Raw genomic sequence first — 72,089 nt, forward strand, 5'->3', positions numbered from 1 at the left:
TTCAAAATCAAAACGGTTTGAAATCATCCGCTGGACACTCATTCATTCTCTGAGGTTTACTTAGATTTGTTCACAAAATGGCCGATTCCTTTTTAATATCAGGTTTTTTGATTGGTCACCAAAAGTATGCAAACCTTGTATAAGTTATTTTTCAAACAAAAGTCTTTGATGATGATAAAAGTAATGAATTGTGAAATGAAAGAGCGAGTTAAAGCGTTATTGAATGGTGACAAGCACACAACCCCTTGGGTGCGATTTTCACTCCCACTGTGTCAACAGGAACCGTCACGTTTTATTCGATAACGCATAATGCTGCAGAGAAAAGAAGGAGCCTAGCTGGAAACAAATTAAAGTTATAAAATGAATTCTATAACCCGTGACAATTGCCAGAGGTCTTAAAGCTACACTCTCACAGATAGCACGTTTTGACAACTGTTTTTGTTTTTTTGTCTTGAAACGAGCCATTTTTTGCGAAAACCCATCGAAACCATCTAATAGATAAGATTGCTGAATTTTTTTAGATCGCATACTATTATTATTTAGGTTAAAAATTTGATGTTTTATGCATTTTGCTTTAACCGTTAGTAACGGTTTAAGCCATAAAACATTATTTTTAAATGGAAATATGAAAATCTACGAGCTGATTTTTTGTCAGCAATTTTATATCATTGGTTTGCGGATATTTACGCAAAGAAATCCGCTATCCAAGACAAAAAAATAAAAAAAAGGTTGTAAAAATGGTGAATCTGTGAGAGTGCAGCTTTAAGGACTGCCGTAAGGTATTTGGAGATCAATCTTGCCATGTTATTTATCAGGTGGTAAGTGGTCCTGAACGAAATGTTCGAACATAAAATTATACAACTTGGTATTAAGAATGTTTTTAAGGATTGTTTAATGAGTCTTTAAATATTAATGTAGACTGTGTATTATGTGTGTGTTTTGTCTATCTGTTTTGACCATTGACCCATTGCCATAGTAAGTATATTTGTTGGTGGGCTTGTTCCTGAAGGTTTTATTGATTTTTTTAAAATTAAATCAATAACATTAAACAACAAACCATATATCATTCCACAAAAAAATAATAATAGTATTCAATGATAGTTCCAGATTAATGCTGTTTGATTTTAGAAATACAGAAAACATTTACAGCCAACATCCTTGAAGTGTATGTTACAGTAAATGTTTTCTGTATTTCTATAATCAAACAGCATCACAAGTGGCGTAGCCACGAAGGAAATATTTACTTTTGGTGATAATAAGGTGAGATTTTACACCAATACAAACCTTTTTTCCTCTTTTTATCTTATACCTAAAATAGATATAAAATAAATATTAAATGTAGCTTTTCAGGAAAATGTGTATGCTTACGTAACGTTATTTCGGAAATGTTGTCGTTGAAATTGTTTCCAAGCCCTGTGTAGGATGACGTGAGATTTGCAAGTGCGGGCAGGCTAAAATTTTAAAACAGTGAAAACTATCAAAACAATTTTGTTCGAACCAGATGTAACAAATGACATACGAACTCGAAACCGACGGGACCAACAAGAGAACTCGGAGTTATAAAAAATATAGCCACGAAGAATCGCATACTCCCATGCCTTGGTACAATCAATTTACCTCCCTAAACTCAAATATTGTCGCATTTTATTTTCCTACCTTGTCTCCAGGAAAGAGGAATATTTATACAACATGTACTCTGTATCATTACGTACTTATCCCGTACAGATTCCGTAGTGCTTATATGAACACAACTGAGATGGGTATACTAAAAGACATCCCTAAGAAACATTTTTATTTTTTTGAAATATGAAAAACTGGCCTTTGATTGTGTTCACAATCATTGGAAATTTGTCACCACCGTCCATGTCTGCGCATACGACAGCAGTCGATTATTTTCCGCCATAGTGCTTGTTTAACTTAGCCCCGGTCAGTGAGAGCGCGGTGGTTGACAGATGACGACGTCCCGTGTCTCCTACGATGATAGAATCGCCTAATGGCACCTCTGCCATAACTGATATGCATCAATTGTTGTGATACCAGCATAAGCCACTCCGCTGACCATTTTCCACACAATGGCAACTTTGTTTTGCCGAGTTCTGCTGCATATGCAATAACCTTGCCCTTCAAGGTGTCCCCAAACAGAGTTTGTCGAATGTCCATTTGCTTTACGACGCCAACGGAAAATTCATCCATCGGCGATGGATGCATTGTGATTATTACACTTGTAAGGTTGTCGGCCGTAGTGCACAGTCAGGGTGTAACCCTGGTTAGAGCTTATCTTGTCCATTAACGCGCACCAATGTATAGTACTTTAACGTCCCTCCTGGAAACGATTATGTATGTTAGTGCCGAGGCTTGTGATTACTGAATTGACAAGTGTCTTACCATGAGACACTTAATTCGCCACACTTTAGCGTTTATCAGAGCAGAGCTAATCGATTATCGCATCGTGTTGGTTCGAGCCAACAAGCGAAGCAAGTTGTTAGAATTGAACTTGAAACCGCGAAAATCACTTCGAGCCAGGAAAAGAGACATGGAAAAAGTAGAAACTGACCAGATTGAGCCATGCGGAATCAATTTGTTTTTAACACATAGTACACTAAAAAACTATCCTCATTAAAAATTCATGAATATATAAATATATAGTCGAATTATTTTAGCGTTTTCTCGATCGGCTCGTTTTTCTCAATCATTCCTGATTGTTTTAATGATGTTCGTTTTTAGTGTACTATGTGTTAAAAACAATTTGAGATTGAAATAAAATATATATATACAGTGGTAGTTCTTAAGATCTATATTTTGTTCTATAAATCTCACCCTAAAACATTTCTCACAATGTCACAAATGCCTTCATATGATTTCGCAAAACTAACCATATGGATATTAGTATATCTATCTTCCCATTGATATTATGTTATGAAACACTTAAACAAAACGTTATATGCTAGATAAATTATATTCAGCATGATTTTATGACTAGACGGGTATTGCATTTATTACATCTTAAATAAGATATTTTCAAAATTTCAGACTGATATAGTTACGAGGACAAGCCGAATATTCAAAGCTTAATGACACGTTCACCATGATACAAGAAATAAAATGTGTGTACGTGAACAAAGGGATAGTATTGGTTTAGTGAATGTAGAGCGAAGACAGAATCCACACACTCAAATGTGCAAGTTATTTAAAATAAGTGTCATGCCTTTTTGAGTGCCTCGATTTGATGAAAGAAGATATATCCCATTTTGAGTGATACAGTCGGAGAAGACTATATATTTTAATAAGATAATAAATAACATTGATAAATGTATTGTTAAACAGGTTGTATATTTAATTTGGAAAATCTTCGCAGTGCTTTAACAGGTCCAAAGGTTTAACAAAAGCTGTTAGAAATCAATACATGATTTAATTTACAAAGAAGATCAAGTGCTATGAAAAAAAATAAACCTTAAAACAATACTTAATGTCAGTGGCGGATTTTGCAATACAATGCGTTTATCAGGTAGATAACTGACTATGATTTACGATACAACGCTGAAATCGAAAGAGGAAGCAAATTAAAACAAAAATTCCCATTTAAAACTACGAAAACATAGAGCGGCAAACGTGTATTGGCTCGATATAAACTTGACTATCAACTTTAAACAAGGGAAGCCCAGTGTTATTTGGGGGAAATATGATTACCCTACAATTTTGTTTTACAATGGATATTTTGGAATAAAGTTAAAGATGGGATTTTTCGGGGAAGCAGGTTGTCTGTTGAGCTCGAGACAGGTATTTTCATTGTTTTACGTGTAGTTTTGAGTTTATCTAATGATAATGGTTAACGAATCGTATTGTGGTTGAAACAGAAGTAAGAAAATTGTAGCCATTGCCTTACACTAATGCAATGATCAACAACAAGTTCGTAATCTTTATTGAAACTAGCCGACTTTAGCTTTCTTATGTACAATTACGTGAATTATGGATGTATATTATTTTGATATCATTTCATATCCGTATATAGTTAAAATATCGAAAAAAGAATTAATTAATCTGCAATCACTTTATCTTACATATAATTTACATATAAGTGATGAGCAAACAGTACCCTTTCAAAATCAATTGCATTGCCTCACCAGGCATCAAGATTTAACGTAATTGCAAATGTGATGACAATCTATTTGTATATTGGATACAATAAAGATAGTTGAAGCTTGTATGCCATTATACCCCTTTCATGGCACGGATCAATGAGAACGATTTGTTGACCAAACAGTACAAGACAGAGCTGCAAATTTCAGACGTTGTACAGCTCACTCATGTTCCATAGAATGCATGCGCGTATGTTCTAATTGCTCTTTCGAAAAACGATGTGTTTACAAAATAAACTCGTAAAAGTGATTATAGGCATTGTGTGCCAGTAATTACTTTTTAGAGATTAATTCATATTGATGAAAAATATCACCTGCTATTTACTTATACTTTACGACACAACTACGACGACGACGATTTTTATGATGGGTATGAATATGGTTAATAAAACTCTTAAGATCAAGTACCGATGATGTAAAACGATGATGATGGATTAACATACTCAGCTTGTTTGTGCTTGATCTTTGACTTTACATGTATCCGACCTAGTTACGAAAATGACTACAAGAAATAGTTTTGATCAAAATCGAAATAAGACATTCATCTGATTAGAATATAATCCTTTATTAGTTTGACAGACCATATGCTTCTGGAAATGGATATTATTTGAACAGCTTTATAGGGATTTTTATGTTGACGAACTAAGAAATATATATACATTATAAACTTATTTCTTATGTTTTCAATTGCAAAACCGACTGAACTGTTTACTCATTACAATTGTATGGTCATACCCGAATGCGGATCAGAATACCTTAAATGGCCAAATACACACTCGGTAATACAGTTTTATAGTGTGCAATTGAAGCACGATGAGTTGAGCTGTAAGGCAAGAGCGTTATGGTCCGACATCCAATATAATACAAGAACGTGACAAAGCGCGTGTTATGTAACCTCTTACGGTGCTATTCTGATAACGTGCTAAATTATCGAGCATGATATATACCGGGAAGCTGTAGCAGTCAATTATTTACGATACGACTGCTTACGTTATTAGGATTTAATTACAGCAAAATTTTGGCATGTTTTACACTAAATCAGTTGCTTATCAGTTTAAAAGCACATGCAATTTCTCTATCTCTATTCAATTCCATTTCATTCCATTTACTTTTACATGCCCATTCCGCACCCTCCCGAGTTCGCCGCTCAAATTAATTGCCCTTTTCCATACTCCACCCTGCCCTTTTTAAATCCTGGCTGGGGCACTGTGATCTGCAGTACAAGCTATTGCAGACGATTACTGATAAGATACAATATTGACTTAACAAATCATCAAAAAGTACAATTAGTGCTTCAGGGTAAATATCAACACAACTTACAGTGTTGAACAAACAATCTTCGTACATTAAAAGTCTCACTCGAACCGATATAGATATTTCTTTCTCTTCCAACGTAATTTATAACGAAATATATTATGTTTTGTTTTATCCTTTCTATGATTGCTTTTTTATATGAAGAGATACCAGATAAGCTCGTCAGATACTTTTGGGGAACGGTACAAAGATATATACATGTTTTAAACTAAACGGTTAAACCATGGACGATTTAAAGGATGAGTTGTATGATATGCAACCTGACAAAATTGCACTTCGAAAGGAAATATATAGACTACAACTGAATAATGAAAACTTATTACTTGAAAACGAAAGTCTCAAAGAACAACTTAATCTTATGCAACATGAAAACAGTTCAGTAAGCAGTGATGACGACAGCTTTGAACAAGAATATGACGGAGACGGTTTAGACGACCGAGATCACATGCAGTATGAAAACAGATTACTTTGCCGTAAAATTGACTTGCAACGAGAGAAACAGGATATTTTGCTGCAAAATCAGAATTTGGTTTCAGCTAATAAGCGACTGACAGTCAAACGAAGCAACAGCGATTTGAACCGTTTACTGGATGATGAAAGAGTGAAGAACAAACTTCTAGAAAGAGAAAATTCTAAATTAACAACAGTCCAACGACATGATACATGCGAACGTGAAGCAAGCATTCAGAGTAAAAAAGCTTCCATTGCAGAAGGAATTACTCAAACAGTACAGGAAGAGAACATCGATTTAAAGAAAAAAGTAGCCGGACTTCGCCGAGATCTGATTTATCTACAAACAAAATATGACCGACTGCATAAAAAGAAGACTTTGATCAAAAAAGACAATGTAACCAGACCTAAGGAAGTCACCTCACCAAAATTGTCAGGACGAAGCAGGTCCACTAGGTCAAAAAGATCGTTAACAACGACAATTGAAAACGATAGTGCTTCGAATTTCTGTTTTGATGATCGCCAACAAGAATGTGATGACTGTAAACACTTACATAGACAAAATGAAGAGTTAAAACGGATATTGACTGAGGAACTGGATAGTGAACGATCAGCAAAATCATTATTATTAAAAGAAAGAAACCATTACAAAGGGCAAGTTGAACAGATGAAAGCATTGCAGTTAGATCTCGAACATTGCAGAGCTCTCCTCAAACAAGAAAACAACAACTCGGAAGAACTACGAAATTCAACTGAGAAAAATCAGCAGTTGGAAGGACAACTTTCTGATCTCAACACGTCTGGAAAAGAATTGGTTGAGAAGAATAATTATCTTAACAATGAAGTCAAACAGTTATCAAATGTTCTCGAAGGTAAAGATGGAGAAATAAGTAAACTAAAAAATAAACTTTTGGTGAAAGATAAAGAGATTGAAGAAAGAGTGAATGAAATTGTCCTGTTAAAAGAAAGGCATGTAGAGAATCAAGAACTGGTATCTGATCTACAAACCGAAATCAACCAATATAAAAGTAATTTGAGAGCCGTTAATAGTTCAAACCTACAACGCGAACGGGAGAAATATCAACGGGAACTTAAAACAGCTAGTACAGAATTAGAAAACGCGGTTGAAAACAACAAACTGATGGATCGGATGAGTTCTGATCTTAACAAACAAATGAGAGAGTTAACAATGAGAAAGGATAGCGAAATAAACAACCTAAATTATGAATGTCAACGGAAAGGTAAAGGGATTGAAAATGCAATGACTGAACTCTTTTTAATAAAAGAACAAAATAAAACAAATAAACAACTGGTCACTGATTTACAAATTGAACTCGGTCAATATACAAGAAAATTGAAAGAAAAAGACTCTGACGCAGCAAATATGAGCAATACTATTTCAATTCTAAGACGTGAAGTGGAGACATATCAGATCGAACTAAATCAGGCACGCGACGAACTCAGACATGTGACTGAGAATACTGATGAAAAGTCTGAACAAGCCTTTATTGATGAAAGAGATTCCTTAAACAATAAAGTCAGAGAGTTAACAAATAAACTCAAAAGAAAAGACAGCGATGTACGGAAGATGGGAACGAAAATTGATGAATTTACCTCAAAAGAAGAGAAAAATATTAAACTTGAACGACAGGTCACAGATTTACAAATTGAAGTCAACCAATATAAAAGTGACTTGAACGAAAAAAGTATCGCCTCCACTAAATTGACTAATACTATTTCAAACTTAAGACGTGAAGTGGAGACGTATCAGAGCGAGCTCAATCAGGCACGGGATGAACTGGGAAATGCGACTGAGAACAATCAACAGATGGATCGACAGTTCTCCGATATAAAAAAGAGTAATCAAGCGTTCATTGATGAAACACGTTCTTTAAAGGATAAAGTCCGAGAGTTAACCAATGTTCTCAAAAGAAAAGACAGCGATGTACGGAAGATGGAAACGAAAATGGCTGAATGTTTCTCAATAGAAGAGAAAAATAGTAAACTTGAACTACAGGTCACAGATTTACAAGTTGAAGTCAGCCAATATAAAATTGAATTGAACGACAAAAGTTCTGCCTCTACTAAATTGACTAATACTATTTCAAACTTAAGACGTGAAGTGGAGACGTATCAGAGCGAGCTCAATCAGGCACGGGATGAACTGGGAAATGCGACTGAGAACAATCAACAGATGGATCGACAGTTCTCCGATATAAAAAAGAGTAATCAAGCGTTCATTGATGAAACACGTTCTTTAAAGGATAAAGTCCGAGAGTTAACCAATGTTCTCAAAAGAAAAGACAGCAATGTACGGAAGATGGAAACGAAAATGGCTGAATGTTTCTCAATAGAAGAGAAAAATAGTAAACTTGAACTACAGGTCACAGATTTACAAGTTGAAGTCAGCCAATATAAAATTGAATTGAACGACAAAAGTTCTGCCTCTACTAAATTGACTAATACTATTTTTAACTTAAGACGTAAAGTGGAGACGTATCAGAGCGAGCTCAATCAGGCACGGGATGAACTGGGAAATGCGACTGAGAACAATCAACAGATGGATCGACAGTTCTCCGCTATAAAAAAGAGTAATCAAGCGTTCATTGATGAAACACGTTCTTTAAAGGATAAAGTCCGAGAGTTAACCAATGTTCTCAAAAGAAAAGACAGCGATGTACGGAAGATGGAAACGAAAATGGCTGAATGTTTCTCAATAGAAGAGAAAAATAGTAAACTTGAACTACAGGTCACAGATTTACAAGTTGAAGTCAGCCAATATAAAATTGAATTGAACGACAAAAGTTCTGCCTCTACTAAATTGACTAATACTATTTCAAACTTAAGACGTGAAGTGGAGACGTATCAGAGCGAGCTCAATCAGGCACGGGATGAACTGGGAAATGCGACTGAGAACAATCAACAGATGGATCGACAGTTCTCCGATATAAAAAAGAGTAATCAAGCGTTCATTGATGAAACACGTTCTTTAAAGGATAAAGTCCGAGAGTTAACCAATGTTCTCAAAAGAAAAGACAGCGATGTACGGAAGATGGAAACGAAAATGGCTGAATGTTTCTCAATAGAAGAGAAAAATAGTAAACTTGAACTACAGGTCACAGATTTACAAGTTGAAGTCAGCCAATATAAAATTGAATTGAACGACAAAAGTTCTGCCTCTACTAAATTGACTAATACTATTTCAAACTTAAGACGTGAAGTGGAGACGTATCAGAGCGAGCTCAATCAGGCACGGGATGAACTGGGAAATGCGACTGAGAACAATCAACAGATGGATCGACAGTTCTCCGATATAAAAAAGAGTAATCAAGCGTTCATTGATGAAACACGTTCTTTAAAGGATAAAGTCCGAGAGTTAACCAATGTTCTCAAAAGAAACGACAGCGATGTACGGAAGATGGAAACGAAAATGGCTGAATGTTTCTCAATAGAAGAGAAAAATAGTAAACTTGAACTACAGGTCACAGATTTACAAGTTGAAGTCAGCCAATATAAAATTGAATTGAACGACAAAAGTTCTGCCTCTACTAAATTGACTAATACTATTTCAAACTTAAGACGTGAAGTGGAGACGTATCAGAGCGAGCTCAATCAGGCACGGGATGAACTGGGAAATGCGACTGAGAACAATCAACAGATGGATCGACAGTTCTCCGATATAAAAAAGAGTAATCAAGCGTTCATTGATGAAACACGTTCTTTAAAGGATAAAGTCCGAGAGTTAACCAATGTTCTCAAAAGAAAAGACAGCGATGTACGGAAGATGGAAACGAAAATGGCTGAATGTTTCTCAATAGAAGAGAAAAATAGTAAACTTGAACTACAGGTCACAGATTTACAAGTTGAAGTCAGCCAATATAAAATTGAATTGAACGACAAAAGTTCTGCCTCTACTAAATTGACTAATACTATTTCAAACTTAAGACGTGAAGTGGAGACGTATCAGAGCGAGCTCAATCAGGCACGGGATGAACTGGGAAATGCGACTGAGAACAATCAACAGATGGATCGACAGTTCTCCGATATAAAAAAGAGTAATCAAGCGTTCATTGATGAAACACGTTCTTTAAAGGATAAAGTCCGAGAGTTAACCAATGTTCTCAAAAGAAAAGACAGCGATGTACGGAAGATGGAAACGAAAATGGCTGAATGTTTCTCAATAGAAGAGAAAAATAGTAAACTTGAACTACAGGTCACAGATTTACAAGTTGAAGTCAGCCAATATAAAATTGAATTGAACGACAAAAGTTCTGCCTCTACTTAATTGACTAATACTATTTCAAACTTAAGACGTGAAGTGGAGACGTATCAGAGCGAGCTCAATCAGGCACGGGATGAACTGGGAAATGCGACTGAGAACAATCAACAGATGGATCGACAGTTCTCCGATATAAAAAAGAGTAATCAAGCGTTCATTGATGAAACACGTTCTTTAAAGGATAAAGTCCGAGAGTTAACCAATGTTCTCAAAAGAAAAGACAGCGATGTACGGAAGATGGAAACGAAAATGGCTGAATGTTTCTCAATAGAAGAGAAAAATAGTAAACTTGAACTACAGGTCACAGATTTACAAGTTGAAGTCAGCCAATATAAAATTGAATTGAACGACAAAAGTTCTGCCTCTACTAAATTGACTAATACTATTTCAAACTTAAGACGTGAAGTGGAGACGTATCAGAGCGAGCTCAATCAGGCACGGGATGAACTGGGAAATGCGACTGAGAACAATCAACAGATGGATCGACAGTTCTCCGATATAAAAAAGAGTAATCAAGCGTTCATTGATGAAACACGTTCTTTAAAGGATAAAGTCCGAGAGTTAACCAATGTTCTCAAAAGAAAAGACAGCGATGTACGGAAGATGGAAACGAAAATGGCTGAATGTTTCTCAATAGAAGAGAAAAATAGTAAACTTGAACTACAGGTCACAGATTTACAAGTTGAAGTCAGCCAATATAAAATTGAATTGAACGACAAAAGTTCTGCCTCTACTAAATTGACTAATACTATTTCAAACTTAAGACGTGAAGTGGAGACGTATCAGAGCGAGCTCAATCAGGCACGGGATGAACTGGGAAATGCGACTGAGAACAATCAACAGATGGATCGACAGTTCTCCGATATAAAAAAGAGTAATCAAGCGTTCATTGATGAAACACGTTCTTTAAAGGATAAAGTCCGAGAGTTAACCAATGTTCTCAAAAGAAAAGACAGCGATGTACGGAAGATGGAAACGAAAATGGCTGAATGTTTCTCAATAGAAGAGAAAAATAGTAAACTTGAACTACAGGTCACAGATTTACAAGTTGAAGTCAGCCAATATAAAATTGAATTGAACGACAAAAGTTCTGCATCTACTAAATTGACTAATACTATTACAAACTTAAGACGTGAAGTGGAGACGTATCGGAGCGATCTCAATCAGGCACGTGATGAACTGGGAAATGCGACTGAGAACAATCAACAGATGGATCGACAGTTCTCCGATATAGAAAAGAGTAATCAAGCGTTCATTGATGAAACACGTTCTTTAAAGGATAAAGTCCGAGAGTTAACCAATGTTCTCAAAAGAAAAGACAGCGATGTACGGAAGATGGAAACGAAAATGGCTGAATGTTTCTCAATAGAAGAGAAAAATAGTAAACTTGAACTACAGGTCACAGATTTACAAGTTGAAGTCAGCCAATATAAAATTGAATTGAACGACAAAAGTTCTGCCTCTACTAAATTGACTAATACTATTACAAACTTAAGACGTGAAGTTGAGACGTATCGGAGCGATCTCAATCAGGCACGTGATGAACTGAGAAGTACGACTGAAAAAACTCAACAGATGGATCGACAGATATCCGTTCTAAAACAGTCTGAACAAGCGTCTATTGATGAAAGAGGTTCTTTAAACGATATTGTCAGAGAGTTTACAAATATTCTCAAAGGGAAAGACAGTCATATACAGAAGATAGAAACAAAATTGGCTGAATTGTCCTTGATAAAAGAGGAAAATGTAAAAGCTGAACGACAGATTACAGACTTACACATTGAAATACAGAAATATAAAAGTGAATTGAAAGACAAAGGTGGCAATTTGACGAAACTGACAAATACAATCTCAAACTTAAGTCATGAATCGGAGAGATGTAAGAGTGAACTCAAAGAGGCCCATGAAAAAATAAGGAAGTTTGATCTACGATTGAAAACTGTTACTGACGAGCATGAAAATTGCAAACATCTCATTTCTTCTCTGCGTAAAGAGAATCAAAAGCTGTCTATGCACAAAGTTGATCAGCCAAGACGTTCAGAAGCAACGCTTAGTCAAAGAGAACACGAACTTAGTCTTGCTTTGGAAAAATCACGGCACGAGCTCCGTGAAGTTCAGCATGAACTAGATGATACAAAAACAAGGTAAATTCCACAGTTTTATTGTATATTTCATGATCATTCTGATTCTGATTCAGGTTTGTTCTCAATTTTTAAAGAATTACTTTTTACAAAAAACTAAAACGCATCGAATCAAACTATTCTGATATATAAGTACGTTATCCAGGCTGAGTAAGGTCATGGAACAGAAACGGACTGACAATAATCCAAATATCGCCGAACTAAGCGACATAAATCGACCAACAAAACTTTCTGAGCGTTACTCCGAATTGTATGACAACCAATGGACAGATGCATTTGAGGTCATTTGCAAACAGTTACAGGACGAGCAATCTACAATCAAATCCCTCATTGGTATATTGATGGTATGGTATCAATTAATATTCTGTTTAGAAGCGAATTTTTCTATTATTAATAATAATCATGTTGGCATTTATAGACGACCCTGCTATGCTTGAAGTATAACAGTAACAGAATGTAAACAGCAGAATTTTATAACAGAAACTGTTGCGTGCTCGCTAATTTGGACCAACCTGAAGTTTAATCAATACAACACATCACAATATTAGTTAAATCAGTGGCGTATGCATTTTGCTTTTTAACATGGATAAAAGCGTAACCTATAACCTTGATTTGAGATAGAATGAACATCTCATAAACTGTATCAAATATGTTAAATGTATAAAAGTCATTTATTATGTAAACTATCTTTGCATTTTGCATTTACATTTTGTTTGTATTTTGTACTATATATTTGAAGAATGCTGCCAAATATTGTCGCGAAGAAGCCATGACACAGTTGGAAGCAATACAAGGAATTTTGCTACCCCGGAAAGTAGGATTTATATTTTATATTTTCATCATTTACGATTACTGTTGTGTCTAATATTGAAAAGCCCATATACAGTGTAAAGCGTTAGGGCAACTATTACACGAATCTATTTTCAGACTGGATCCACTTTTCCGTCACTTATTCACAAGAACTTGAATGATTTTCGAAAAGTACTTGGAGAACAAACAGGAGCCGCCATTTATGAGGTAGGAGGAAATCATTAATATTAAGTTCACTTAAACTCAGATACCCTACCTATCACTCCAAGAGGAAACAGCGTGAACATTACACTTTTAGGCAATACATACTATATTTATTAAAGTAGGACAGCGACTGACACACTTCATTATCCATACGTCGTAGTGACTCTAATAAACTCTGACTACAATTGAAACTACATGGACAAGCCAGATGAAACTGCACTTGGTAACACAAGTGCGATCATTACAGCACCGAATCTGTATCAATACACATTATATGAACAATAAATAAACATTACATGGACAATATATTACCATTGTTATATTCATATATTTAGAAATACATACAAGACATTGCTAAACAGCGTCAGCAGTCTTTGCAACTAGACGTAATACCATACGTCAAGGAGTGCGTTGAACTCTGTTGGCTAATGAGCATACAAGACCCACCCGTTGTCGTTGCACCAGAGTTACAACACGGTGGAAATTTCGACACGGACTTCTACAAGGCGTATACCAAGAGTGGTCCCCTTATTGACTACGTCGTCTGGCCCGCCCTTTGCCTACACGAGAAAGGGCCACTGCTTTGCAAAGGCATCGCACAGGGATATGACGGGAAGAACACAAAGAACTAATGATATATGGTTGTGTTTCTTTGACGTTAAAAGTTATTACTTTGTTTGGTATAGATATGCTTATTTTTGTATTATGGTAAGATGCAAGTGCCATAAAGAAGTCGCATTTCATTGTATAAACAGCAATGTCAGTTGTGATATGTAAATAAGATATCCCGTCCTGTTACTTCCAATTCATTTTAAATGCAGTCACTATGTTAACCCTTTACATATTATTTATAATTTATCCAATTCATTCTTTAAAATGTGATTACTTTTCTGAACATTTAAGATCAACCGTTTTCTCGAAAAGTCAACAAATAAAACAAGTGTGTTGATTAATAGTTTGAATAAGATTGAATGAAACAGTATTGATTCCATTGCAAGACATAAGGAAGTTAAAATGGTTTCTTTATTGTCAAAAACATAGTTAGCGATATAAAACCAGTGGAAACAATGTAAAATGTGTTATTATAATAACAATTTCACGTCAATGCTACATGCGCTTGAATTTAAATGTATTTTTTGCGTTCAACAGTTTTCATTTACTCAACATTTTTTTTGCAAGAGCACAGTATAAATAATATATATACGTTAAGCTAAATATTTTGTATAACAAGTTTATGTCTACTCGGGTTTTCTGTGTGTGTGTGTAAATTTTGACATAAAGAATCTTTCACGCATAAACATTACTAAACTATTTTGTTTCGACTGATTCCAGTCCATGTTATTCTATTCTATTTATGTAAGTAAACAATTCGAGCGTAATGGTTGTATAACTGTTATTTTTTTAATTAATTATGTTATATAAAGTCAGTGTACCAAACATAAATACATGTTATTAGTATGTATTTCAAAAATAGACATGCGTTAACCAGATAATCGTTGCGAACCTTGAATTTCAAATTGCGTTTTTAAATAATAAATGTATTTAATGGAATTAAGATATTTAGCAAAATAGTTTTATAATTATATTGTAGTTATTCAGAAAATGACTCTTTTACACAGATGTATGCTTGATTTAAATCAGAAAGCATTATGATTAGTGGTGTTAAGTGTATTGATTTGCTACTCTTCCACAGAGGGTTGTATATTTACAATATTTAATTTGTTCTTATCTCAATGAGTTTGAAATAGTGCATACGTTCTTTAATGATATACTTACTTTATAGCCCCTGAAGTATTTCAATCAACGTTTAAGTGAAAAAGAAACGAAAGTTATTCTTGGAGAGATTTTGCCACGTTCAGGGCGTTTGAACAAGCAGGTGATTTTTTTCCGTTGCATATAGGGCTTCAAGGGGATTGTTCATATTTATATGTAAAGTATATTCTAACAGTATCCCTTAAACGTATGTTTTCATTATCCTGCAAGACTTTGTACTTTCTAAAGTACTCGTACGAGCTGCTTAAAACTTGAGTAGTATGTCAACATGATGAGAGTCATTTTAAACATAGGATTTTGGCCCTCTCATTATTCAAAATGCCTAGAATGGCTCAGTTATGTTTCAAAAATGGACCTTTTTGGGTAATTTTCATGAAACGATTTATGTCATATGTATGTTCGAAATGGCCTTAAAGTTAAATTATCTTTTTCAAAGAGTTTATGGATAAACAAACCCTTCTTAATTTGTCGTTTTTAAAGTTATGAGATGAACGAATCTATGTGATTAAATTAAAAACTTTTGCATGGAGTATATATAATTTAACACCACCTTTTATGATAAAAAAGGTCAGAGTTGCAAACCGACTCACAAGGATCAGCGAGATACGATCTTGTGCTTTTCAGGTTTAATTGTAAACACACAGTATTTACAAATAGTATTAACCATTCAGCCAATGAATACATAAAATTTCGAAAAATGACAACCAGGAAGTAAATTAAATTACATGTACAGAAAGTGCTTAGGTCAAAACTGAGCTTTTTTGTTTCCACTAACATCACTCAAATAAGGGAGTATTTAGGTTGGCATAACATTTATTTGTTGTTGTTTTTCTCTTTTTTTGGAGAAGATGGAATTTTTATCAAATCGATCTATATCAGGGGTTTTTTTACTGTTGTAGAACATTTTAGAACATTTGTTTGTATTTTACGCCTTACAGGTATTTAAATGGCTGATATCTACTAAAATATGGCTAAGATACTGTGATTTATAGGAATAAATACTTCAATATACAAAGGGTTGATTTATACCAGCCAAACAGAACGGAAGAAAAAAAATAGTATGTAAACACATGCATTATAAAAAAAAGACAAAGGACGAGCAATACAATTTTAATGATGACACAATTTAAACGTTGATATAATTAAATCAGTTACGATTATGTTTGTACTCATATAGATTGGACTTCCCCAAAATCGCCCGCGATTCTAAGTTAATGTTTGAACGTTAAACTAGAACTCCGTCAATGTCGCCTGCTGGGAATACTCAATTTAATCTCCCCCCACCCAGAATGTGTATATCGCACTGTCCCTTCGTTCGATTGTCCTCCCGTCCGTTTATGTATTCGTTTGTCTGCGTTTCTGTCCGGTACAATAAACCTTATCTCAGCAAAACTTTGCTATCATTGATGGGATTTCATTAAACATGCACAGACTTGAAGAATCACGGTGGGAAGGTGAGTTGTGCAAACACATTTTTCTCAAAAATCAAGGTCACACATGGAGGTCAGTATTGAACTGTATTTATTTATTTGTGTCTAAACTATATGTTTTTGACTATAAATGGGAATAAAGCGCCACATAGCACAAGAGCTCCATTAGAATGTGTGTCGCGTATAAAATACGGGCTCTTATCTGAAATATCAAGTTCACTGCTGGAGGTCAATGTTATAGAATGTGCATATGCTATTCATAGTAATAATTCGTGTGTCATTTGTATAGTGTGGACCAATATATATTTAGATAATGCAGAACGCTTTAGGTTTATATGTCAGTTACAACATAATCCAAATGTACTTTATAATACAATGATCTCTCCGGCAAGACCAAATCGAGGGCAAAGGTAACAGCTCTTAATAAAAGAAAATGTTACTAGAGCGATATGTTTCTCTGTTGAACTTGATAAAGTTAGTCTAAAAATATAATGTAGTGTCTGTAGAGATTGTCAAGCTCAATAACTCTAAATTGAATACAACAATCTGGCAATCAAACTTTGTCAATTTATTATGCAGAACATGTTTAACGTTTTATACAGATTGCATAATAAATGATTGTGTAAGGGTTATGGACAGACTGAATTGGATAAGGTTTAGCAGTTCAATGGCCATTACTCGAGGTTCTAAATCATAAACTGGCTGGTTATTGAACTTAGTTGTGACATGATAGTAAAAAACATTAAACTCAATGTTGGTTTATACTCGATAACATTTGATTAAATTAGATAGCGGAAATGTAAGTATGGTGTGGTGATTGCGGACGACGACGCGGATGAGGAAGACGTCACAGGTCAACATAATCCCTATATTCCTGTCATGTAACGGAGGCGACATAATAAAGTATCACTTTATTTATGTCGTTGGTAAGCATTTTAGGCAATTCAAAATTTGGTTTAACGTGTCAACCCTTTGTACAAACTTCTATGAAACAAAAGCCTTAGATTACATTATTTCTGTGAAACCTTTGTATTGCACAGGTTTTTTTATAAACCATTCGTTTAAACCTTGGTAAAAAGGACGAGTTTATGAATACCTTTCATGGGATTGCGTTTGGGGTCCCTAGGGTCAAGGTCTCTGTTTACGGTTTAAGAAAAACGGTTGAAACAGAATAACTTTAGCTAGGGTTGTCTTATTGTGACCAAACTTGTTGAGTAGGAAGAGTTTCTAGAGACCTTTTATGGCATTGCATTTCGGGCCCATAGGGTCAAGGTGAAGGTCACCGTTAAAAAAAGAACGGTTGAAATTGAATAACGTTAGTAAGGGTTCACATATAGTATACTTGGTATGTAGGAAGAGTTATGGAGGCCTTTCATGTGATTGCATTAGGCGCCCATGCGGTCAGGGTCAAAATCACTGTCACTACAAATAGAAAAACAGTTGAAACTAATCTTTGAAAATAGGCTGAATTTCTTCAGTCAATCTTTAAAGTAAGTCTTACTTAAAATTAGAAGTATTTTATCGTGATAAATCAAGTTAGTGTCCAATAAATGTAATCGAATGTATTCTAAAAATAAGCACCAATAACATGATATGTCACCATTCGTTCTCTTTTTTATGAATATACTTTGATCATAAGCCTTTTCCATTTCTTACTTCTGCTTTGATGAATCTGATGAAACAAGAAAGAGATATATACTAAAATGAAAATTTGAAAATACAGTTAGACGAGGACAACTGTATCAGGTCATGACTTTTCAATTACTTGTATATATTGTTCAGCTTATTTCAGTTTATTTTTGCTTTTTTTCAATCTATTCCCAACGTTTTCCTGTAACAGTATGTTAGCACAACTAATCTTCAAAGCAATAGTGGCCTGTAAATGTCAGGTAAACTTATTCTGTGAAAAAAGGAAATAACTCGACTTAGAAATTTGCCCCCCTATGTCAGTTATAAGGCGACATATATGATCTAACAATATACTTAAACTATACTGACTTACATGAAACTATAAGGCATTTTAAGATATCAGACTATTAATCGCATTTTATTCGAGAAATGTCATTGATTTTAAAGTGCATATAAAAGGGTTATTTTATAAATTTGCACAAATGCGACATATATTATATCTACATTACAAAAATCATAATTAGTATATTTGACTATATTTGCCTTACAGAACGAGGTCGAATTTGGCAAAGATATTCAAGTATTCCAGCAGACAAAAACAGCACTGCGGTAATGTATACTTTGATAAGATTTACCTTTAACGTTTTTTTCTTTATTCAAGGTTGTTGGGATAAGAGTGAGGTTTGTGCACGTAAACTGGTTTAAACCCTCAGTAAATTTACATTTTACTGACTTTTCCTTGCCATATATCAACTATCCTTGATAAACATACCTAGATGTGTATATAGTATATATGCACTGTGCTGTAGTTTTGTGCTGTTGTTCCATGTTTGTGATTTTTTGTTTTTGTGTTCTATGTCTTTGGCGTTTTCCCTGTGCCATTAAAAGGGGTTTATGTTTAAACGTTTAGCTACTGAGCTTGTTTCTGTAGTTTTTCACATAGGTATTGTCACGTCATAGTATTTATAGGAAAGTAATGTTGTTATTTTTGCATTCCGGCTGAAAAACAACAACATTTTCTTAAAAGTGTTGTCATTTGCCAGTCTATAAGAAGGACCCTACAGTATAAACGGTTGATTGTTAATGTTTTTTTCTTCTGGAGTACGAGTCATACGCTACAAACGGATGTTAACACATTATATAACTACAGCAATAATAAGCAGTTACAAGTTATGACTGATGTATCTAGAAATACAGGGCTAACGAGGAAGCTCTAATTTATTATCGATTTAAATAGTTGTACAATTATAGTTTGCCTAGATTCCCTCGGTTTTCAAAACCATATATAGTTTGCTGACAGAAAATGCGGTTCTTTTACACATTTTAGTGTAAATATGACAATAAAATGTAATAAATTTGATACAAACTTCGAAATTTCTTGACCCTAACCCCCAAAACACGACTGAGCCATAGAGAGGTGAGGGGTACGTCCTTAATAGTGTCCCTTCTAACATCAAACCCTGGAGCCGCCATTTCACTTCTTAAAGAGATCATTCTGGCATAATATAATTAAACCTTTTATTGGTCAGTCTAAATAGTTAAAATAAAGTGTTGGGGTCGGAGGTCCGCACCCACAAGAAAGAGATTATGTTAACTGAAGCAGAAAAAATGGCAAAGAAGTGGTTGTGGATCGGAAAGGTCAGTTTTCGATGAATTTAAATATCGTAAATGGAGAACTCGGAAGGTCTTCGTAAATCGCAATTTGAAGGCATGCAATTTGAAGGGATATTAAGTTAAGTGGGCTGATTTCACTACTGCAGACTTCTGTCAGGGAAGGCACTTGTGACCAAGTGAATGCACATTCCTTGCTCTTTTGTAGATAATGCAGTCATGAATGTGTGCGACATATTTGGAAAATTAAAGTAGTACTGTTACTTCATTGTCCTATTAACTCTCTCAAAAGAAAATTAACATTCTGTGAAGTGTTATTGTCATTGCTTATATATTGTCTGTGTTACTTTGTATTTAAACATATTCGAGGAAATGCGGTTGATCAGTTCCTGCCTCTGTTTTGGTCAGTGTGTTACAAAGGGGAGGGCAAAAAAGGTATTTAATGGTTTCTTGAACGACGATAGTAGAAATTGTCGACAAATAAGACCTTTTTGGTAAAAAGTATTTCATCAGCAAACATAAAAGTTTAAGTTTCAGTTTTAAATCATGTTTTATATACACAAAACCCAAAGAAAGTGTATTTCTACCGTGGTGATATTATAACAGTTTACTCACATATACATTTCAGGGCCAGATCGGCTTTATCATACAGTGCATATGTTCAGACATAAACCGCGAACCCGTTTAAGCTATTGGCAGGGGTTCAAATACACCGATCATTGATTTAATTTCACGCTTAAGGCTTCGTACGGCTCATGTTCTTGTAATTTTACTAGACAAGGAAGTAAGTTAAGTATTTAAATTTGAAAGTTTGAATTTGATTATAGAATACTTGGTTCGAATTTGCTGCAAAAATGTGACGGTTAAAAGTTAAACGGAAATAAATATGGCGATGGATATGAAGGGATACTTTGGTGTATATAGGGTAAGTTGATTCAGCTTACTTAAATAAGTAACAACCATGGTGCTTCCATAAAATGCATGAACAGTGTAAGCTTCACGTTTTGTAAAACATTTACTTGTGACGAAAATTGACTGTACATGGTTTCAATAGATGACGAGTTTGCTAATTGGCTTTAGTGTTAAATTGTCAACATATCACAATTTTATTCATGTATTTTCAACAAAGATAGTATTTCATTCTTAAGTAATAGTTAGAGCATATCATATAATATCTTCTTGATTAAGAACGACTCAGCTAGCGAGCCCTTTCAGTTTTTACACAAAAATGTATTTATTGACTTAGATCATAACATGTCCTCACGAGGCAGGGAACTAAATGATGGCGTCAGTGATGTTACTGCAATTCTTAATAACGATCAGGCGCGTTACTTATTGAAGGCCAATAGGCGTTTTTTTTGTCTGAGAATGTAGGTACTAATCTACGATTTATAAATCATAAAATGAGAGACAATAAGGTGACTTGCGCGAATATAGATGTTCAGTGATAGTCATTTGAGCTACAACAGCTTTGTCTAGATAAGATCATAGGAAATAAAGACAATTTAACCCATGTTTGGGTAGATGTTTAAAATTTCAATATATATATATATATATATATATATATATATATATATATATATATATATATATATATATATATATATATATATATATAGATATATCAATTTTAAAGATATTTATTGTTTGTTGGGACTGTAAAAGCGTTGTATGTAGGTGGGGGTCAGTTATTAAACGTAATTACAGTATGGTTTATAGTTTCAATACACGTACTTCCAACACGTCAGTATTAGACTAAACAATGTGAGGAAGGGAATTTACATTAGTTTTTATGAACTCGTTTTCCGAATCTTGAAAATGTTTTCGTATGTTAATTTGGAATGAATACCGTTTAAACTAAGCTGTAAAAAGAAGTACCTGTCTGCAAACAAATATAATGGGATAAATAAAACTTCAGAGGAAAACAATGAAACGTGTATTTTCATTCAATGACATGTGATTTCAAAGTATAAGATACTTTAAGATACTTTAAGATAGACAACTAATAATGCTGTCCCATAAGGCGCATTCTAACAACCCTAATTTACAAAGGAATATGTAACATATAGTTTGCGAGTTAAAACTGACCATTCAAAGTATTGTTAGTTCCGTGTTGTCAATTTTAATACAAATAAGATGTCGCTAACAGTGCAAGTGATATGTGGATATATTCTAGGGTCGGACGGACTCAGGGTGCAGAACCTGTCAACTTAATGAAGTGTTGTCGATAAACGATTGGAAATTAAATCAAGAGCTGCAGCAGTACAACATCGATTTAGTAGAAAGCTCACGGGATGAAATTTACGAACTCCAGCAACATAATGAGTACTTACAGAAAGTATGTCAACATCGTACAAGTTTGCAAAATTGTAATTGGAATCGTGACCAAAGACTTACGCAGAAGTCCAACCCGGTTCATAATTACCATGATCAATATCCCAAATACCGATTGGAAGAACTCCAACTTAATAATGAAAAGCAAACAAATGAAGAACTAACTTGCATTATTTTGGATCTCAAGAGAAAGCTTCAACAACAAGAAAGAGATAACAAAATAAGTAATGGACTTGATGAAGAAATAAGTCGACTGAGAAAAGAACTTGAAAATTGCAAAAACAATCTAGAAATACAGGAAAGTGTGAAACCGTTGGAAAATGAGAATAAACTGTATACTGAAGAAGAACAAAATGAACTCGCACTGGCGAATGAAACGATACACAAAATGCAGGCAAAAATAGAAGCACTAACGATCGAGTTGGCGTCGAAAAAGGACGAAGACGTTGATACTGGCAATGAAACTAAACAATTATCTGAACATAGCAATTTGCTCAATAAACAAAATCATGACCTCTCCAAAATGTTACAACACCAAGAAAAAGAAAAGTTTGACTCGGTTATGCTCAATAATGAACGTTTGGAGAAAGAATTAGAAGAAATGATAAATCAACACCAGAAATTGAAAGATGAATCGAAAACACTGAGATCAGAACTACACTCGGAACAAGATCAAAATGCTGATTTGCAAAGAAAAATAGCTACTATGAGCCAGGAAAAAGATCTGTGTAAGGCACGTCTTAAAATTGAAACAGTCGAACAAAGTCAGAAAAGTAACAACATGCGAAGTTTACATGACGAAATAATTCAACACAAAGCAGCTGTTGATGCGTTAGCAGCTAAAAATGAACACTTAAAAACACAAATTCTAAAGGCAAATGCTGAATTGAAAGAGCTTCAGAATAAAAATGATCAGTATAATAACACACTGCAGAATAGAAGTGAAGAGTTACATTTGATTAAACAAGAAAATGATAATAACAAAAAGCACATAGCCACACTTAAACGGGAAAACGAAACACTGAAAGAAGAGCTAGGAACTCGGATGTACACTCAAAAGCAACCAGGAAGGATCTCAAGTCAAAACGCAAATCTTGAGCGTGAGCTCGAAAAGACACGACATGAACTGCTAGAGGTCAGACATGACCTTGAGGATGCAAAAACAAGGTAAAGTTAACATGTATGAGAGTTTTGTTTATATGTCTTTGTTCACGATTCAAAAATCATATACCTGTAGAACTTGTATTCTTCCTATTCAATTATTCCAAACGAGCTGTACTAGTTAGCATTAAGATAAACCTTTAAATGTTTCAACCTTATTCTATCAGAACAATTTTTTTCATGCAAACGAAAGTGGGTGTAAAACAAGCACGCACATATTAGTTTGTTTGCTGTAACCAGTATTTTCGCTGTTATACTGTTTAAAAGGATCAAATAAGATTATTGGATTTGATCATCATGAAAAATGCGTAATACGTTAAAATATAGACTGTATATAATGGTTGTTCGTTGATTTATATGTCTGTGCTGCATATACTGTAGGACGACAGTGTGTGTTTATATTGTATTAAAATGAACATGATTGGTCAGCGAACAAAGAGCGATGGACAAGGTATTGTTTTATTTATTTGATTATGAATACTCAACAGGTTAAGCAAAGTGATGGGTCAGAAGCTTACCGACAACAATCCTAATATTGCTGACCTCAGTGATAAAAACCGGCCTACAAAACTGGCTGAGCGTTACTCGGAGTTGTATGACAACCAATGGACAGATGCCTTCGAGATCGTTAACAATCAGTTACACGACGAGAAGTCTACAATAGATTCACTATCTAACATTTTGCTGGTACGTTTTATTGTTGCATCTGTGTAAGGACGCACTTTCCCTTGTGGATGTCCAAAGTCCGTTTAAATCACAAAATATAGCGATTGCATAACTCTACGAATTTCGAAACACTTTATAAACTTCCTTATGAAACATTTTTCAAAAGAAAGTTCTTAGCCGAATGCATAACGGTCATTAACAGAAAATCGGGGTCAGAAAATTAAAGAGGTCGCCTACGTGAATGTAGTAATATGTATTTCTTAAATGGATGTTTTGTTTCTTTCATAAACAAGAGTGCCGCCGATTTCTGTCAAATGGAATCTGAAGCACAGATGACAGCTTTAAAAGAAATACTGATTCAAAATCGGGTAGATAACATTATTTGTATGCTTACTAATCCAAAGCAGATTTATTCTTATCAGCTACTGCTTGATTTTTCGTTAAGAAAACGTCTGGCTTTTCAGAATAATTAATTGAGATTTCAATGAAAATAGGTCCATTATGTTAAAAAAATCGTTGAAAAAAATAATGAAAAACACAGCAATAAATACATGCATCTATATTGTTATTAAAACCATATATTTTACAACAGTCTTAGACATTCGTGCGATTGGATGGTTAGATTTTTTAATTGCTTGCAATCTCAAATAAGGCTCCATTAAATGATTCTTGTACGTTTTATGCATAATTACAAAACTCAATCTTCTTGAGTTGACACGTTAAGTTTTATTATCGAACAGGCTGGATCAAATTTCCCGTCACTTGTTCAGAAGAATTTGAAGGACTGTCGAAAGGCGTTAGGAGACCAAACTGGTGCTGCCCTTTATGAGGTTAGGAAACGATTATATCAATTTCATTTTTCACGCATTTTAAAATACATGATAGATGGGTTCTGCAAAAAGATAAATACATTTAAGAGCATAAGTTACGAGTGTATTATGCTTTTAGAAATACATCGACAAAATGGCAAGTCAGCACCCGAAACCCCTCCAGTTGCAAGTTAAACCCTTCGTCAAGGAGTGCATTGAGCTGTGCTGGTTGATGAGCATCCAAGACCCACCCGTTGTTATTGACACCAAAGTAGAACACGGAACCAGGTGAGTTTTCAGACAATTATTTTGCACTATGTTAAACGATTATTTATTAAGCAAAATGCATTCTTAACACGATCTGAATTTCAACTTACAGTACATAGCTAATAGAGGCACTATACACTTAGTCAGCACCTATCTTGCCCATAAAATCCAGCGACCATCACACGGTGATAATACATAGCGGATTCTATCCATCCACGTTTGCACAAGGTGGGTTCTATCCGACACCGATGCGGAGTCTATCCGTCCTTTTTAAATGAACAATGAGATGTTTGATTGTGATTTGATTCCTAAGTAATTCTTTATAAACTGTCGAGGAAGATCAAAGCCTTATTTGTTTTTTATTTGTTTAAACGAATAAAAATAAGACTGCAATCAATATGATTTTGAAACCATATAATGTACTACCAGCTATATGAATCCTATTGCTTACGTTTCTCTGTTCAAAAAAAGTTTCCAAGTAGGATTTATTTAATTTGTATATAATTTATGAAATAAAGAATGCACGCTTCTACAATGCTCCGGGATCTTTCAACATAAACATAAGCAAATGCATAGAAAATTTCTATATATTTCATATGCAAGTTTGTTGTTGTTGTTATTCGGTCGGTAAAATTATCCAATCCACCTCAGTAAAACAATATTAAACAAACGCCATGCTCATGTCTCCGTCAAACGGATCGCAGATTCATATGAAGTCATTTACATGAGCCCACGCTCAATAAAGCAAATCACAAACCAGCCAAATGTCCACTTAGTAACGAAAACAACCGTCAAACTTACATTTACTGGTTATATTCAATGAATGTTCTAGAAGCTCGCGCATACGCATACACACATAATTAATATAAAGGCATTCGCGAGGTATTTCTCGCTGAACACAATTAAGCATTCATGTTTGGTCTTTAGTTCAATTAGTTCAAAATGAATGTAAACTTTCTGCATTGCAATACTCCCTGGGTTTAAATATGTCAGCTATGAGTACAAATTTATCTCCCCTGTTTCTGACTGTTTTTTACATGTGAGGATAAGTTTGTATAATTACAGTTAACATGTATACATAAATATACAAAGCATGCGATACTTTCTACAACAATGAGCATTGATTAAAACTTATGAGATCGACTTCCAAATAACTATGAAACTAAGGCCAAAAAGTATTGCTGTGTTAAAGACAACCCGACTCTACCTAAACTTTTTGATTCTCTAGCATAATGTTCCTAAATGAATCAAGTTTTTTTTATAATGAACAGGTCATTAGCTTTTTGGGGGCTTGTTAATTTTGCTTATTAAAGTCGATGTTCCAATTTTAATTAGGTCAAAACAGTATGTTAAAATTGTAAAACAATATCACTTTTTCAGTACAGTTTGATTATATGATCAATAATGTATTATTTCCGAAAGTAAATATGTTTCCTCTTACTCTGATACCAAATTATTTCCAAAATGTTGACCAATAAATGAAATTTAAAAAAACATACTTGTCTCTGGTGATGTAGTTTTTATCAAAATTCTGAATTTGGCGGAAGCGTAATGAAAGGTATTTAGAAATTGTTATTTGACAATATATTTCTTTTAAATTTTATTTAGGAATCCAGTAAATGATACTCATTAAGAAATAATCAAGCTCGTCATAGTTTGAAATGATACTCATTAGGGTCTTACTACATTAAGCTCTGCACACAATTCTTAAAGTCCTTAAGATAATAGTAATATATCGAAAATTTGACGAGGTGTTCCCACTTTGTCACAATTTGTTTGAATAGATTCCGCATTGGTGTCGGATAGGATACACAATGGCCTTATGTTGACTAAAAATCCGTTATCGTCATCCCCTTGCATTAGTGTATCTTCAACGAAGAGTTAATTTGAAAGTGATTTAAGTAATAAAACGTGCATTTATTCAACAACAATGATAAGTAACCTTATAAAATTTCACCAAAACTTGTTCATAACATATGTTGGCATTTAGAATTAAAAGATTTTACTTTAAGTTGATGTATTTGTTGAAACAAAGTAAGTTGTTATTCCAAAACCTTAATTATTACCAATTTAGCATGTAGCAAACTTTCAAAGTTGCTCAACGAATAGAAGAGCATTTTTTCAGAGATAGATGATTATTTAATTTGCTTAATTTTGCATCCTAAAGACAATTCATTAACTACCAGACCATGTGCACTAAATAAACAAGTAATAATGATTTACAGAGAATCAAATCCAGAAATTCTACGATGATGCAATACTTGATATTTCGCAAAATATCAGATAATAATTTGAAGAGTGTTAAAAATGCTTTTGTTTTGAAAAGTTTATTTCCATTCCTTTGTTTTAATATCATTTAATCTCCTTTTGTTTAAGATATTTTGTCGTTTTGTGTTCTGAATTCTATAATCATACACAAAATAATGACGGACCATACTTTAATATTAGGATTTTATTAAAATGGTCGTCTTTCTCTATCAAGAAAAGTAATTTAATGCAGGTAAATTTATCCGATTACGCGTCTGTACTTTGATAAACTTCTAATGTTTTACATTTTGCAGGTTTGACACGGACTTCTACAAGGCGTACACCAAAAGCGGTCCCCTTGTCGACTTTATGGTCTGGCCCGCCCTGTGTCTTCATGTGAAAGGGGCTTTACTCTGCAAAGGAATTGCACAGGGGTATGATGGGAAGAGGATATAATTAAACATGTTCAACTGATTAGCATCGCTTATGTTTCAACTATCTAGACAGTGGTTTTTCTTGTGTGGCATATATCAATTACAATTTATACTCTCTGCATACGTACCCTATCCTTTGAAAAATTTGTTTGTGTTTTATAAGTTTGTACATAATATATATTTGTGAACATATCAATTGTTATCAACTGCATTGGATGTGCTGTTTGAATCAGGTTTATTTTTGAGTAAAATCGAACAATTATTTGTTTTAATAAGATTTGAATATACATTCCTTTTTCGTGTCAGACTGTGTACAGTTTAATGCGTTGTCTTCGTGTGTTTTCATGTTGTATTGCTTTTTTGAAAGTGTTTGTATCATGTATTGTTTTATGATAATCAAAAAATAAAAATAATGTATGGCGAATATTTAACAACATATTCTTAGTGTCTCCAAAATAAGGCAACGTGTTCGTTTGTTGTAGCCCAAGTTGTGGTGTTGTGATGATTGTTAAATAACTGCGGTAACCAATGTTCGATTGGAAAGAAATTTCCTGCCTAACACAAATGCGACCAGAACCAGACTAACGTTTGTTTGGGAACATTACGAAAAGGCATGTGAATTCAGTCAATGAAATAACAAGCAATTCATGACCATGAGCCGAAGACCTCGAGGCGATCAAATCACAGACATAGTTTTGCATTAGGTTATATAAATGTATTATCTAATTTGAACGAAATCCAAACATTTTTTCCTCGCGTTGTTGCGCAGTGCTAACGAAGGATTTGATAGTTCAGTTCGGTTTGAAGTGCCTTTGGTAGGTAGCATCAAATATTTTATCTATTATCAACACTTGTTCTCTTAGAAACATTCACGTGTTTAAACTTAAATCAACCTTGTCATTTAGTACTTGTTTTGGCAATAAGTTTAACAAGTATGTCATTGATAAAGCTCACAACTAGTTTAAGATAACCAAATATATCGACCAATTGATCAATAACTAAAGTATTGACAGAGATCTTAAATGTTTGATCATTCATGGAACAGGAAGTAAATTCAGAAAATGTCGTAGAATAGTTAAGACAATTAATATTCGTTAGCAATAAGGCAATCCCCAGGTTTTTTTACATGTTTTCAGGAGTTTGTAAGTACATAAAGGAAAGCATACATGTGACAACATCTTTATTAGTGCTACTTTGTGAAGACCTCTTTAGCATGAAGATCTAATGATGCACACAGTGTTTTAACAGCATGGCATTAGTGCTAAACAATACGTTAAAATTATCGTTCTCAATTCAAGTTATCCCATTTTTTGTTTTATTAAAAGAAAAACGAACATATTATGTAAACGTACAAAGTAAAGGCATTGCTACAATCGATCATAAGCCTCAGCATTCATATACTAGTTTGTGTGAAACGGGAAAAGACAATTGCGAGATACATCGAACCAACCGCAAACTTTATGTAACATCTGTCTCAAGAAATATGTGTGACATTTATTTTACTACGCACTACAATATAAACGATGCGTATTGTTAACTTAAAATGTTGAATTTATGTTACTCTTGTAACACATCATTACTGAATGATTTTACTAAGGTTTAACTTGTGGTTTCCGTCTATATTTAAATAAAAAAAACTTTAAATAGTATCATTATTGTATTTCCTTGAGTTTTGCAAACATGATGACGTCAGAGCGAGCAGAGCATATAAATGCTTATCCAAAGTATCTTCAGCGAGATTAAAGCTCTTCCTTTAAAGGTTATACATTGTGTAATACATGTACTTTTATATATTGCTCAACGTAAGGTTATGTTATTTTCAGTATTCGAAAATTAGAAAATTAGTGTACCTCAGTACATTTCTTTTTGTTTCGCTGCTAGATCAATTGGGTAAACGTACGTTATATAAGTATTTCTTTATTTTATATCTACAATATATTTGTGCAGTATCGCTGTCGTAATGATGATTTGACCAAAAACATCACGCTCCGAGCTTGATGTTGATCCGCTTTGGTTTTGGCGTTGTTCTGCTTCAATGCTATGTGACTGCTCGGTTTGGCACTTTATTTGCCATTACTTGTGAGCAAATGTCTGTGTTGTGTTGATTGATTTAATCAAAGCAGACACGAATATGAAAGCAATTTAAATCGATGTTATCATTATAGTCATTTTAAATTTTTGTTAATTGTTGAACGTTGGCCCGATTGTTCAGAAAGTCTTATATTAGATTCCTTTGTGTGGGTGTGCGTATGTGTGGATATGTGTTAAGTTTGTGTGTTTTTTGCGTGTGTGTGTGTGCGTGCGTGTGTGCGTGCGTGCGTGCGTGCGTGCGTGCGTGCGTGTGTGTGCTGTCAAGATAATGATAATATTTATGTTTTATACTGTGAAATGCATGCATCTTTCATATGTTTACATTACCATTATTTATTTAATTGGTACTGTATAAGGCATATATTTAATTGCCTTTGATACTTTTTGAAATCAAACCATGCAGAACAGTATATAAATTAACTATGTAAACAATATTTTATTGAAGATTTATACTTAAAGGGAAATAATCATAGTTATTATATGTGACATACTTCCATTGATTCATTCCCTTGAAACATTGTCAATGTAGGTGTTCTATATATTTTGGACCGGTTACCTTTGATAAAAAATTGCACATTTGAATTGAAAGATAAAGTGGCCTAAGATACAAAATAAATTTGCCATAATAGAATTACCGCATCATATTCATAGTTTCAATAGCATTTCGTTTGTTTATTGCAGGATTACCTATAGTGCCTAAAACTTAAAAGGTACACATGGGAGGCTGAGAAAGCTCTGCAAATACTTCCGTATGTTAAGGAATGTATCCAACTATGCTGGTTAATGTGCCTCCAAGACCCTCCCGTTGTCTTCGACAAACATCGCACGCGGGGGGAGACTTCAATAGCGATATTTACAGAGCGTACACAAAGAACGGCCAGAAGATAGCATTTATTGTCTGGCCAGCAATGTTTCTTAAGAAAGATGGCAATGTTCTTTGCAAAGGCGTCGCACAGTGCTATAACCCGAGGAAGCAAGATTACCATGAACACAAACGAGATCATAAGGAAGCTTGGCAGGCTCACGATAGAAATCGCAAGGAGTTTCACGGGACGACAATACCCCAAAATGCCGTCGACCTTCGTTTAGAAATAACGAATCATCGACGCACAAGACGCGCAGTGCAACATTGACAAGACCACGGTTGGCTGATAGAATGGCTTCTCCTCGGATTTCAGATAAAGACATGAAACAGTATTTTTACTATAGGACGAAATACTGGAATGATCTTAAAATGGCCAAAATTTATTTGGAGGAGACAAGTACGACCGCTGTTATGCATATTTTCATCAATAATATCTTAGTAATGCGCATTTTCAGTAGACAGATTTCAATTGCAGCGTTAATTGTAAAAGTTACGACCACCAAACACCATACCGAAAGAGAAACACACTTTAAACAGCAAAATAAATATTTACATACAGTTTAACATAATTTCAACTAAACAGTAAGATATTGATCGACAATATTCTTTGTTCCATGTATTTAAATCTTTACTGGTCCTGTTGTTTTTATTGTCCACAGAATAAGATCCACATGAAATATTGAGCATTATTTGAGCAAATATTAAATCCAACAACACTCAGATAATTTCTTACGAACTATTGAACAAACATTGATAAAACTCAAAGAATAAATTTAGATTTAGAAAATGTGCTAGCACTGTTGAAACTGTTTTAAAGAAACTTAAACAAACAAAACACAACATTGTGAAGTTTGCCTTCATATACAAAATGATAGGGTTCTATTATACAAAATAACTCAAGGACTTCTTCCTTAGGACTATAATTATTGTGTTTTTCTTTTAAACTTCTATACATATAATATGTAGAAAATGGTATGTAGTAAATACAAAACTCTAGAAGATTATAAACAAACCCTGACAAATACATGCACAAATATCATATATTTATCAATGGGGAAAACATAGTTAATTTTAATGAATACAAAAATGAGGTATTGCATTTAAAGCTGCACTCTCACAGATTGAAGGAGTTGACAACTTTTTTATTTTTTGTCTTGGAACGAGCCAAATTTTGCGAAAATACATGGAAACCAGTGATATAAGACTGCTGACAAAAAACTAGATCGCAGATTTTTATATTGAAGTTCTAAAAATAATGTTTTATGCATTTGTCTGCAACCGTTAGTAACGGTTTAATCCATAAAACATTGATTTTCGAACTGAAATATGCAAATCTGCGACCTGATCTTTTGTCAGCAATCTTTTATCATTGGTTTGCAGATATTTACGCAAATATTTGCTCTTTCCAAGACATAAAATAAAAAAGTTGCAAAAACGGCAAATCTGTGGGAGTGCAGCTTTAAAAAACCTACTATACATGTAATCACAATAGTTGATATTATTCTATAGACCTAGTATTATTGTTAACGTATTAGTACTAGCTACTGCACCAACAAACCGAGTTATTTAAATTATACAAAAGCGCTTCGCGCGGGTGCAAAGATTTAATCAGGTTGTGTTTTGTAACATATCGTCAAGGACAACGTTCAATAACTACCGTCTGTATAACGTTGTAAGGAATCCGCATCATAGTTATTGCACGGTAAAGCTCCGCTTATTTGTTACGGTTTCAATATTGGAGTTAATGTTTAGAATAAAACAAAGGAAACACCTAATTTTATTATTTTACCTCCGGAATACCAAAATACATCAAACGCGAATCTGACTGAAGTACACAATAGTCCATGCTTGCGGAAAGAGCTTCCCTGAATATTGAGCGTATAGTTTAAATTCTAGGACTTCCAAAGTTCGCAGAAAAAAACGTCTCAGATGGTGTAGATCATTGTTCATTGACAGCGATGGTAAATGTAACACTTGTCACACATATGCACTGTAAGGCTGTGCCACGGTAAAGCTTTTTTTCCTTTTAATCGATTATGAACCAATTATGTATTTCAATTTTGTCGAGAAAGCGTTTTAATCGAAGTGTATTGTCTCTGTGGTTCATGACAAACATTCGCACGTTAAGTTAAACGTGTTACTAACCTTCTAGTATGGGCATTGAATGTTTTTCTACATATTTTGAAAAATTAAGGAAACATAATAGGACAGTTTCTTTGTTTTTAATTCGATTCAAACATTCAACTCAAAATGTACAATGAAAAGGTAATAATACCTGATCATTAAAGCATGTCACTTCAAGACTTCGATGGTCCTATTTTATTTTTAAAAATCGAAATCGTCAGTCAGTTAAATAAAACCACAGAAGCAATTCTAAATTGATATGTATGCTCCATATGCATTTTAGCCTTTCCGTGTTTCTTTGCGTTTTTAAAGATTTTTGGGGTAACGCGGTGCATTTTTGTTTCAAAAAAAATATGTTCTATTCTCTGTATATGTACCGTATACGTTGGAAGATACTTTTCGTTAGTGCGTACAATGACACATATTTGTAAAAAATAAATATAAAGTGGTATATATTGCATTGGATGTTATATTTGAATCAGGTTAATTTGTTAATAAATTCTAACAAGTATGTATGTTTTTACAGGATTTGATGATACATTCCATAAATTCAGGCTTTGAACAATTTAATATAATTCTCCTGTTTTCGTTTTATGCATAGTTTGTCATTATCAGTTACTTTGTGTTCTTTGTCCTGTATTGTCTCATAATAATCGAAAATAAAGTTTGTATATAGGTTCACAGTAATATATATATATGTATGGCACGTACTTAACAAGTTGCTCAAAAATAAGGCGACAGGTCCGTTTGTAATAGACCAGGTTGTGTCGGTTTTGTTTCGTCTGTGTTGAGTTGATTCCTAAACAATTGCGGAGATAATTGTACATGTAAATGAAATATGGTCTTGATGCAATAAAACTCGACCTGAATTACTGTGTGCTACTTGGCTATATCATGTAGATCCACTCGATTCAGGTACTACCAAGGTTGTGTGTAAGCTTATTTATACTCGCACTCGGGCCTTGTCCATTCGGCGAGTGCTCCGATAAGATTGTTTAATAGTCCTTTTAGTATTTTTGGAGCATAGTGCACATTCAAAATGTAACCCTTGTTGGAGCTACCCTGGTTCTTTAACGTGCACCAGTGTATAGCATTGTCACACGGGACCCCCATTTAACGTCCCATCATGAAGACGATCAGTATGTATTTAATGATGCGGCGGGGAATCGAACCTGCGATCCCTGGATTGACAGTCAATTGTGTTACCACTAGACCTCGGATCCGCCACACGAAACTACCAAATGGCACCCAAACCTACTTGTATCTCATGTTGTGGCACACATATCAAAAGCCAAATGGAAACCGGACATACAAAACACACACAACAATCACAAACTTAACTAACCGCTTGTTTATTTGCAAACAGTAGGTCAAGGAGACACTCAAGACAGCATACGCAGATTACAAAAATATTGATGACTCAATGTTATCATGATACAGAATACGGGTTGAATATTAAAGGGCTATGGACCACCATTTGGATTGAATCGTTACGATATTCAAACTAAACTTAAAACCGACACTGGCACCTCTTTCGTCTTTTTAATAAGTCGTCTACCGCCCTATGTCTCCATGCAATAGGTCGTAAATTCTGTAAAGCATTACCTGATAATATTGGGAAGAGGACAAAGCTAATCAATTTTAAACAGATATCGTTTGTTACTGCAATGAATTTTGACATAGGTTTCGTAGGTTTGGCTTAAATGTGGTATCTATTATCAAGTTTAATCTTAAATAAACATAATCGTTTAGTACTTGTAAATGTATAAATCTAACCCGTATTTGGCAGTAAAACTATTGATAATGCTCTCAAGGAGTTGAAGGTTACCAAACACATCAATTTATCAATAACCTATAAGTTTGGCCGAGGTATTTAAATGATCGATCATTCATGGAACCGGAAGTAAATTAAGGGAGATTCGTGATTTTAGGACATTTTGGAAATTCAGTAGGAAAAAGGTAATAACATTATTTTATTCGTTTATGGAAATTATGATCACAAATATGCATTATTAAACAAAAGAACTAAACTATTGTGTTAATGTTCAAAGAAATTGCATTACTTCAATTGATAAGTGGTCTCAACATGCATGTACTAGCGTGTGTGAAAGCGGGAAATACAATTTACGAGATATGCTCGAACCGACTGCAAACATCATGGCATCGATTACAAACCTTTTTATTAAGGAGGGCGAAGCGGACAAAGCGGGCAGTGGTAGCGAGGCGAGCGAACCCTTCTTAGTTATTCAGAGTTTTCTTAACATGTTTTAAAAGTCTTTAATTATGACATGTTTTCAGCTGGAAGAGAACCAACTAATGACATCATGTCTGTTAAGATGTTAAACTAAAAATCTTAACGTTATTGTGCGGTACCATCTGAATGCTGATGTAGGTTTTAATCTAAGTAGTTATTTTTGCATGCTTATACCACTTTTGATCACGTTGATACTGTTCATGTTCAATGCAAAACACTTTAATTCATGTCATTATTGTATTACTTCAGGGGTTTGCAAAATGACGACGCCAGCGCGTGTACAGAAAATAGTGGATACCTACGAGAGTATGCTGGGCGAGTTAAAGCGTATTCCTGTTCAGGTAATTAATCATGTATTGTTGATAACTAAAAAATCCTTAAAGAGTGGAACAGATAATTCCATAATTGGTGAATCCGAGTGCATTTCGGTGTGTGTTTCTTTCAGTTTCAATGGTTAATTCCAACATTTGTTATTAAATGTAATATATATCTTATGTTAACGTTTTGCTGCTGTAATGATAGATGTTTGGTTGTTGGCGTTGTTCGATCTCTGCTCTGTGCCATTTGACATATTTGACCTTGATTGAATGAACAAGTACTATAATAATTATGTTTCTGCATTTTAGTTAAAAAAGCTTGAAACAGAACATCTGCAACTGACTAAAGACATAGAAAAATTCAAGGATTCTGATAAAAACTCTGCAGCAAACATTCAAAGGTTAAAGGAAGCGAATGCGGAGGTAAAAAAACTGCAAAAAGAGAATGAAACTTTGCAGAGAAAGCTAGAGAAGTTAAGCAATCGAGTAGAAGGGATGCAGATAAAACGCCAAGAAGCTGGGAATGAGACCAGTGGTTTCGGCGCGAGACAAGATCGAGAAAAACAGCTGCAGGAGCAATTGGGTGAAGCCAAAACCCAAATTCTCGACATCCAAAATGAGTTAGACGACACAAAATTAAGGTATGTTTTATGAAGGATATCAAAGTTGTAAGGCAATAACATCAACATTTATCAAAAATGTTATTTTAATGCATACACATGTTGGTTTTATTGTGACGCTGTGCGACTTGCGTTAAATTTCCTTTCAACCTTGTGACTCTAAACAGGGTATTCGTTAAATTTTGGCATCTTTGCTTGCCATGGTATTTTCCACTGTATAATAAATAATCCATTGAAAGATGAACTTTGTTTCATTGTGAAACTCCATTACCTTTACTTTGCAGGTTAAGTAAAGCCTTGGGAGGACGCCTTAACGATGGAAATCCTGACATTGCTGATCTTAGCGACAAGAATCGACCTACTAAACTTGGTGAACGCTACTCAGAATTGTATGACAACCAATGGACTGATGCGTTTGATGTGTTTGACAAACAAGGGATGTCAGAAAGGGACGTTATAAAGCTTCTTCTTAAGATTTTACAGGTAATTTACTAACCAACATAATCAATAAAAGTCCTACTTGATTTATCAAAGTAATATCAAAATTGATAAATTGAGGAAAAAAAACTAAATTAGCGAACCTCATATAACTATGTTAGCTTTATTACAGTTTTACTTGATGGTAATTAATTCATTGTGTTTAATAAAGGATACTTACGACTTCTGCCAAAAGAAATCTCTGGAACAAATGCAGAATATCATACAGGCTATGCTTATCAAAGACAATATGGTATGTACTCCTTTACTTCATTTCTTAAATTGAATTGCATGTTTCAAAATAAATAACTATTTTGTTTTAAGAGTTGTGAGTTTTATTTAGTTATATATTGTTTTATATGTTTTCTTTCGCAGAGTGGTAAAGAGGTGCCGTCCCTGAGACTGAAGCAGTATAAGGACTGCCGTAAAGAAGTAGGAGAGGAATCAGGAAAGGCTGTGCTCGAGGTACTGCCACACCTTCATGCAAATAGATCGTTTATGTTTACATATTTTGCAATTCGCGGCTATCAAACAGTTGATCATATAACTTGAAACGTGTAAATTAAACATGAACAAAAACTAGATTTGATATGCAAATATATTAATTTATTTATCACCCAAATAAATTAGTGTTTGTCACTTGATGTCTGCTTTATTACAGGAATACCTGAGAACACTGAAGTATTCATCTGCGGCGAGCAAACCTCTTCAAGTGCAGCCTTATGTCAAGGAATGCGTTTTACTTTGCTGGTTGATGTGCCTTCAGGACCCTCCAGTTGTCCTTGATAAACCTCGTGGTCGCGGGGAGAGCTTCGAGAGCGAAATGTACCGAGCGTACACCAAGAATGGCAAGAAGATTGAGTTTCTCGTTTGGCCGGCTATGCTTTTGCACAAAGATGGCAACGTTCTTTGCAAAGGAGTTGCCCAATGCTACGATTCACTCAAACAAGATTACTTGGACAACGGTATCAATGGCAGACAGGCTTGGATGGAAACCCCTCGATCATCTGAACATAAAGATTATACAATGGAAATTGTCTATCCATCTAGGCAAACGCACCACTCTGGATCAGCACGATCTACCCGCTTTTATGACACTTCAAGAAATAAAGATCATAGTATTGAAAGGAGTCACCCTAGACAAGAACAAAGCCGTGTGGGCAAAAACCTGTACGATCTTGAGACGGCTTCAAACCCTTCGACTCCCACAGTTCAGTCAGTACGGCACGAAATTACCGATCAAGACATGGACGACTTCTTTTATTACAGACGAATTTGGTCGTATGACTATGAACGTGCGAGAAACTGCATGGGAAAGAAAAAATATGACCAATGCCGCGAATTCTATAAACAATCGTAAATATAATAGTGGATTTGTTTTAGTTTAAATAAACATTTAACTCCTTTCTTTACTGAAACACTGTAAATAATACACCAGACACACCAGTAAAACAATTGTGAAACACTAGAAGTAGAACCATATAAAGGATGAAATGCCTTTCCTGTACACCGTATTTTGAAAACAGTTTTTACTTGTGTTGTATCATTGATGCTTTTTTATTAACATAAGGAAATATTGTGGTAAATACGGCTTTTTCAACAATTCTTTGTTACACTTATTTGCTTTGATTTTAATCTTTCATGTTAAACAAATTAATGTTTATCTATTTTAGAGCTTGTATATAAAACATTTCCTTTTGTTTATTGTTGTCGGATGTTTATTTGTGTGCGAGTATATATCATAGTTGTCACATAAAATATAAAAAAAAATTGTCCGAACTTATATATTTGCTTACACTATCTAGTTACTGATCAATTAACCGAGTTCAATCATCAGAAGTCGTACATGAGGCAACCTTGAGACTAAGTGTAATTTAACCAAATTCGTACTTCATAAAGTATTTCAAAATGGGGTTAGATCAGAAAATCCCCAAAAAATATAACCGCAATGTACTGTCATGGTTTAATCGTGTGTCAAACATTACATTCCGTCTCTCATTTCTTTTATATATCAATTGGTTAACGTCAGAATACAGTATTTGCACTATTACTAGATGACTATACACAGTTTTTCAGCAGAATGTTGACTTGGTAAACATGTAAACTTTATGTATTAAGAAGTTGCATTTTGCAGATGATCAGGTTATAATAGGTAACTCAGTGAAAGATTTGTAAAGATATTTTATCCATCTCTATGATTATAATCAAACGTGGTGGTTAGAGGTAAATATAGCAAACACCAAGGTAGTAGTATTCTGTAAAAGAGCCCAGTCAGGGCAAATGAAACTTTGTGCTAGAGTGACGAACTACTTTTGGATGTCGACAACAATAACTATTTAGGCAGTGTATTTAACTGCACTGGCGCTTTTGTTTTACGTAACCAGTTTGTAGACGGCAAGGCCCTGAAAGCTATAAATGTATTAAGAAACATATCGACAACTATTTCTTGCCTCCTACAATTCCGCTTCATTTGTTTGACTCATTTGTAGAATCGACCCTCATTTATGAAGTATTAAAATATATAGAAAGGATCCACCTTTTATTTTGTGAATCGCTTCTATGAGTTAAGCAAATCACTTGTACAGCGGCTCTTTGCGGAGAATTGGGGCGCCATCATGAATTTATATAGATATAAATTACGTGATATTTGCTATGTCGAAAAGCTTTTACAAAATTTTAGTACCGTAAAAACGTGTACTAATGCAATGACGTCATCAAATCTTCGGCATCTTGTGTTAAAAGTTCACTTCAGGAGAATTGATTTCTAGGCCTCAATGTTAACCCGGGAACTATTATGTGTATTCAGTTTTTGCTTAAATTTTGAAACTACGTTTGAGTGTTTTCTGCAAAAGTGGCGTTGAAAATTCCAAGAGTGTGAATCTTAAAAGTATATACTTGCATCTACATCGCATATGTTTGTATATCTGAATATCTGAATATGTTATATAATTAAACAAATAGAAAATTTCCTTCTAAATAACGTGTTTCAATCAACGGGCTTCGTATTGAAACTGGTAAGTACGGGCAAACTAGACTGCAATGAAATAAAATATTATGTTTATAATGCACTGGAAATTGAATATGAATTTGATTTTGATAATTTATGAAGTTGTTTCATTGACCTTTGATCAATGTTTTTTAAATACTATTTATGCAAAACCCCATTTGTTTACATGTATAACACATGTTAATAATAGCAAACCAATCGTTGTATATTTATGCAAATCCTTGTTACATGCAAATATTGGAAGAAACATGTCAATGACATTGTTTAAGTTTTAATAGTATAGTCAATGTTTTAACAATTAACCGACCACGAAAGTCCATTATATCTATACAGCTTTGTTCTTATCAGTATTCACAATATTGTCAAAGACGAACATCCAATAGTCCATAACCATACTTGAAGTTTTATTAATAATTACTACAATGTAACGATGTGTACATGTACGCAATTGTATTGGCATTGTATTCGTATGAAAAAATGCTTTGTTGCATGAATCGAAATAAACTTCTGATCTTTTCTGTTCTGATTATGCTGCCAGATACCAGTAACATTGTTATCTAAAAATGAATGTAAAATTGTTATTGTTAACATTGTTAACATGTGATAGCTATTGGTATTATATAAAGTATAACTTAAGTATTGCTGCCAAGATGTAAGTTAAATAAGTACAACTTAAGATTTGTCGTCCGGATGTAGGTTAAATAATCGTATACATGAAGTATTGCTTGGAAGGAAGGAAGGAAGGAAGGAAGGAAGGAAGGAAGGAAGGAAGGAAGGAAGGAAGGAAGGAAGGAAGGAAGGAAGGAAGGAAGGAAGGAAGGAAGGAAGGAAGGAAGGAAGGAAGGAAGGAAGGAAGGAAGGAAGGAAGGAAGGAAGGAAGGAAGGAAGGAAGGAAGGAAGGAAGGAAGGAAGGAAGGAAGGAAGGAAGGAAGGAAGGAAGGAAGGAAGGAAGGAAGGAAGGAAGGAAGGAAGGAAGGAAGGAAGGAAGGAAGGAAGGAAGGAAGGAAGGAAGGAAGGAAGGAAGGAAGGAAGGAAGGAAGGAAGGAAGGAAGGAAGGAAGGAAGTTAGGAAGGAAGGAAGGAAGTTAGGAAGGAAGGAAGGAAGTTAGGAAGGAAGGCAGGCAGTTAGGAAGGAAGGCAGTTAGGAAGGAAGGCAGTTAGGAAGGAAGGCAGTTAGGAAGGAAGGCAGTTAGGAAGGAAGGCAGTTAGGAAGATGAAGGACTAGTTAGGGCAAATAACTAAGAGGATTTCAAATTACAAGGTGTTTTTCATTGGCACATAAGAAATCCATTTTTCAACCATTCCATTGATTTGGTCGTATATGTTTGATTTATTTTGAACAAATTACTTGTTACAAGCATATGTGGTCTCGCGTTCTTTCAGTACCAAATTATTTGATAGCCCCGTTCCCGCTTAAACTTCAGCCAAAAGTATTCTTTAGTTCTCATTTTTGGCAGTAAGCTAAGCAAATATGGAAAACGATAACGCTCACGACGTTAGATTACCAAACACATTTGACCAATTGATCAATAACGAAATGTTCGGCTGAGATATTTAACTGCTGTACCAGTGGTCATGAGAAAACATACAAACATAAAGGAATATATAAATGTGGCAAAACCTTAAATCTTGTAAGTTTGTTTTCGACATTCTATCATGAAGATAATTTAATTCACACATGCTAAAATAACATGTCATTCAGGCTAAACAAAACGTTAAATGATATCGTTTTCCATGCAAATGATTCAAGAATACTTTTAAAATAAAACGAAAAAACTAAACGTTCATAGTTAAAGCATCCCTACAAACTGTTAAATACTAGTTTTATAAAAGCGGGTAATACAATTCAGGGGGTTCAACGTAACTTATTTTTTGCGGAATATGAAGTGAGGGAAATGTTAGATGCGGAACATAATGGCTGTTTGTTAAAGTATTTTTGTGTTTCGGATAATATTTTGACCTGGTGAGTAAGTTTATATCCCTTTTATCGCATTCTTGTACCTATTTAAGCTATTTTATATTGAGTTTTTGCGTCTTTTTCTTTCGACGGCCCGCGTTTAACATGGGCGCTGTACGGACAATTTGTTTATGTTTAAACACCTTTTATGTCTGGCGTGTAAGTTTTATGCAGCTTTTGTTCGATGTAGAATCAGAATTAGCGTGCGTTTATATAAATATTATTAAGACACCGGCTGTAGGACATGTTAATATTTATAACAAAAGGCAATTTGTTGCCCAATAAGAACGTCTCGCTTATGTGTAATGCAAAATTACCAACCAGATACATTTGCATACTAATCTTGCAATTCATCTATGTGCTCATAAAATTATAACTCTCTATATCAATGTAACAAAACGTCTCGCAATACGGCAAATAAAATGCAAACATTATCAGTCTTATATTATTTTACCACGAAAATCATGTAAATTCGTTTTAAAACTGTGGTAGTCTATGCCTCACAACACTCCTCTGGCAGTTGTCTGCCAATAGATCTGTGAATACAACGCTAAATAATAAAATATATGTATGAAAAAGTTTAAAAACCGAGAGAAGCTTACACGTCTGGTCTCCGGGTAGGCGTATTTATATTGCGATAAAAACTTACTTACCAGGTCAAAATATCCTCCGAAAACACAAAAATACTTTAACAAACCGCCATTTTGATTCGCATCTAACATTTCCCTCACTTAAGAATCCGCAAAAATAAATTACATTAGACCCCCTAATTTCTGGATATATTCGCGAGTAACGAAAGGATTTTTGGGCATCTGCCTCATTTAATAGTTAAAGAGGTTTTGTTGAACTACGCGCTACAAAAAAAAACGAAAACAATTTAAAAGTACTTTTTATAAAAACACAATTATGTTACTATTGTAACATATCACAATTGAATCCTTATATCACTTGTGTTTACGTTGTTACCGTCCATGTGCAATGCAGAACACTTTGAATATTGTAATTATTGTATAACTTCAGAGTTTTGCAAACATGATGACGTCAAAGAGCGTAGAGAAAACATTGGATACTTTCCAATGTATGTTTAACGAGATTAAGGCCATTCCTCTTCAGGTAAAATAACATGAAAAAAATACTCATAATAACTTTAGTTTTAAAGTGGGTAAACAATAACCAGTCGATAAATCACGTGTAAACAAACAAGCATGTGACGTCCATTTCTAAATACTTTTTTACATAAAATATATAGAGGATATTTGTTGAATTCAGTGTAAGATCGTATTTTATTTCACGAGTGGTCACAGAAAAAATATTTTCACGAGTGGCGTAGCCACGAGTGAAAATGTTATTTTTCTGTGACCACGAGTGAAATAAATAAAAAATATTTTATAGCCTATTAAAGAGTATTCTTTTTTTGCATCTACACGTGTGAATAATATTAGATTTGCTTGTTTTTTTAATGATGCAATCTATGGTCAAATTTTCAGCGTTGCATCGTTCTACAAATTACCTTCAAGTTGAAAACTGGTCACGTTAAAAAAGTTATTAGATATAATAACTTAATACGTGTTTGTTTATATCGGTTGTGACCCGTGGTGACCCATGTGAGAACGCTTTTGAAGTCATGAGATTCCTCACCCTGGTGCCTTTATGTGCGTTTGCTGTCAGTTCCAATTGGCTATCCCATTTTTTTTTTAAATCCTAATTTCATGTTTACAACCTATGTGCGCCATCTTGTTATGTGAAGTGTGTCTGATTCGACTATTGTGCCATTTAACTGCTTGGTTTTCCCTTTTGTTGCCATTATTAATTAATTGCTGTTTAAATTTTGAATAAATTGACAAATACTATGATCATTATATGACTGCATTTTAAGCTCGAGAAACTGCAATCTGAAAACCTGCAACTGAGTAAAGACGTAGATAAATTAAAAGATGCTAATAGAAATGCTGCAGCACATAAACATAAGTTAAAAGAGACGCAAGCTGAGGTAGAAGAACTGCGAATGGAAAAGGATATGCTGCAGGAAAAGGTGGACTATTTAAACAAGCAAGCAGAAGAATTGAAGAAAAATCGACAAAAAGCTAGGGGAGAGACCAGCGAGTTTGGAGACAGAAGGTATCAAGAACATCAGCTGAAGGAGCAACTCAATGAAGCCAACACCCAAATCCATGATATTCAACACGAGTTAGATGAAACAAAGTTAAGGTATATTTTGCATGAAGAATGTCAATGATTGAAAGTGATAAATGCGTTTGTTTGTTTTTGTCTTTCGGTGAGTTTATGCTGCACCTTGTGTCTCTAAACAGGGCCACCGTTGCATATTTGCATAAGTGCTTGTCTTGGTAGTTTCCATTTTATAGTTAATGATGCATTAAAATGCATCATTTTTCGGTTCAGCAATTTTAATGTGTATGGCACTAGCGGATTTAGAGGGGGCGCACCCGGCGTGCCCCCCCCCCCCCTCTAAAATCATCCAAGATTACTGTTTTCATCAATATGAGAGAAACAAAGGTAATAAAATAAGCTTATAATGCACCATTTCCGACTACAAATTGTTAAAATTTTCATGAGGGAGTAACGCTAAATCCCCATACAAACAGTTCATGCCATATACTTTCGGTTCTGAGTGAGGGGCACATGTCAAAAGTTGCGCCACTAAGTTACGCCCCCTCTAACGTCAATTCCTGGATCCGCCCCTGTATGGGGTCTGTCTGAGGTGTCTGTGTACTGTGTGGTGTCTTTAGTTCAGCTCTTTCCTTGTGCCTCTTAACAAGGTTGCTGTTTTTATTGTTTTGCAAATGGGCTTGTCCCTGTAGTTTTCATTGTAGTATTGATTTGTTTTATACATTGTGAATATTCCATTCATACTATTTGAAGGTTAAGCAAAGCCTTGGGGAAACACCTTAAAAACAGAACAACTAAACTTGATGAACGCTACTCAGAGTTGTACGACAACCAGTGGACGGATGCGTTTGATGTGTTTGAAAAGCAAGGAATGACAGAAGAGGAAGTTATTAGACTTCTTCTGAAGATTTTACGGGTAAATTACGTCTCAACATAAACAGTAATACTACTGATAAGTCTTACTCCATTTATCAAAGCAATATCTAATTTAAATAAAAAATACTTAATTAAACAACCTCATAAAACTTTGCTTCAGTTTAATTTTATTTTAACTTGCTGGTAATGAAATAGTTTTGTTTCTTGAAGGATGTCTACGACTTCTGCCAAACGAAATCTCTGGAACAAATACAGAGCATCAAGCAGGCCATGTTAATCAAAGACACTAGGGTGAGTACCCACTCACTGTATCTGTTAAATTGAATATTATGTTTCAAAACAACAAAAAATATCTTAAGAGATGTGAGTCTAATAAAGTTATCTGTTGTTTTATATGTTTTCGTTCGTAGAGTGGAAGAGAGATACCATCTCTGAGACTGAAAAAGTATTTGGACTGTCGTAAAGACGTAGGTGAGGAATCAGGGAAGGCTGTGCTCGAGGTAATTAAACAAGTTATGAACTTGATACAAATGGATCGTATCTGTTTTTAAGTGTTTTTTTTTTCATAACTACGCGTATCAGTTGATAATATGCATTGAAACGTATGAACAAAAATAGACCATGTTGTCGGAGGCCTCTACTCAGTTTGTCGAAGGTTGTGTGTCTTATGTTTTAACTGTGATTTAGTAAGACTGTTTACCTAGATGCCTTATTACCTAAATAAGTGGTTGTCATATGGTTACTGGCTAATTGCAGGAGTACTTAGGGAAACTGAAAAGCACGTATTCGTCGGAGGCGAAGAAAGCGCTGCAAGTGCAGCCTTATGTCGAGGAATGCGTTTTACTTTGCTGGTTGATGTGCCTTCAGGATCCTCCAGTTGTGCTTGATTCACCTCGTGGTCGCGGGGAGAGCTTCGAGAGCGAAATGTACAGAGTGTACACCAAGAATGGCAAGAAGATTGAGTTTCTCGTTTGGCCGGCTATGCTTTTGCACGAAGATGGAAATGTTCTATGCAAAGGAGTTGCACAATGCTACGATCCACTCAAAAAAGATTATCTGGAAAACGATACCAAACGCAAAGACCTTACGATGGAAAACTACCCATTCTCTGATCGGAAAAACAAAACTTTAAAAAATGTCTATCCATCAAGGGAAATTAACCAATATGGATCCGCAAGGGCTACCGGCTTTAATGAATCTTCACGAAATCACGCTTATCATTTTGAAAGCAGCTACCTTGGGTATATCCAAAGCAATGATGACATAGATCGTTCCAATTTAGGAGGGCAGTCTCCTACTCGTAGATCAAACATGTACGGAATTACCGACCGAGACATGGACGACTTCTTCTTTTACAGAAAGCGTTGGTCGGATGACCATGACATGGCCAGAAGCCATATGGGGAAAGAAAGATACGACCGTTGCCGCGAATACTATTACAAAACGTATTTTTGAAAGTTTTAAAGAGGACTGTTGACTTAGATTTAAAAAATATGCAGTAAATTTTGTAAAATTATATCTGTACTTAAGACGTAGATTTCATTTTACGTAATTTTTAGCGGCTAGCGTATAATTGTTGATAGAAAAATGTAAAGATTCTACTGATGAATAAGGAATTGTAGAACATGCATCCTATACGCCACTTTAGGTTGCTCTTTCACCTGAAACGGAACGTTTGACGTAAACTTTTATTGTTTATCGGTTTAACTTTCATTATTTCTGATCTGTTCACGTTGTTTGTGGTGATTAATAAATCAATAAAATAATGCAATATGCAACATATTTAATTCAACGCGGCTGAAATGAAAATAAAATATGTCTGAGAGTTGCATAGATCCTTACAAACTCAACGTCTTACAAAATAAAGTTTACAATCTCATGAACGTCTTACAAAATGAAGTTCTCTAACTTTTTTACATTTCTGCTCTTCCCAACATTTTAAATAGTATAGAAACACGACTTGACAAGTATACAATGTCTTGAGTACATCAAAAGTGTATACATCAATTTGTTATACTATGTTATATTATCTCTTAAAAAATCATTCTTACATAAATAGCGGCGTTTGACGTCCATCTGTTCCGTACGACGTCTTGGATGTCGTTTCTTAACTGGCGATCCAAGTTGACCAACTAATCTGTCTTCATGTACATGAAAACATATACTTTCCAAGAATGCATGTAAATTGGCATTTAACATTGTCTTTGCAGACAAACTTCATTTAAAAAATATAGTAATATTTCAAGTTGAAATTAATGTTTCAAAAAAGGTTGATGCAATTTAATTCACATCGTACATGGTGGTGTAGCTATGTCATTATTAATGATCTTAACAATGGTTGAATAGTGTAAAATGGTATGTTGTATTTCACATCTGATGCAGGATAACATAAGATTTAAAGATGCGTGAAGTTGGCTCATCCATCAGAAACCGACTCTCAGCTTGACAATATAGCTGGCGTATCATCCAGCGCAACGTTCAGTTCAAAACTCAAGACAACGTGTCGAGCTGACTTGTCAATTAACTCGACATCCAAAGTGCCAAAATCCGAATGTCATGTTTGCACGAACCCTACTTGGTTGTTGAAAACCAAACAACGTGAACGATGTTAACACTGAAGTTAAAGTGCGTACTCCATATTATTGGTACATATAATTCAACAGCACGCATTTCGTAAGTATTGTGTACATTGTCATTTTGGTACATGTATTTTAGACAAGATCTAAGTGTATCATTATTTCGGTGTCTATTATCATAAGCATCATAAAAACACTGAGTTAGTAGTGATTATAGTCAAGGTACCTTGGTTTAAAGCTGCTCTCTCACAGATAAACCTTTTTTACAACTTTTCATTTGTCTTCGAAAGAGCAAATTGTTGCGTAAATATCTATAAACAATGCTATAAGGTTGCTAACAAAAGATCAGATCGTAGATTTTCATATTTCCGTTCGAAAATTAATGTTTTATTGCTTAAACGGTTTAAGAAAAATACATGAACATCAATTTTTGTACTTAAATATAAAAAGCTACGATCTCATTTTTGTCAGCAGTCTTAAATATCTGATTTCCATGGATTTTCGCAAAAAAAATTGCTCGTTCCAAGACAAAAAAAAAAGTTGTCAAAACGTTCAATCTGTGAGAGTGCAGCTTTAAGTTACCATAGTGTGGAGGTACCATTGTGCGGTCCATACTATGGTGTTTAACTCGTCTCGCCTTCAGCTTGACGATCACTTCACTCTAGGAGTATGCTCTGTTGGCGTTGAACGTCGATGGACGACCAGTCAGTTCGACATTGGAGGTTTGCTATTTTAATGTCGAGCTCAAAGACGGATCAGAATGGCATTCAAAAACTCAATTTCAAATGCCGAGCCGGTCCGTCTTTGAACGAATTTCAAGCTGGATGACAAGCCATTTTTATTTCGGGACTATCGATATGAATGTCGACTTGAAGTTCGAGCCAGCTCGACAATGGGATTTGTATGTCAAATTGAATGTCGATTGCTGATGAAACTTTACGCACTCAACATGGCCACTAAACGCCAGATCCACCACTTATCGGTGGCGCAAAGAAAATGAGCTGTCGACACTTCCGTGGTGCAGCTGTACCTTGTGTTTACTTCTTTAATAATAATAAAAAAAAATGACGTGCCTCCGAAAACTGCACTTCCATTTTCCTCAAAACTTGGGCATCTAACGTAAAATGCTTACTTAAGGGGCATTTTCTAGACGTCTGAGTTTATCCGGGGTATTATATTTTCAAAGCTTTTGCTCCAGGGTTTTTAACAACGTTTAATTGATAGTTTTGTACAAAAACGGCGCGCTGATTTTGCAAACAGTGCAACTCAAAATGTATATACTCACTTTTCTCGCATTATAAATACGCCTACCCGGAGGCCACACGTGTAAGCTTTTCTCAGTTTTTAACCTATGTTTCTAGAGGCCTTAACAAAATAGTTATTTAGTGTATAAGCTGAACCATTGCTTGTTAACAAAGTGAAAAAAAGAAATTTGCGTGACTTAAAACTATATTCTAGTGAACCATTTTTGTATCAATTTTAGATATTTTTCAATGATTTTTGCATTTTTTTATCTTTTCGATGGCTAGTGTACTTACATGGGCACTATACGGCCGATTTTTTTATGTTTAAACACCTTTTATGTTGGGCGAGGAGGTTTTATGCAGTTTTTGTGTGATTCAGAATCAGGATAAGCGTGCGTTGATAAAAGTGTAATTAGGACACGGGCTGTAAGACATGTTAATATTTATAACAAAGGCAATTTGTTACCCAGTAAGAACGTACCGCGCATTTGTTATGCAAAATTACCTACCAGATACACTTGTATACTATTCAGGCAATTCATATATGTGCTCATTAAAATATTACTCTTTATATCAATGTAAGAACTCTAGATATAGTAAAATAGAATCAGACTGATAATGTTTGCATTCATAATTTTACTGTATTGCAAGACGTTCATCCTGTATCTAGAGAATCAGGCGGAAAATCAGATCACAATAATATGTTCTTTTTTATGATTTTATTTCTGTAATGCAAAATGCACATGTTATAATGCATGGAATATCTCAATAGTCAGTATACATATATGTTACCACATATTATCACAGGAGTATATTATTTCAGGTCAACTCAACTCAACTCAACTCGACATCTTTATTTCCCCCATGGCTGGAGATATTCATGATATATACAAACATTGATAGACATATAATGTATATAATATATGTATAATAAAAGTATAGTTCAAAATTATTGCATATTGGTGTCAAAATATTTATACAAACATTGCAGGATAAAGCTTCATATCTAAGTATAAATAACAATTGTCTGATTATAATATCATGTTGACAACACAGATGATAACATGTCATGTTGACAACACAGATGATAACATGTCATGTTCATAACACAGATAATAACATGTCATGTTCATAACACAGATGATAACATGTCATGTTGACAACACAGATGATAACATGTCATGTTGACAACACAGATGATAACATGTCATGTTCATAACACAGATGATAACATGTTATGTTGACAACACATATGATAACATGTCATGTTGACAACAGAGATGATAACATGTCATGTTCATAACACAGATAATAACATGTCATGTTCATAACACAGATGATAACATGTCATGTTGACAACACAGATGATAACATGTCATTTTGACAAAACAGATGATAACATGTCATGTTGACAACACAGATGATAACATGTCATGTTGACAACACAGATGATAACATGTCATGTTGACAACACAGATGATAACATGTCATGTTGACAACACAGATGATAACATGTCATGTTGACAACACATATGATAACATGTCATGTTGACAATTGTTGACAACACAGATAATAACATGTTATGTTGACAATTGTTGACAACACAGATGATAACATGTCATGTTGATAACATAGATGATAACATGTTATGTTGACAAAACAGATGATAACATGTTGTTGACAACACGGATGATAACATGTCATGTTGCATATATACTGATAAAAACAACACAAATCTTGTACAATGTTTGCATAATCTTGCAATACCTTTTCACAATGATTTTTTACCCAAAAACAAGGAAAAGTTGACATATTGTTCAAGTTAGAAATCAACAATACAACAATGGATGCAATTTGTAGCGTAAAAAACTATTCAACTAAATAAGTACAGGGTTTACCAGACCATAATATTGAAAGATCCTTCAAAACATTCAACTTCAATAATTATTATGATTTTGCTTATATAATTAAAACACATACATTGTATACTATCAAATATTTGAATCAGATAATATCCTACATGAGGGCTATTCCATTTAAACATATACCCCCCCCCCCCCGGGGGGATGTACTTTTAAAATATACCATCCCCCTACAGAAGCAAGTTTACCCTTTTGGGATCCAAATTAGCGAAAAAAGACACCCACCCATATACTTTTCAAATAATAGCCTTTCCCCCGGTGGGTTATAGCTTTACTGGAATAGCCCTGACCTTGTATGTCTTGAATTTCGCACATTTTTTTCCAAAATCCTAACTTATTGCTCCTCTTGGACACATTATCCATCCATCATTCATTGGATAAACTGAAGCAATTAATATGGCCATATCAAAACAAGCGTAGGGTCATTTTCAAACATAAAATGTCATTAAACTGACCATGAATTAAAGAATCACTGTACAGCTATAATGCAAACACACAAAGGAAATATAGACAAATTATTGCACATAATCATGTTACATCAGTATGTATTATTTTAAAGAGATAATATAATAAACTTCATAACAATAGGCTGATGCTATGTGCTCTGATGATGAAGAAAAATGAAATATATGACAAGTCATAATCTCAAATTTCACTATAATATTTATATTAACTGAAGTTTTGGCACAAAATGGATTTTATTTGGAAGAGTATAATTCCTCTACAAATATTTTTATGCTTATTGTGTTGACTCAGAGAATGAGATGCAGCAAATAAAATGAATGCAGGACAAGAATTTGGAATTCCAGTAAACATAACAGAATTTTCTATAAATGTAATGACGCAAATATGTTTCTGTGAGAAAATATTTAACATTTAATCACCATGTACCGTTTTATTTTCAAACCAAACAAGACAACTTAAATTTTAGATTTCTCAATTAAAAAAATGTGAAAATTTCAAAAGCACAATGTCACAGTCAGACTTCAGAATGGTATGGGAGTGACTGGTTGAAGACATGAACATTTGATATGACTTTTGTATGTCCAGGAGAAGTTGACATCACAGTTATGGTTCCTGACGGAGTTGGCGGCAGAGACGTCTGCTTATGTTGGTGTCGTATAAATATCACAAGCACAAAAAATACCAATCAGCAGTAGAACACTTGCCCCAATCAGGGCAGCAATCACTTGCCAAGAAGTGGCATCTGGCTTTCACTGTTTTCAGTTCTTTTGCCAGGCTTGTATTGGTCTTCTGTCAAAGACTTTCCATTGAAGTTGAGAATTAAAAGGGCCATATTTGTGCCCTTTTCACCATTCCCAACCCCTGCAATGTCGTCGAGGGATCTCTTTATATGGTCTAGAAAAAACCACAGTTTTTCACCCTCAGCCTGTAATGATAAAACAGAATGTCAAAATCAATAACACTTCAAACAAGATCATTGCTAACTGATGCTTACATTCAATGTCTGCTATTCACAGTTGAGACAAACAAGACAACTCAACTAATATTTTAGCCTGACTTGCTACACATTGGTTGTGTGTACTGTTAACAAACTGCACTCAATTTTATGTGAATATCTGAATATAAATAACATTTCAGCTGTGGCTAAAGTTTAAGTATTTGATCCAGAAATGAAGACTATGACAAACAGGTAAGCTAAGCTTGACCAACAGCATCTGCAAGAACTACATGCATTGAGCTTTGAATTATACTATTAATTATACACGACTATTACACCCTAACATATACATGTAGGAATAGTTTATATAGGTTCAGAGGAATTAAAGTTTCTTATAATAGTTTTATGTAAAATGAAACATCATTTTATAACCAACCATCAGACAAATACTGTAGCCATTATCTGCTATTTTTACCTTCCTTAAAAAGTGGTGAGGAATCAAATGAGAATCCATCTGCCCCTGGAATGTTGAAGACTTCAGTGAATTCTGTGTCATCCTGGGACATCATAGCAGATAGAGGGAACCCTTGGAATGTGGTGTTAACTGAGGAGGGGTCCGTTATGTCCTGCAAATAATAATTACATTTTGTTTAAGCAGACACTGAAGATGCTGGTGGATTATGTGTCATCCTGGGCCATCGTGCCCCTCTACTGGTAATAAATCTATATCCTGAATATAAAATTACACATCTAATTAGGGTCGATTGATATTAATATGGGGAAAGTCTTTTGCTTGCTTTGTCTAATAATGGCAGGCAAATTAGATATATAAAATTACTGGCGTTATCACCTGTGTAACCATTTCTCTTTTGATTATTCTCTGCATAATAGTATGTTCCCTAAAACATAACAAACCAGTATTCTGATGACAGTGTCCAGTTGTTCTGGGTTTCCCACACATCCACCTATATCCGGATTGTATAGTGGAATGTAACCTTCCTGCCCAGCACACACAAACACCTTCTCTATGTACAGATAGACGTTCTGATCCAACAACTGTATGGGGCTCACATCTAGTCTGCCATACACTGTATCTCCTATAAGAAAAGGCTTATTTTTATTTATTTTACCTTACATAAATATGTCCCTTCTTTGTATATAAAAGGTCAATCAATCAATTCTGAAAGCATGGCCAGAATAAAATATATTTAATGGTAGTGTACAATGTCATGTATAATATAAGAAATATAACAAACCACTTTTTCCATGTGGCATTGTATGGACCAGTAAGTCAGTCCTTTGTGAATGGATCTCCATTAATGCCTCGGTCCATAAACACTTTCGGGTGCTGACTGACTGGTCTTTATAATGTGACCCCCAGTGGTGTGTAATATTTCTTAACTATTGTCCATTTGGTTCATCTAGTGTGGCTGAAACTTACAACCTCTTTGATAAGAGTTAAACACCTATTTAGCATCAATCACTAGCTTATTAGGAATAAACTACATCATGATATATTTTGCAGTTTCATAAACAATTCAATTCTGTGTTAATATTTTTTCATCAAGAGTTTTGAGGATATATCTTTTAAAGTTGTTATATTTTTCAAATTTTCAGCACTGTTACAATAAATCATTAAATACCTGGAGCAATGGTCATGTCGTCCTCAGAAATGTATGGCAGTTTCTCTGAAAGCCACACATCTCCTATTCAAGCTGAACTTGGCCGGCACAGGGTCACTGACTTGCTGCAATTTGATTGGTAAACTGAATGTCACATGATCAGAAGGCGAGCAGCTGATTGGCTGTGTTGAAGTGTGGGTGAAGGTCAGAAGGCATGGCAACAGGATCACCACAAGGTCACCACAATAGTTCTTGAGCTGTAACAGAAATATATTTATGTATGAGCTTAAAAAGTATGCAGAAAAAGCTTCAATATTGAATAACCAGTTTTATTTTTTTCATAAACGCTGTGACAATGGAATAATAAAAAATGACCTCACTCACAATAGAAAGCAGACAGTATCACCCCATGTATTGAAATCATTATCTTAACTAACAACACTTTAAACTTACCATAGTGGTTGAAGTGACAAGCCAGTTCTGGTGTGGTCTGTCCGACTTGTCCGGACTTGGTAGAAGCTGCAGGTCAAAGGTCACATCACCATGGCTCAAAGACTGGACAGTAGAATTGAGTTGGTTTCCTGCAATAATGGTTTCAAAAATAATGTAATTACTACCGTTGTTCACATTGTATATTTTTTTAAGCCTGCCAATGATTTTTCATTTGAAAATATGTGTTATTACAATAAATCAACTTTTCTTTTAATGTTATTAGCACATGATTATTCATGCCAAAGACTGCAATTTTTGTGTGAAATATCATATTTAAAGGGGCTAGACACAAGACAAAAATCAGTAATTATAGTATTTCCTCAAAACAAGCCTCGAATTATCAATGCCAGCTAGTAGGAGGCCAATGATACATCACTTAACAAGGTTAAAATAATAAACCAACAATCCTGTTGCTGTCTCATCTTTTGTAAAACAACGCAATATGGTTTCCCAGTTTAAATCATATCTGAGTACAGATAAATATACTTATGCTATTTTTAAACTGGGATTTAAGTGGAAGACAACCATATCAATTTTTTGATGATCATAATATGCAGAATTGAGGGAAGTTCGTGAGTCAATTGCTATTTCTATCGATGATGCAAATTTTCCTTCTTTTTTGTATTGGCGAGCTGCTCATATTTATGATAATAAACATGGATTATGCAAAATTTTATGAACTTCGAAATGGCAAACAACTAGTTCACTGAAGTAGCTGTCTAGATAGTTTGGAAGTTTTTCTCTGCTTCGTGCTTATCCTCATGGTTCTTTGAAGAACATGAGAACCATGGTCCTGAATATTTACATGCGTCTGGAGCGTGAGTCAAGTTAGATATTTTTATGTATTTAAAAGTTGACAACTGGTTTTACCAGTTTTGTTTTTTTTGGTGACGATATTTTTAACAATGCGAAAGTAGTTCCGAGATTACACACGGTACTCGCATGATACGGAATCAGAAAACGACAGTATGATGATACGGATTTTTCAATACGACGTGCTGTATTTTCACTGTTCGATAATGGAAAAGGAATTTGATAGGCATATAATAAAGCACAAATTCCACATTAAATTGTGACAGTCAGTCAGACTGAGTAATAATGTTCTCAAAACAAATGTTTTGTCTATTTGATTTAAAAAAAAAACCCAACAACAATCAAATAAGAGTAGGAACAGCATATTATTTTCTGAACAGTTTACCCCACCCATCACAACCTCCTGTCTAGTGTGTCAAGTGATTTATATCTTATGGCATGCATATTATATTTCTATGAGAAGCCCATTGAAATGCCATATATAATGAGAAAATATAATTTATAACAAACCTGGGGTTGGAATTAATCCGATTATAGCGCTGTTTAGACTTCGTTATAACCCGGAAAGAAACCGGAAGTTACTTGGCCGCAAAGGATTATGGTATATTGTGAAGTCGCGATCAACGGAAAAAACAGATGAATTCCGAACGAATGAACATTTCAAGGGAGATAACACAAATTATCTGTTCGATCGGTCTGAAGAGATTTTCACCCTTACGTCATATGCGATTAAAATTTTGACACCACCCCAATCAGAAGCAAATTTCACAATACAGTATGACAACCACCTACAGATGCAAATCAGCGAAAAAGACACCCCACCATATATGATTTAAAAAAATTGGCGCCCCCCCCCCTGGGGTATATGTTTAAATGGAATAGCCCTAAGTGATTATCTTATTATCTAACTTGTAATTCAAATATATTGCAAACAAGAGCTTAATTAAAGTAAAGTGTTCATTTATTATTGTGTCACCCCTCTCAAACAAGGGCCAGCTAGCTGCACTTATGAGACACCTCCATTGATGTACACCTTTACTCCGGATTCCTATCTACCTATCTGCTGGGCATCTGGCAGGAAGGCAATCAATAACCTTTTAATATTCATCTAGCTGCTTGGTCAGCAACCATCTATATCAGAACAAGCTCTGTGTGGGGCTCAAACCTTTGACCACCCGCCCCATAGATTGACGTCCTAACCACTAGAACAGGAAGGCGATAATGCTGTTTACCATTATCAATTTTCATCAGTTTTTCTCAGAGGATCAAGGGAAAACTGTTTTAGCCTGAGTTATGGCTTACATTGAAGTTTCCTGAGTAATGGCTTTCATTGAAGTTTCCCCAAGTAATGGCTCACACTGAAGTTTCCAGAGTTATGGCTTACATTGAAGTTTCCTGAGTAATGGCTTACATTGAAGTTTCCCAAGTAATGGCTCACATTGAATTTTGCAGAGTTATGGCTTACATTGAAGTTTCCTGAGTAATGGCTTACATTGAAGTTTCCTGAGTAATGGCTTACATTGAAGTTTCCTGAGTAATGGCTTTCATTGAAGTTTCCTGAGTAATGGCTTTCATTGAAGTTTCCCCAAGTAATGGCTCACACTGAAGTTTCCAGAGTTATGGCTTACATGGAAGTTTCCTGAGTAATGGCTTACATTGAAGTTTCCAAAGTAATGGCTCACATTGAAGTTTCCTGTGTAATGGCTCACATTGAAGTTTCCTGAGTAATGGCTTACATTGAAGTTTCCAAAGTAATGGCTCACATTGAAGTTTCCTGAGTAATGGCTTACATTGAAGTTTCCCAAGTAATGGCTCACACTGAAGTTTCCTGAGTAATGGCTTACATTGAAGTTTCCAAAGTAATGGCTCACATTGAAGTTTCCTGAGTAATGGCTTACATTGAAGTTTCCCAAGTAATGGCTCACATTGAAGTTTCCAGAGTTATGGCTTACATTGAAGTTTCCCAAGTAATGGCTTACATTGAAGTTTCCCAAGTAATGGCTCACATTGAAGTTTCCTGAGTAATGGCTTACATTGAAGTTTCCCAAGTAATGGCTCACATTGAAGTTTCCAGAGTTATGGCTTACATTGAAGTTTCCCAAGTAATGGCTTACATTGAAGTTTCCCAAGTAATGGCTTACATTGAAGTTTCCTGAGTAATGGCTTACATGGAAGTTTCCTGTGTTATGCCTTTATTGAAGTTTCCTGAGTAATGGCTTACATTGAAGTTTCCCAAGTAATGGCTCACACTGAAATTTCCAGAGTAATGTCTTACATTGAAGTTTCCTGAGTAATGGCTTACATTGAAGTTTCCTGAGTAATGGCTTACATTGAAGTTTCCTGAGTAATGGCTTACATTGAAGTTTCCTGAGTAATGGCTTACATTGAAGTTTCCTGAGTAATGGCTTACATTGAAGTTTCCTGAGTAATGGCTTACATTGAAGTTTCCCAAGTAATGGCTCACACTGAAGTTTCCAGAGTTATGGCTTACATTGAAGTTTCCTGAGTAATGGCTCACACTGAAGTTTCCAGAGTTATGGCTTACATTGAAGTTTCCTGAGTAATGGCTTACATTGAAGTTTCCCAAGTAATGGCTCACACTGAAGTTTCCAGAGTAATGGCTTACATTGAAGTTTCCTGAGTAATGGCTTACATTGAAGTTTCCTGAGTAATGGCTTACATTGAAGTTTTCTGAGTAATGGCTTACATTGAAGTTTCCTGAGTAATGGCTTTCATTGAAGTTTCCTGAGTTATGGCTTACATTGAAATTTCCAGAGTAATGGCTCACACTGAAGTTTCCAGAGTTATGGCTTACATTGAAGTTTCCTGAGTAATGGCTTACATTGAAGTTTCCCAAGTAATGGATCACACTCAAGTTTCCAGAGTAATGGCTTACATTGAAGTTTCCCAAGTAATGGCTCACACTGAAGTTTCCAGAGTAATGGCTTACATTGAAGTTTCCTGAGTAATGGCTTACATTGAAGTTTCCTGAGTAATGGCTTACATTGAAGATTTTTTAGTTATGGCTTACTTGGATCCTGAGTAATGGCTTACTTTGATCCTGAGTTATGGCTTACATGGAAGTTTGCTGAGTAATGGCTTACATTATTTTTATACACTCACCCCTATGATAGGTACGTTAGTCCCTACCAGCCAGGGCACCACCACTTGGCTTTGTTAGTCAGACCACTGATTACCCCTAACGAACTAATAAAATTACAATTTACAATACAGAGATTATTGTTGTATACTGACCCCTATCATAGGTATTCAAGTCCCTTCCAGCCAGGGCACTCCCACTGCGTGTTGTTACTCGAACCTCAGACATCCCCATTGTATCCCCAAGTCTAACCACAGGGATACGGGCAATCTTCACGTCACCTTTGATGATGTGCTCATTCACTGTGTACTGACTGTGCTCAAACATGATCATTGGAGCTGAAAGATTTGTGAAGAATTATGGATCTGAAGGTCTACTTTTGTTAACTTTACAAAAACATAAACATCACTACAAGTTCACGGCTTCATCAAACTAGAATCTACTTCTGTATTGTATATACCCATGCTGAAACAAAGAACAATCATATGGCTCAAACTCAAAACTAAATGGCTATCAAAATCAATAAGTTTTGATTTTAAGCCCTATATATATGTTGAATATTGTAAACTAGAGTCTTATAGGTTTATTACTCACTATCTTCAGGGTCATCAACCACTTTATGTGTGGTGACTTGTCCCCCAAGAGTGGCTCCCCATTTCCATACAAATGTGTATGGTCTATGTAACATTTGAATATCTTGAACGTTTTTACTGTTATGGCCTAAAAAGTCCTCCTAATCAGGACCCTAGAAAAGCATTTGTTTTTGTAATTTTGTTTTTTTCTGGTGATTTGGAACAATATACAGGGAAAGATAGACGTTTTTGCTTTGAGAATTGGGCCAATATAAGGTCCTTACAATATGGCTCCAAAACCCTGCAACGGGCAAGGGAAAGTCATAAGGCACTATCAAAAGACCTATATCCCTAAGTTTCATGAAGAATATAACATGATCATGACAAACATAAAAAAGAAAAGAGTTATAATTTTATGTGTGTAAGAATTGGATTTGCCTCCCTTTAACCACAAATGGGTTTTATTCTGTACCTGGAAGAAACACAACCAAGGATATTTCGGAATCCGGCTTCTCTACAAAATCCATATCTCTTTGTGCTGTGACTGGCCGAGTGTAGCACCTGACTTTTGATTGGATGCTCATGTCACCTGACCTTGTCACCTTGGCAACAACTTGATCTTCACTTTATAGGACTCTGTTCTCTGCTGCATTGAACTCCATCTTAAGCACTCAGAATAGAACAATGTTCTGTTAGTAACATCTGAAGATGTATTTGCACCTAAAAAATAAGAGCTTAAATCTTCTGATAATTATGAAGATGTTACACTCAACAAAACTTTTATGAATTTGAATTATGAATTGACAAACATTTGTTTTGCGAATGTCAATATGATTAAAATGTTTTATATGAATTTCTTGATTATATGTCCACATGTCATTTCCCACGTTCATATGAATACTTGAAATGAATAATGGATTGAAGGACTCACAATCAGAGATGGTGTCATCTATAGCTGGGCTGCCCAACACAGCCCCCTACAGGGATACGGAAGTAGAGCTCAAACATCTTGGGTTCCTCTAGTAGTGGGCTCCCCACATCATCCAAGATGATGGCCTGCAGCGTCTTGGTCATCTGACCCGGACAGAAATCTAGGATATGGGTCACTGGTAGGTAGTCCATTCCAACTGGGAATCAAAAATCATGGTTTAAATAAGAAATGCCACAAATTATATAAAAAAAATATACACAAATAAAAATTGACAATCTTATGCTGGTATCAATATTCGTAAGCCTGAAATTCTTTATATGCATTTTAACATAAATCATTTATCTTGAGTTGAAAGGGGTTTCACTCTTGTTAACATTGTACAATACAGCAGCCTCACCTTCAGCGGGGTAATTCCCCATTCTCTAGGAATGCATGGTACTATGGAAGGATTTGGACATATCCGTGCCAGTTTTCCACACCTTAACCCAAAGTATTTCTGCACTTAATACAGCGAGCCTCACCTTCAGCTGGGTTATTCCACATTCTCCGGGAATGCACAGTTACCAGTTTACTGGAGGGTTTGGACAGATCCGTGCCAGTTTTCCACACCTTAACCTCCAGGGTGCCAGCACTCTCATCCACAGTGAAGTGGGCTTGGTCAAAGTAAAACACGGGCTCTGAAATAATAAAATATTTGTGTTGCTCAAATCTTTTTGGAAAAGTCTCAAGCTTACAATTAATTTTCAACTTTCACCTACATTGATTCATTGAAATGACTTAACTTCTATGGTGAAATGAAATCACCTAGAATCAAACAAAGAATACTTAACTATTCATTCTTAGTTTTTGTGACTGTTACATAGCACACTAAGATCCAGAACTTGAAAGAAGGCTTTATATTGCAATATAAGAATGGCCAGTGGATGTAAATGCTCATTGTGTTTTCTCAGTCGCCCAACTGTTGGCATAACTTTAAAAACTTTTAGACAGACTTTTATACTTTTAGGACTTAAATGAGTGGTGCTCAAGAATAAAATTCAGGGTTCATACAGCAAGACTGACAAAAAAATCGAGGAGTTTTCAAGGAGATTTCAAGGAGTTAATTTCAATGAGATTTCAATGACCTTTATTCGATTTCAATCACTATAATTAATAGCAAACTATCAAAATAGCACATATTTGTGACATAGTAACCTGTCAATGTGGTAGACATGTCTAGGGTATACGTGGTGCTAATAATACTAGTAATAGGCAGATTGCTCATGTGTTTTCGTGACTTTGCGTGGGATTTTAAGAGCAGAATCTCTAAAAAAACCTTCATAAATTCCTAATTTTATTTTTGCTTGTCAACATATGGATTTTGCAAAGGTATCCTTTTTATTTGCTATTTCCCTTTAAAAAAAAACTTGTATTCATCAAAATGAGTATCTTCCTCCAACAGTGTCCCAAGGAAACCTGTGGTGGTCTACAGACGAGATATATCCTGTATATTACCCCCTCTTTACAGCGATATTTTTCCCAGAGTTTAAGACATTTTTATGACAATACCTTGCCAATTCATACAATAACTGAATTAGAAAAGTAATATCTCAGTCAAACCTATGTCACATACATTAGCAAAATGTTGGATCCTACTGAGAAACAAATATTAACAAGAATTAACCCTGTTTGACACTAATATTTTGTAATCATTGTTTAGAAATCTTGCCAGAATGGCATTGCTAATTCAGTTTAAATGTTTTGGGATTTGTCTAGTCTGCTATTATAAGCAAGAATTTTCTTTATCACATGCTCAGTATCCCAATAGTATGTCTATTTTTACATCACCATTATAATGCTTAAATGAATTATCATTCTTAATAAAACAAATTGATGTTCAAAAGTTTGACCACAACATTTATGCATTTAAGCTGCACTCTCACAGATATACCATTTTTACAACTTTTATTATTTTTTGTCTTGGAAAGAGCAAATTTTTGCATAAATATCTGCAAACCAATGATATAAGATTGCTGACAAAAAAACAGATCATAGATTTTCATATTTTCGTTCGAAAATTAATGTTTTATGGCTTAAATCATTTATTTACTAACAGTTTGAGAAAACTGCATAAAACAACAATTTTTTTACTTAAATATAAAAATCTACGATCTAATTTTTTGTCGGCAGTCTTATATAACAGGTTTCCATGGATTTTGGCAAATATTGGCTCGTTCCAAGACAAAAAATAAAAAAGTTGTCAAAACGGTCAATCTGTGAGAGTGCAGCTTTAAGAATAAGTTAGGCAAATATGTCATTATTTTTTATTTTTTTAGCACACTCTTATCTTGAGTTGAATTAATCAGTATCTATTTTGAAACAAAAATGCATTTAAAACATATATGTATTAATAATAAGGATTGTGGAGAAAGTCATTGGTTTGTATGGAACGTCTTTCCTTGTATCATCATCAGAAACGTCTTTCCTATCAAAAGTTATATTCCGCATATTAAACACGTTTTCACAATTCTGTACTTAACAGCTTAAATCCTGCAGGTGACCAGTGGCTAAAAGTCTTTTAAAAGTCACTTGATGTCTTTTACCTTCATTGATCATCCGAGTGGTTTTAGATCAATTTAGTTGGCGATTGATTGCTTGAAGTCACTGAAATGATTTTTGGTCAGTAACTTTATGCAGAGGAATAGGTAATTGGCTGATGAGTGGAAGACTTGTCCATAAATTATTGCCAAACATTCGACATCCTATCAACAATCCTGTATCGCCATAATATGACATTAATAATCACACCACAGTCAGTTGTATTCTAGAACAAAAATGTGAGGTGACTGGCACTTTAGCCAGGAAAATAGAGGAGACTTCTGCCATTGTCACCGGGCACTCACTACCGCCAAATCAGCAAAACTAGATTTGTTTCCCTCAACTGCTTGTTGAATAATGAGGTATTTGTCCGGCTATCCTAAACATGATCATGAATAGGCAGACATCATCAGCAGCCATTCGTTGAAGATCAGACAGTAATCGCTAACTGGTCGTTACATGACCAATTGCAAACCGGGTGCTGACTAAAATTTGTTCATTTTTCTCTTTGGAACTGCAATTACTCACAGTCCGTTTATTTCTTTAGACGAATACACAACCGTACAGCTATACATATAAAATGATACATAGAACGGTCATGAATATACACATCTTCAATATATTGTTAAATAATGTGTTTAATGTTGTTAATAAACTCATTCAGAAAACAAACATTCACATTTGTTTTCTTTAAGAACGTCTGTAAAGTAAGCAAATCATAAAATAAATGATTCAAAATAACAATGTGTTTTGCTCTCCTATCACTGATGAAGTATGTTTTATAAATACAGTAGCAGATTTGGCTCAATACAATATTGACGCAATTATATTCTTTTTGGTATATCTTATATCCTACCAAGATGTATTTTATGTTGTTAAGATGTTTGTTTATACCACATTTTTTAAACACGGAATTTATGGTGTTCCAAAAAGTTGATAAAGTAGAACACTGTATAAAAAAATGTTCATAATCTTCTACTTCATGGCAATATATGCATAAAGGACAGTCTCTCAATTTCCACGTGAATAAATTCAGGTTAGTTGCCACAAGATTATGTAACAGTTTAATTTTGAACTGTTTAACTTTATTGTCAACAATACATTTATGATTTATATAATACCATGAATTCCATTCTACTTTTTCTCGAAGACTGCGATTCCAGTAACCATGAATGGACGGTTTTTCAAAAACTTGCCTAATAAAAAGCCTGTAAATTTCTTTATTTGCCATTTCAGTTAGAGGTTTATTTTGAATCTTTATTTCTAGCTTTGTGTTAACTCTAGTATTTAATGATTCATTTGATTTAACAATATTTCTCCAGCTAAGCTGGTAAAGAATTTTTTAACGTATAAATTTCTGCCATCCAATTTGTTTTGCTTTTAAGTTTATTCAAAATTAAATGTGTTTCTATGTCACCGCTATTTGAAATTATGTCATTAATGAATATCAAATCTGAATCAATCCAGGTTTTGAAGAAGAGACTTTTGTTATTACATTTTATGAATTTATTACCCCAGATTATTTCCTTCCTAATATTATAAAATGTGTTAGACATTTTGTCTTGATGAACAGACATTTGTGAAAAGTGGATCCATATTGACAGTAAGTCTTTATAAAAAAGGCTCAATTTGTTTGTAAGTGGTTGTAAGGACTTGATAGAGTCAATGTTCATGTAGAAAATTAGGAAGTTCTTGCCGAATTGGTCAAACATAAGAGATGGTATTGCTTTCCAGCTTGCGCTTGTTGTACTGATAAGGTTGGTTACCCATTTTATTTTCATGGCTTTAGAAAATAACATGAAATCTGGAATATCTAGACCACCTTCAAGCTTGTTACCAATAACTGTCTTACGTTTGATTTTATCTTTTTTTTCCGTTCCAGAAAAACTCGAAGATCATTGAATTAATTATCTTAGAAATATTATCGGGAGTTACAAAATTTGTTCATAGCATTTTGTGCATTTTGGTCACTAGAGATTGTCATTGATCACCTCAAAAATGATCATTGATGGTCACTTGTTAGTGGTAATCTTTGTGAGACTAGGGCTTAAAATTACAATGAAATACATTGATATTATCATACATATGTGGTTTTCAATCAATAAAATACCAACAGTGGCAAGCTTCTCAAAATCCCCTTGACATTCAATGAAACATTGTCTTCATGGAAATAATTGTAAGAATATCCCAATAAACCAATTAAGAGCTCATAATAGTAATAAGTTTAATTTTTGATCTCACTTATTTATTTGCTCCTCAGGAGAACATAAAACGCCACTGGATTGCTGATGAAAAATAGGAACAAACCCTTGGATACTCAAAAGATAAGAGTTCATTACCCTAATGAAATACTGTAAATTGTTCTTGTTTTTGTCTGCTTACTTGCATTTGGACTTGACTCAAAGTTGCCAATATCATCCTGGCAAGCCTATCATTTATTTAAGCTAAGTAAGAGGCAATTATAAGTAATGGATATGAGCCTTGACACATTATGCCATAGTGCACAATAGCTTTGAGACAGGGATGAGGCTAGCTTACGTTTGTCAGAAGGAGCAAAAACTCAATCCATATTGCAATTTGTAGTTTATGAATTTTCCACACGTTGCCATAACTAAAGGGACTTTATAATTAAAACCTCTGAAGACTTATCATACTTTCAACCTGCATTTCAAGCCTACAGAGATATGCACTTTCTGAATAACAAATGTATCTATCAATCTTATTGACAGTTTTTAGTTGATTATATGTCTTGCTTTGGTGATTTGCATGTTATTTCCCAAAAGTCCCCTGTTACTTCACTGGCTGGCAGAGTTTGATTCCATATGTTAAACATCAAATAGTGTCTGCCAAAGATTGGAGAAAAAATATTTTAAGATAATAAATCATGATAAAATTTGGCAAAAATGGATGACAAACTATTGAAAAACGTATTTGAGTTGTTAACAACCCCATGAAAGATACCTGATTATCAGTCGCTATCATGTTGATGTTTGCTATTCATCAAAGAAGGCTTTTTACCCATTAGTCAAGAATAGCAAATTCTATTATATAATTAGATTTCCGAAACAACCTAAACAATGATACACCAATTATCTTATAATAGACAAAATGTAAAACACAGTCTTAGACAGACACAGTTCCATTACTACAATTATAAAACAAATACATTCTTGTTATAATGATTACATAATTTCTGTTGTGAAATTGCAACCATACTTTGTTTTGTGTGTAATAAAATGTTAGTGTTATTTTCACCCCAATTCCTTACATTTCATATAATTTGCTAATTTGCATCAATCTGATATATTCAAATTAATGCTCTTTAATCTTTGGTGAATAAACAATTTGAAATGTTTCATGGAACAAAATGAACTTATTTCTGCACAAAGTAGGGTTTTAATTGCAGAGAGATTACATAAATGCTTTTTCCCTTTTTTCCTGAGCTTAAATTTGGCTATTGTTTAGACTTTAGGAATAGTTCAAGATGATAGCTGTGTTTACAAAACATTGCCTGTTTGTTGAAAAGTGAAACAGATAACAATTATCTTACATACTTGTGAAAATAAACAACATTTGGCTACCCCGTTCTCCTCTGATAACACAAGTTGAGAATCAAGATATTTCTTATACACCCAGTGAAACAGGGTCTGTATGATCACTTAGAGAAATAAGTACAAAATCATGCTTTAAATTTCTCTTCTCATTTTCCTTGTAGGTTATGTTATAAAATTTACAAAGTTGGCAATTAGTTTGTGTTATATCTGAGAATAATGGTTATTAATTGTTAAACATTTTTCTTAGCAGGATCAAGATCTCTGATCTGAGTTTCAGGAAATGTAGCTAATTAACAACTCAACCTTCAAAAGAAGATTTCCATGACAAATTACCATACTCTTTAACAGAATGCCTATTAGCAGAAATTAGATGATGATTCCTAAGTATTTAATGTCTTATAACATGTAGAGCTGTATAATAAAACTAAAACAATGAGGCAGGATGGTAATTTCAGTCAAGTGATTCAATTACAAATATACTTTTATTAATTGTTCACGTCTGATTGTTCTTTCTGTTACCATAATTTATTATATATAAAACACTTCAGAACCTTTTCTACACAGGAGCCCAACTCAGTTAGCACCAAAGGGCATTAACTGTGTCTGCACTGCGATGCTTCAACAACACCCAGTCTATAACAATTTTCATTCTTTGAAAAACAGAAGATAAGCTATAAGAGGTGAAAATGGAGTTCTGAAACAGATAACCAAAAAAGACGCCAGTGTTCTTATGTGGTAAGTGTCTCCATCTTACCCAAGGGCTTATGGGCTAATGCCTCGCCAGAAGCAAGTTCTCAAGGCATCTTAAAAAGGACACCAGTACTGGTTTCAACCTAGGTTTTTATATTTATTTCAAGCAAACAGACATTTATGAAATATATATTTTTTTTTTCATTTCAATATTCCACCCCATCACTTACCATCGGCTGGGTCAGAGAGAATTGTGATGTCAGCTTCTACTGCGGTTCCCAGCTTGCCTCCCATTGGTTCACTCAACACCACATAGAACCGCTTCTGATCTTCATATAGGAAGTCATCAAGGAGCGTCACTCTGCAGATCTTCTTGTTGTCTCTCTTGCCAAACCTGACCATACTGCTGTGATCTGCTGGGCGAATTATGTAGTCGGAAAAGGTTTCAATATTGCCAGTAGCTGCCCCCTGGCTATGCCTGGAAAAAATACCTGCATATATATATTTCCAAACATGCTGATCAACACTCAGACAATATTGTTTAATGAAATGTATATTTCAACAAGCCCCAAATCCTGACCACCAGAATGTTATAATTGCCTAAATGACATTTTGTTTAACATCTGCAAGCTCAAACACTAAAATAAACTACACACTAACTTGTAAGAACTTCTTACCATCCCTTGTATTGCAGACTACAGTGAGTTCCTGTGATAGGTCACCAGTACGGACAATGGGGATGTCCACATGGCTTCCATTCTCCATCGTCTTGTAGCTCAAACCCTCAAAATAAACCGTCGCCTCTGAAAAAAATAATATCATTTGATTGTAACCTTGTGAGTGCCTTAGAAATGCAGTTAACTGCTTGAAAATAAGAGCACTGCAAAAGGGTGCCTTATCACTTATCTGATAATCTCAGTTGATAATGAAGCATAATGCAACAAGTTCTGACAAAACATGAGGTTATGACAGATATAAGATATTCAAAACTATCTTGCGTATAACTCATCAGTGTTTGGATACTCACCATCTTCTGGGTCATGGAGTGTTACCCTGGCAGCATATGGATGTTCAAGGACAGCAGATAGGGGTTAGCAAGCTGCAGTGTTAGAATCTCCTCTCCCTCATATATATTGTCATCCTTAATGGTCAGTCTCCACTGCTTCTCCTTCTGACCTGCGATAGAATATGAAATGTTGTAGGTAACCATGGCAACACAAGGACGTTCCAGGACAGCAGATAGGGGCTCAGTGAGCCACAGTGTGAGGGTCTCCTTTCCCTCAGACACATTGTCATCCTTAATCACCAGCCTCCACTCCTTCTCTGTCTGACCTGAGGTAGAATATTAAATGTTGTAGGTAACCATGGCAACATAAGGGTGTTTAAGGACAGCAGATAGGGGGTCAGTGAGCTGCAGTGTGAGGGTCTCCTCTCCCTCAAACACATTGTCATCTTTTATGGCCAGTCTCCACTGCTTCTCTGTCTGACCTGAGGAAGAATATTAAATGTTGTAAGTAACCATGGCAACATAATGGTGTTCAAGCACAGCAAACAGTCAGTCAGTGAGCTGCAGTGTTTGGCTCTACATTCCCTCAAAATTGTTGATGGCCTGAGGTGAAATATAAAATGTTGTAAGTAGTCATAGCAACATAAAAGGGGTCAGAGGGGGCATCAGTGAAATGCAGGTTAAGGGTCTCTCACCCTCAAACACATTGTCATCATCTGCTTCTCTGTCTGACCTAAGGTGGAATATTAAATGTTGTAGGTAACCATGGCAACATAAAAGGTGTCAGATAGGGGGTCAGGGAGTTGCAAGCTAAGTCTCTCACCCTCAAACACATTGTAATCCACAGCTACTCTGTCTGACCTGTGGTAGAGTAGTAAAATATGTAGGTAACCATGGCAACATAACAGGGGTCAGACAGGGGGTCAGTGAGCTGCAGGTTAAGGGTCTCTCACCCTCAAACACATTGTCATCCACTGTTTCTCTTTCTGGCCTGAGGTTGAACTACAGTTATTATTTTGATGGTTAAATCCACTAAAATTATGACTGCATAATTACTTCACATGTTTCTTACTTGGATTTATTTGAGACATATGCACATTGTTTACTCTTGATGATGAAGTTAAAGCTGTACATGGTATACCTGGGTTAAACTGGAGCAAATTGCCTCGACACATCTATACCAAGGGACGCAGTTTTCTGATGCACCTCAACGGCTGAAAATTAAGTAAATATTTGTATAATATTCGTAAATAATACTTTCATAATTATATAAGCCCGTCAATATTAACATAATGTCAGGTCAATTTTGTTAATATTATTAACAAAATCAATACAATCAGTCATAGAATTGTCAACAGATGAAAACATGTATCAAGGTCACTGTCATAAATCCATCTGACAGAGGTCATGTTTAAAAATATTTTGTATGAATATCGTTCAGACATATTTTCATTAATAGAAACATAATTAAAAGCTTAAACTTACTGACAACACTGTTTCTCTAAGATAACCTCTTCTCTGCAGGCTGACATCGATGTAGCCATCTGTCTCGTTACCATGGTAACTGTCAGTCTTGAAGGATAGCCATGCCCACTGTAGGTGGAAGGGTTGGTTTTCCAAGGAATGGCCCTCTAAAAAAAGTTGAAAATTTGAAAATAAAAATCAATTAACACAACTATAATATATTCAATATAACCCTTAAAAACTGCTGCTATGGTAACTCATGCTAAAAATGTTCAGTTCTGTGGGCAGAAATAGAATTAATAATGTCACTAGGGATCTCCATAACTAGAATGATTTTAAGGATTTTATGTGTTTTATGAGGAGAACTCTCTGTCACAACGTCTAGTTACTCAAAAGGTTGTCTCCTCAAAGGTCTGTGTGGGAGTCTTGAAGATTTTTTTTTTTTTTAAATTCCGGGGGATTTTTTTCTCCCGCCGGGAGACCGGGGGATGGATCGAAATTCCGGGGGAATTTTCCCCCCGCCGGGGGATATGGCATGTATGGTCTTCGAACACTAATGCTAATTCAAGGAAGTCCTTGTACACCGTTTCTCAAGTTTTATTCACAAGCTGGATAACCAACATTAACTACAACATACAAAGGATAATCCACATATATTACTTAAAAATGGTTTTCTTAGGAGGTCCTAACCATACGGCTGTCAACTCTAGACTGCTAAAAGCAAGTAACAAATTTAACAAGAAAGCTTTAGAACAAACATGAAATACCAAAGAGAATATTATTGTAACAACATATTTTAAGACGTTCCCTTAAGGTATGTATAATGGCAATATGTGTCAATTGATAAACAATCATTCTTTAAATTTTGAAGGGATTACAGAAAGATAAAGCAGGAAGGATTTAATAATAGAACAAAGGTAGTTAAGATAAAATGAAGCCAAATATGAACCTACAAGATTATTACAAACTGTTATAAATTATTCAACAAACATGTTTATAAAAGCAGTCTGGGAACAGACTGTTAAATAATCAATAATAAAATGTACATGTTGTATTTTAACAACATGTCCAAAAGTAAACACTATTTTGTAAATCAGTTTTTAAGAGGGTTCTGGCAAAGTTAGTCATAAAAGTTCCCCCGAACTACTTTTACTTTGGGCCCCAAAGTTAAAATAGATTCCATTCAGCAGTGGGAATTTCCCTGTGAGTCAGTCTCTTTAGGGTTCAAAGGTTTTGTCCGCACACCGATCTTGGCAGAGGAAGAGTTTGAGCTGGTGCAGCTAGGCGGAGACCTCATTGTGACTTTGATTGTTTCCACATCTTTTAATAGAGTTGGTACTACTTTAGAAATAGTTTTAAACTTTTCGCAGGCAATCATAAGATGATTTCGTTCCCCACACAGGATGCACATTTGGAACATAGACACACAATCACCCTTTCTGTGAAATATTGTACTCATACACTTAGGACATTGAAAATCTTTTGGGATATATCCTTTCTTTCTGTATTGATGATGATTGTTTTTAAGGTTTCAGTAGTATGCATTCAAAAAATGTATAAATTCATCGTTTAATTCAAGGCAATATGATTGTAGAAGTTCGAAGTTGTTAACCAGTCTATTAATTTCTTCAGCTGCAGCGACATCCTGATCATTTCCATAATATTCAACTGGATCAGTTTGTAAACATTCCACCTTAAATGAGAGTTCCATGGTATCTATTTTGTATTGTTCATTTTCAGCAACGAGATTTGCTATTTGCTCACCTTGTTGTTTGAGTTTTGCCTGGTCATTCTCACATTTCTCTTTTGAGAGATTCAATTACCTTGTTGAAGTTGTCAGACATGGAATTTGCTTTTGAAATCTCATCATTGATCTCATTTCGACAACAGCGTAATTCTGCTTTATATTGAAGATGTAGAAAGAATGATTTTGGAAAGAGAATTGCCAGAACTTCACTGTTAATATCATAAAATGGTAGTTTCTGGAAGTTCTTCTTCAGAATAAAAGCGGTCATGCGATCTTGGTCTCTGGTTCTTTTATACTGGAGCTGAAGACAAGATATTTGTTGCTGACGGAAGTAACATTGCCTGGCAAAGTGTCCATACCTTCTGCAGTGGAAGCACTGTGCATTCTTGGCATGGCAAAGCATCACAGGATGGGATAGTCCACATCGTTTGCAAATAGATATTGGTGCCATTAGTTTTGGGGAATCACTCAATGGCAGGTAAAAATAATATATGTCCACACAAACCTAAGTCCACAAAGGATCGCTAAGGAGCTGAAAAGTCCTTACCCGGATTCTCCACCAATCTTTTATGAGGAGAATTCTCTGTCACAACGTATAGTTACTCAAAAGGTTGTCTCCTCAAAGGTCTGTGTGGGAGTCTTCGAACACTAATGCTAATTCAAGGAAGTCCTTGTACACCGTTTCTCAAGTTTTATTCACAAGCTGGATAACCAACATTTATTTACATCATACAATGGATAGTCCACAAAAATTACTTAAAAATGATTCTCTTAGGAGGTCCTAACCATACGGCTGTCAATTCTAGACTGCTAAAAGCAAGTAACAAATTTAACAAGAAAGCTTTAGAACAAACATGAAATACCAAAGAGAATATTATTGTAACAACATATTTTAAGACGTTCCCTTAAGGTATGTATAAAGGCAATATGTGTCAATTGATAAACAATCATTCTTTGAATTTTGAAGGGATTACAGAAAGATAAAGCAGGAAGGATTTAATAATAGAACAAAGGTAGTTAAGATAAAATGAAGCCAAATATGAACCTACAAGATTATTACAAACTGTTATAAATTATTCAACAAACATGTTTATAAAAGCAGTCTGGAAACAGATTGTTAAATAATCAATAATAAAATGTACATGTTGTATTTTAACAACATGTCCAAAAGTAAACACTATTTTGTAAATCAGTTTTTAAGAGGGTTCTGGCAAAGTTAGATCATAAAATGTGCAATAAAAGATAGAGCCTTATGATGAACATTAACAGGTTTGTTGGGTTTTTTTGTCAGAATATTGATTTTAACTGCAGACAAAATGTTTTACAAGAGCAGACAGACTTCAAGTAATTAAAGTCTTAACACCTTTGAAATTGTTTACTTTAGAAAATTAATTAAAACTGAAAATAGCAACCCCAATTAATGGAATGACAACTATGGATGACTTTATTGACATGCATTTCGAAACTAAAATTCCGGAAATTCCAGAGACTTTTATTTCATAATTGTTGGAATAAAACACCTTAAACCAGCCAAAAGTAATCAATATTCTGAGACAATCTTTGCACTAGTTCTGTGGAAATATGTATAGAGAATAAATCAAAAACGCTATCATTTCTTACCAACAAGAAAGATGATTGTAAATTTCCCTTGTGCATTGCAGAAAAACATTATAAACAGCCTGTAAACTGAGATACCTAAAATTAGCTCCCAAAAATCATCATTTTGGAACCATTTCAATGCATTTGGCTTAATATGGATTTACTTCTAAAAGCAAAATTTGGAGAAACATATGAGATGCAAAACAGTTATCTAATAATACATAAATCCAGGTTTATACAGATAAACAAAAAAGATAAAATTATTTCTTAATGAAAAGTTATGCAATTCTACTGATAGCCTTGGAATAAATCAGGAATTCCTCTGCAATTCCTATGATAGGATGTTTGCAAATAATATTAATGAGTTC

The 72,089-nt window shown here is 34.7% G+C and overlaps 5 protein-coding genes and 1 long non-coding RNA gene across 7 annotated transcripts; 5 read left to right on the forward strand and 1 right to left on the reverse strand.

Moving 5' to 3' along the window:
• The first annotated feature begins 3,607 nt into the window (after window positions 1–3,607).
• LOC128227559 (putative leucine-rich repeat-containing protein DDB_G0290503) lies at window positions 3,608–10,314 on the forward strand. Its single transcript, XM_052938206.1, has 2 exons — window positions 3,608–3,777; window positions 5,597–10,314. The coding sequence occupies exon 2, from the start codon at window positions 5,674–5,676 to the stop codon at window positions 10,183–10,185; it is 4,512 nt and encodes a 1,503-aa protein (XP_052794166.1). The 5' UTR covers window positions 3,608–3,777; window positions 5,597–5,673; the 3' UTR covers window positions 10,186–10,314.
• Window positions 10,158–16,135, forward strand: LOC128227560 (rho-associated protein kinase 1-like). Its single transcript, XM_052938207.1, has 5 exons — window positions 10,158–12,323; window positions 12,466–12,664; window positions 13,060–13,134; window positions 13,248–13,337; window positions 13,670–16,135. Exons 1-5 carry the CDS (start codon window positions 10,291–10,293, stop codon window positions 13,964–13,966), a joined length of 2,694 nt encoding a protein of 897 aa, XP_052794167.1. The 5' UTR covers window positions 10,158–10,290; the 3' UTR covers window positions 13,967–16,135.
• A 4,437-nt stretch (window positions 16,136–20,572) lies between these two features.
• On the forward strand, window positions 20,573–28,112 carry LOC128227561 (uncharacterized). The gene is made up of 7 exons (XM_052938208.1): window positions 20,573–20,702; window positions 21,954–23,278; window positions 23,761–23,959; window positions 24,232–24,306; window positions 24,679–24,768; window positions 24,887–25,035; window positions 27,576–28,112. Exons 1-7 carry the CDS (start codon window positions 20,664–20,666, stop codon window positions 27,715–27,717), a joined length of 2,019 nt encoding a protein of 672 aa, XP_052794168.1. The 5' UTR covers window positions 20,573–20,663; the 3' UTR covers window positions 27,718–28,112.
• A 6,504-nt stretch (window positions 28,113–34,616) lies between these two features.
• LOC128226141 (uncharacterized) lies at window positions 34,617–46,001 on the forward strand. The gene is made up of 14 exons (XM_052936037.1): window positions 34,617–34,734; window positions 35,279–35,370; window positions 35,656–35,987; window positions 36,251–36,449; window positions 36,577–36,696; window positions 36,819–36,908; window positions 37,105–37,799; window positions 38,117–38,121; window positions 38,578–38,585; window positions 43,283–43,614; window positions 44,287–44,449; window positions 44,620–44,700; window positions 44,820–44,909; window positions 45,166–46,001. The coding sequence occupies exons 2-14, from the start codon at window positions 35,290–35,292 to the stop codon at window positions 45,862–45,864; spliced, it is 2,895 nt and encodes a 964-aa protein (XP_052791997.1). The 5' UTR covers window positions 34,617–34,734; window positions 35,279–35,289; the 3' UTR covers window positions 45,865–46,001.
• LOC128228906 (uncharacterized) lies at window positions 44,416–44,909 on the forward strand. The gene is made up of 3 exons (XR_008260004.1): window positions 44,416–44,449; window positions 44,620–44,700; window positions 44,820–44,909. It is a non-coding gene; the product is annotated as an uncharacterized LOC128228906 (long non-coding RNA).
• Window positions 46,002–48,933: 2,932 nt separating the features above from the next.
• LOC128228645 (extracellular matrix protein 3-like) lies at window positions 48,934–55,066 on the reverse strand. 2 transcript variants are annotated; one of them, XM_052940075.1, is made up of 6 exons: window positions 54,992–55,066; window positions 53,630–53,757; window positions 53,198–53,433; window positions 52,470–52,651; window positions 52,030–52,180; window positions 48,934–51,542 (listed from the first exon to the last, which is right to left on the reverse strand). In XM_052940075.1, exons 3-6 carry the CDS (start codon window positions 53,211–53,213, stop codon window positions 51,538–51,540), a joined length of 354 nt encoding a protein of 117 aa, XP_052796035.1. In that variant the 5' UTR covers window positions 53,214–53,433; window positions 53,630–53,757; window positions 54,992–55,066; the 3' UTR covers window positions 48,934–51,537. The 2 variants fall into 2 exon arrangements, with proteins under 2 accessions (XP_052796035.1, XP_052796034.1); XM_052940074.1 differs by lacking the exons at window positions 53,198–53,433; window positions 53,630–53,757; window positions 54,992–55,066 and adding an exon at window positions 52,811–53,035.
• Window positions 55,067–72,089: the final 17,023 nt, after the last annotated feature.

Source organism: Mya arenaria, chromosome 3 (genome assembly GCF_026914265.1).
Source record: "Mya arenaria isolate MELC-2E11 chromosome 3, ASM2691426v1".
Classification (NCBI taxonomy): domain Eukaryota; kingdom Metazoa; phylum Mollusca; class Bivalvia; order Myida; family Myidae; genus Mya; species Mya arenaria.

Excerpts from the sequence above, each read along its gene's own strand:
- LOC128226141 (XM_052936037.1), top strand. The coding sequence starts at position 35,290 with ATGACGACGCCAGCGCGTGTACAGAAAATAGTGGATACCTACGAGAGT. Across the intron at positions 35,371-35,655 it reads TAAAGCGTATTCCTGTTCAG|TTAAAAAAGCTTGAAACAGA; the intron begins GTAATTAATCAT and ends TCTGCATTTTAG. Across the intron at positions 44,701-44,819 it reads TGTTAATCAAAGACACTAGG|AGTGGAAGAGAGATACCATC; the intron begins GTGAGTACCCAC and ends TTTCGTTCGTAG.
- LOC128227559 (XM_052938206.1), top strand. The coding sequence starts at position 5,674 with ATGGACGATTTAAAGGATGAGTTGTATGATATGCAACCTGACAAAATT.
- LOC128228645 (XM_052940074.1), bottom strand. The coding sequence starts at position 52,871 with ATGGAGATCCATTCACAAAGGACTGACTTACTGGTCCATACAATGCCA. Across the intron at positions 52,652-52,810 it reads AATGCCACATGGAAAAAGTG|GAGATACAGTGTATGGCAGA; the intron begins GTTTGTTATATT and ends CTTTTCTTATAG. Across the intron at positions 52,181-52,469 it reads ACACTGTCATCAGAATACTG|GACATAACGGACCCCTCCTC; the intron begins GTTTGTTATGTT and ends TATTATTTGCAG.
- LOC128227561 (XM_052938208.1), top strand. The coding sequence starts at position 20,664 with ATGGCGATGGATATGAAGGGATACTTTGGTGTATATAGG. Across the intron at positions 23,960-24,231 it reads CACTATCTAACATTTTGCTG|AGTGCCGCCGATTTCTGTCA; the intron begins GTACGTTTTATT and ends TTCATAAACAAG. Across the intron at positions 25,036-27,575 it reads AAAGTAGAACACGGAACCAG|GTTTGACACGGACTTCTACA; the intron begins GTGAGTTTTCAG and ends TACATTTTGCAG.
- LOC128227560 (XM_052938207.1), top strand. The coding sequence starts at position 10,291 with ATGGATCGACAGTTCTCCGATATAAAAAAGAGTAATCAAGCGTTCATT. Across the intron at positions 12,665-13,059 it reads CCCTCATTGGTATATTGATG|AATGCTGCCAAATATTGTCG; the intron begins GTATGGTATCAA and ends ATATATTTGAAG. Across the intron at positions 13,135-13,247 it reads GAATTTTGCTACCCCGGAAA|ACTGGATCCACTTTTCCGTC; the intron begins GTAGGATTTATA and ends ATCTATTTTCAG.